Source organism: Triturus cristatus, chromosome 4_1, assembly GCF_964204655.1.
Source record: "Triturus cristatus chromosome 4_1, aTriCri1.1, whole genome shotgun sequence".
In the NCBI taxonomy this organism is placed as follows: domain Eukaryota; kingdom Metazoa; phylum Chordata; class Amphibia; order Caudata; family Salamandridae; genus Triturus; species Triturus cristatus.
Window position 1 is genome coordinate 1,181,986,585 of NC_140585.1, and position 72,089 is coordinate 1,182,058,673.

Below are 72,089 nucleotides of genomic sequence, written 5' to 3' on the forward strand. Positions count from 1 at the left end.
GGTTTTCCGACTGACATCTTCCGTTTCACATTCGACTGCCGCATAACAATGCTGGCGGGCGAAAGTGAAACCGGCCGGTCATTCCGCTCTTTCAGTGCTTGGCTTAGCTTACCTCTTTCTTGTACTTTCCCAACACAGCTTCTGCCTCCTCCAACCCGGCACACATTGCTGTAACAGCATGGAATCCCTGTTCATCTTTACAGCGGGAGTGTGCACTGTGCAGACTCTGGAGACACTCAATTCCCAGACTTCGCAACACTGTGGCCACAACAAGCTACAGGTGTCCACCCACTTCAACCTTTCTGCTCTCACCCTTTATGCATCACATTACCAACGCAACGGCAAGCCACTCCCAGGTTCTGACGTACATGTAAACTATGGGGATCTAACGGGATGAGCAGAACCGTACTGGTAAACTCCACTCCGCCGGCGGTCGATGGAGTTTTTGCTGAACCCCGCGCTCCAAGCGGGGACCGGATTGAGAAAAACTCTGCAGACTCCGTTGGCAGAGCGGAGTTTACTGCACACCCCTAGTGACAAACTGTAGATATAGAAGGTTTGCTCTAAGAGAATTCTTGTTAGGCTGTCGTAGGGGAGATAGTATTTGCTTAAAGTAACAGAGCGCATGTATGACCACTTACTGAGTGCCTAAACCCATCAATGTTGCAAAAAACATTTTCAATTATAAGCAAGACCCATTGGCATTCCCAATGCATGTTTTATTTGATAATATTTCCTCTTATGTTTATTTTATTGCCACCAAAGAAGCTTTATCTAGTGTGGTTCCAGCCCTGCCATGTTTGTAAGTGAAGAAATATCTTGAGAAATGTGGCAGAGTCCCAACAAAGTATTATGTTTCTGTAGATGCACTGACAATTTGTTAAGCATGGGGCATGCTAAAGAATAATTGATCATGTCCTCCTCTCTGTCTCCCTAGCGGCAAGTGAGACTGGCGATGAACCCTTTATCGGTAAGAACTAACAATTGGGACAAGGGGAGGGTAACAAAATAGCCAAGAAAATGCATCCATAAGCAGTTCGCTGAACACTAGACATACCCACCTTCTCTTGCTAATGTAATTTACGGCAAGTATGCCATTTAATGATTACATTATTTTTAGGGCCTAAAGTATAATCTACTAACTATATGTATGTACTGCTTTAATGACAGGTGACATAACTACTTAAATCAATGTTGCTCAATTTATTGACTTCATAATGATGTAGGACTAAGGCATTCCTGCCAGGATTTGAGTCTGTGACTACAAGGTACATAAACATCTCTGCAGTGGTTGCATATCTCAGTCACGTACATTCATTGCACACCTTGTATTGCTCCTTTGCCCCAATTACTGACAGCCCTCTTAACCTCATGCTTCTGTCTTATGCTCTTTAGCTTCCCTGACATTGATTGATTCCCCTCCTCGGAAAACACTTTTATCCAAATGACTAGTTTAAAAAACTCTTCCTATTCCTGTGAAATCAAAGAACTTGTCACAATGTCTGACATGAATTGGACCATTTGTGTCTTAATTGACTCTTTAAGCCTTCTTCTGTCATCTTTACCTTCTAGAACTACCCCTTGTCGACTCATCCAACGTATCTGAAAATGTTCTCCCTCAACCATGTAAGAGCCGTAGTGTCATTGCAGTTTTTTTCCCTTCGATTCCCATACATAATCCAAATTAGCAGCTCCTCTGTTTGTTTCTGAATGACCTGCAAGTGCTTGTAACTCCAAAAATTGTTGAACGTCTGTCTCACCGATCTTCTCATCCTTTGAAAACTTATCATCAGTGCCCTCACCCCAACCCTTGACCACAACAAGCAGCAACTCTCCCAAACATCCATCTCCAGCCATGAACCTCCTCCCCAGTCACCAATTCAGAAAATCATCAGACTGTGGGCATTGCCTGACTCCAGATGTCAACATAAGTTGAATCTCTTATTAATCACATACACAGTCATTACAAAGGTAAGGATGAGTACTTTAGTACTTTAGTAAAACAACCAGCCCGGCCGGTGCAGGTAAGAGCCATGGGGCGGGGGTAGGTGGGGTGGGGGGGGCATCGATATACAATGACGAGGGAGAATAAAATAAAAAAGAAAACCACTTACCTTGTGCTCGTAGCATCGTCGTTGGCGATGCGAGCGCAAGGTAGGTTATTTTTTATTTTATTATCGCCCATCGTCGTCTGTCAACTCCCCCCAAGCCACCCCCTGCCCCACGGCTCTTCCCAGCACCAACCACAGCTGAAAACAACCTCTCTAAAGTTAAGAGAATACAAAAGAGGCCTTAGCAGAGGGAAAGGCTGGGTAACTGGGCCTAACCTACTGCCATTAATAAAAAAACTGACTTTATGCTGGGCAAATAAACACAAATTAGGAGAAGATATCAATCAAAGTACTCAGATCTTGAAAATGACTTCATAGCAGGACAAATGGTTTTACGAAGAAGGTGGAATGTAACATGGAATGGACATAAGGTTTTATTTCACAAAGCAGAAGGGTAAATGAAGTATTGTTCGAAAACCTAAGTAAGAGCGAAGGAGAATGATGAAAGTAGCACAGGTCATGTTGAACATGAAAGGACTGGGCTCCTCCAAGTCCATACTATATGAAGAAAAGATGAGATGTGAATGAGATTTTTAAATTACTCCAGCATATGGCAAATTTTGTGACATACTATTAGTAGATTAACATTCATGAACATTTGTATTCTTGGTCATGACTAGATTTGAGATGGCCGTTATCAAGTTGAACATAACAAAAACCAAAAACATGAAAAAATAAAATGAAGATGAAAAGAAAGTTTTAAGAATCAAATTGCACACCAAACATTTATATATTATAGTACATGTCCAAGAAACATCTAATCAAACTTTTCTTCTCTCTCCTCAGTGACTCGTGTGAGTAACGATGATGACTTGATTACAGGTGACTATGATAATATTGACTGTATTATTTAGGACAACACGTTCTCTGTGTTTTGGCATTACCAATGTGCGTTCATAGCACTTAGAAGTGTTTCACTATTTCAGAACAATCCTGTCTATGTGGATTTCTTTTTACATTCCATTCAATATTAAAAAACTGTACGATAAACAGCATGTTCATCCTCTAAATGCCATTAATGTCCCTTGGTAGCCTGCAATAGACTGGAAAGGAACTCGAAGGCAACAACTTACTTTCATATATTGGTCTTTTTTTAATAGTCAAAATTTCCAAAGGTTCCACATCCATGCATAAATTATGCTACAAATTATGTTGAACATAGTGCAGTAGAAGATAGTTAATATTGTGGTCTACAAAAACAGAAATTCATTGTTAAAATATATTTATTTAAAAATATAAAATACTTATGAAAAAATGAAAAATAAATCCAAAACGCCCCTTATGATTACTGAGAGAAAACCTCAGTTTCTTCACCAAAAATGTTTTCCAAAGCACATAAATACAATACTTCTTAAGGGATTTGGAATGAACTTGACATCTGTCAATAAAGAAATTGTGGGAAACAATTTACCACTATCTGCAGATCTAATAAATTTGCCCAGAGTGAAGCGTAAGAAGGTAATCAGACAGTCTCTTTGCAGGAACGGAAGAGCTGCAGACTTGCTGACATTGCAGAAATATCAAATAGCTCATTATATGACAGTCGTATTCTATATTAAAACAAGAGTATTTAGCTTCTAATTTGAATCCAGGATGAAAACAAAAATATATGAGATTTTGGTTCCTGTTGATACCAATAGCACAAATTAAGGAGTCTTGGAATACTAAGGGCCAGTTGGTGATTTTTGGCGGTGCAAGGGCGGGTGGCTCGCCATCACCGTGCCCCTGCACTGCCAAGAGTCACCATTGCCTATCTGCCAGATTGCAAGTTTTTTGTAGTCTGGTGGGCGGGTGGCGTGGCAGTCGCACGGCGGTGTTGTTTAAAAAACTCACTGTGAGACTGAAACAGCACTGCCACAGGCCCGCCAAGCACATTTCTGCACAGAAAGAAATGCACCATGTCGTGCATTTCTTCCTGTGCAGGAACTGGGGGTGCAGAAACACAGGCTGGCACAATATGTGCCCCCTGCATTCCCCCCATGCACCGCTAGCCTTTTCATGGAGGAAGAACCTCCATGACAGCACTTGTGGTGAGGAAAGTCGTAATATGCTTGGTGTTGCCACTATGTCTCAGGATGCTTGTTTCCAGTCCAGGGAGGACCTGGCTTGGCAATTTGGGCTGGACTGTTCCCATGAGGCACAGGGTCAAGACTGATTTGAATATGGCTGGGTCTAAACTGGGGTGACATGGTGAGCAAAAGAACGATGGATTTAAACCAGATCTCTTGACTGGGGTGAATTTTTGATTTGCTCTGCATTCCGTCTATCATCTGTGTGTCTTTTGCTGTTGCATCAGGGCACCACCAAGCATATTGTGGCCCTCAGACCGCCGCAGGACTGCAGAGGTGAAATTGCTGTCCAACTGCCAAAGTCCTAATAGGGCTCTGGACCACCGGTGCAGCGGTGGCTGGACCGCCACCACCATACCCCAGCGAGTCTGGCAGTCCTTGGATCTCCAGACTTGTAATGAAGGCTTTACCGTTTACCCTTAAAGGCCTGCCGCTTGTGCAACTATAATGAAAAGTCGATTGAGCACTTAATTTTTTTAAATCCTAGTATACTAGATCTACAAAAGAAATATCAGAAAAGAAGCATTTAATGTAATTAACTATAGATCTGTAAAAGAGGCTGTTGCGAATTGTTTATGCACAACAGACTATCAGTCTCCTGGGAAATTAACTAAATTTTTAGATTAAGCTTATTGTCGTGTTAAGGAAGAGCGACTGACATGTTGCTGTTATGGAATACTTGCTGATATTTTTGTGATTTTTACGCATTTATTTATTTTATTGCGATGTATATTTTAATATATTTTTATATAATAAAGACATTCATTTATTCATACTCCACTCTTACTACTGTACAGTACTATACTCTACGACAGTACACTTCATGACACTCGCCTCCACTCTACTGTACCGCACTCCACTTAATGATACCCTACTCAATGATAGTAAAGTATATAGTTTTTATTGAAAACACGGTGTATGGAGGTGCATGTATTAAAATAATTTTAAGGTGTTGCATAAATTATAAATGAAAGGTATAAGTAAACTATAACTGAATAATTTTTATTGTTTGTGTATTTTGCATTTGGTTTGTATAAAAAGAATAAATAAAGTTTTCTTAACTATAACAAAGATTTTACCTTTTTTTCATTGAATATATATGAACTAAAAAATCAAAGGTTACAGGGACGTTATAGTTAGGCTCAGATTTCACGCATACAAACACATAGTAAATCAGCAGTTATAGTTACCTGAGCTAACTATAACTCATGTCCCCGCATTGCAATGCTTATGACCTCACATATTACATCACTCATGGCATTGTCATTGACATCACTGATGACATTTCAAATGATATCACTGATGATATCATCCTTTGAGTGTGTTTTGTAAATGTCTCTGAGACTTAAAGATATATGCCCACCTACTGCACAAGTTACATCACTATTCTTTCTGTACTTTTATTAAGTAATACTATTTGTGATGTATTTCATCTGATTGGTTGTATGACTGTCCGAATCTGGGTGTGTGTGGTTGTATGGGTAGCTGTGTGTGTGGCTATATGAGTGAGTGGGTGTGTAAGTGTCTTTATGGGTGAGTGAGTGGGTGTGTGAGTAGCTGTATGGGAGAGTAGGTGGCTGTGTCAGTGGCTGTATTGGTAAGTGAGTAGGTATATATTTGGCTGTATGCATGAGTGTGTGTGTGTGAGAGTGGCTATATGGGTGAGCGAGTCACGAGTGAGTAGCTGTATGAGCTGTGTGAGTGGTTGTGTGAGTGACTATGAGTGAGTGAGTGTGTGAGTGAGTGAATGGGTATGTGAGGGGCTGTGTGAGTAGCTGTATGTGTGTGTAAGTGGCTGTGGTAGTAGCTGTATGAGTCAGTGACTGGGTGTGTGAGAGGCTGTATGAGTAAGTGACTGGGTATGTGACTGGCTGTATGGGTGAGTGACTGGCTGTCTGAGTAGCTGTATAGGAGAGTGAGTAGATGTGTGAGTGGCTCTATGGATAAGTGAGTGGGTGTGTGAGTAGTTGTATGGGTCTGTGAATGAGTTTGTGAGTGGTTGTTTGGTTGTGTTAGTGGGTATGTGAAAGGTTGTATTAGAGGTGTGAGTGGGTGTGTGAGTGGTTCTGTGGATGATGTCATCAGCGATGTCATTTGAGATGTCATCAATAATACAATCAGTGATGTCACTGACCATGTCATGAGTGATTTAATATGGGAGGTCAAAAGCAGTGCATTGCGGGAGCATACGTTTTTGATAGTGCAGGTAACTTACTGCTGAATTTCTATGGTTTTGTACGAGTGGAATATGAGGCTAACTATGACGTCCCTGTAGCCTTTGTTTTTTTCAGTGAATTTCTAAGGTTTTTTAAAATTCTATTTCCTAACTATAAAGTCCCTGTAACCTTCCTTTTTTTAATGCATTTCTAAGATTTTGTCAAAGTGCATTTGTAAAATATTATGTCCTCCTAACGTTTACTTTTTTACTGAATTTGTAGGATTTATTTTTAATACTAAGTGTACTACACTTTTTTAATACTGTAGATATTCTTTTTTTACAAATACATTTTTATATGTTTAAAAATATAAAAATCACATACGTTCTTAATGTAAAGTAAAAGAAGGTTTTTTTAACGCAATGACATACATTTTGTTTAAAAAAAAAATATATATATATATATATTTTTGAGCTACCAAAGTACCTTTGCGGGTTCGAAATATAGAATGGCTGCTACTCTATAGTTTTTACACTTGATCACGTGATCAGAACAACTCAGCGAGTCTGAACCCACAGATTCCATGGAGATTTAACTAAATACTGTGCATATGTATACCCCTCCATTGTCATTAATAAGATCAGTGAGAACATATTTTCAAGTATATATAATCCACCTTATATCTGTTTGTCACCCATATGGCAAGTTTTGCAAATCTGCTAATTTACTAATTGGATTTGTGAAATCACTCACAAGCACACCCAAACCTTGCCTTCTCAGTGGATACATTAAGACCCCACCTTTTCACGTGGAAAACAACACCGAAAAGCAGTTACTTCTCCAGTAAAGTCTCAAGAAGGTAAATTGAGAAGCAGGAATGCTCTACTCTTAAACAATGGCTGAAGCGGCATTGTCCATCTAAGATGAGGTTCCACAACCTCTTGAGGATGAAGAAAACACACCACCTCACAGAAAAGAAAGTGATGTATGAATGCACTTTACTATACTGTCTGGGGGAAAAGAAAGTATCAACAAAATATGTCAAATCACAATTTGTAGCAAGCAGCTATCCAGAGGCACTGCAAATAAATAATTCATGAGAGGGTGTACAACCAGATGATGTGAGAGAAAGCAGGTGCAACAGGACAGACATCCTCTACAGCAGCCTTTGGAGAACCATCTTCAGCTGCACTCCTTACAATACCAGCTGTCTGTGAGGAATTGAGTGACATGGTTATTCACTGTGCAAAATGCCATAAGCTAGTCACTGTAAAAAGAATTCTGTGGGTATATTCTTGGATACAGTGAAGAAGCATCGCTGTTAGGTTTTGTTTAGCATTCAAACACTACAAAATGTTTGTTGAAGATGAAACCAGTTGCTTCTTTGTACTTCTCCATCCTTACCCTTTTTACCACCTTGTTTACTTTTTATTAAAAAAAAAAGCAAAAAAGAAATTGGAAAATTGTTGCAAAGCCCTTCTAGAAAAAAAACTGTTCTTATTCCAACCACCACCTACTCAAACAAAGAGATAACATTGTGGGCATCATTTACAAGGAATTAATGCAGCGCTGTGCCGCAAGCCATTTGGTTGCGCCGCGCTGTGTTAGTTCCGAAGCAAAAGGATATTACGGATCCCTTTGCACTCCCCTGCACTGGCGCACAATTTGCTGTCATGCGCCGATGCAGGCACCCTTGCACCATAGTGAAAAGGTGCCTGCATTAAGGGAAATGATTGTTTATGTGCAGGAAGGGATCCCTACCTGCACATATACAATCACAAGTGGTTATTTCCTCTTTCTATGTATTCTGCAAAATGCAGCACACATAGAAAGAGGAAGAAAACGAAGAGAAATTAAAACATTTCTTCTTTTTGCACCTCCCTACGTCTCCCCTGGGGAAACATAGGATTCTGACGCATTTCCAGGTTTACGATTTCTCGTAAATATTGAAATGTGGCAGAAGCAATGGGTGTTGCTGGGAACACCCACAGCAACATCCATGGCATGCCCCTTTCATGGAAATTGTTGTGTGTAAAGGGGTCATATTTACAAGGACACGAAAAGCCACACAGGGTGGCTTTATGTGTCCTTGTAAATATGGGGCAGCAGGTTGTGTCGCCGGTGTGTCACAAAAAGTGGCAGACCGGCGGCACGAGGGCTTGTAGAAAAGCTCCTGTGTTTTTAGTGTGTCACTGACTGTATTAGTGTGAGAGTGGGTGTATCATTGTGTGCATAAGTCTATGCCTAGGTGTTTTAATGTTTGCATTAGTGAGTGCCTGGGTGTGTTAGTGCTTGCATCAGTATGTGCCTTGGTGTGATAGCATATGCTTCAGTATGTGCCTCAGCGTGGTATTGGATGCATCACTGTTTGGCTGGGAGTGTCAGTGTCTGCATTGCTGTATGCCTGTGTTTTTCAGTGTCTGCATTGGTATGATTGGTATGTCCCTGGGTGTGTCAGTCTGTAAGTCAGTGTATGCTTGGGTTTGTTATTAGAAGCATTGATGTTTGGCTGGCTGTGTCAGTCTCTGCACTGCTGTATGTCTGGGTGTGTCAATGTCTGTATTGCTGTGTGCCTGGGTTTGTCAGTGTATGCCTTGGTGTGTTATAGGATGCATTAATGTTTGGCTGGCTGTGGCAGTGTCTACATTGCAGCATGCTTGGGTGTGTCAGTGTCTGTATTGCTATGCCCCTGGGTGTGTCAGTGAATGCATCAATGTATGCCTGGGTGTGTTATTGGATGTATTAGTGTTTGGATGCCCGTGTCAGTGTCTGCATTGCTGTATTCCTGGGTTTGTCAGTGCCTGCATTGGTATGTCCCTGAGTGTGTCAGTGTATGCGCCAATGTATGACTGGGTGTGTTATTGGATGTATTAATGTTTGGCTGGCTGTGTCAGTGTCTACACTGCTGCATGCCTGGGTGTGTCATTGTCTGTATTGCTAGGTCACTGGATGTATCTGTGTATGCCTGGGTGTGTTAAAGGATGCATTACTGTTTGACTGGCATTGTCAGTGTCTGTATTGCAGTATGCCTGGGTGTGTCAGTGTCCGTATTGCTATTTCACTGTGTGTGTCAATGTATGCATCAGTGTATGCCGGGGTGTGTTATTGGATGCATTAGTGCTTGGATGGGTGTGTCGGTGTCTGCATTGCTGTATGCCTGGGTGTGTCAGTGTCTGCAATGGTTAGTCTCTGGGTGTGTCAGTTTACGCTTAATTGTATGCCTGGGTGTTTTATTGGATGCATTAGTGTTTGTGTGGGTGTGACAGTGTCTGCATTGGTAAGTGTCTGGGTGTGACAGTGTGTGCATCAGAGTGTACCAGGGTGTGTTATTGGATACATTACTGTTTGCCTGGGTGTGTCAGTGTCTGCATTGCTGTATGCCTGTGTGTGTTACTGTCTGCACTGAAAAGTCCCTGGGTGTGTCAGTGTGTATATCAGTGTGTGTCTGGGTGTGTTATTGAATGCATTACTGTTTGGCTGGATGTGTCAGTGGCTGTATCAGTGTGTAGTTGGCTGTGTCAGTGACTGTATCGATGTGTGTCTAGGTGTGTTAGTAACTGTAGCAATCTTTCCTTAGATATGCATCCTCACAATCTAAAGTTATGGAACAGCACTGCAAGAACTAATTAGTGAAGTACATTACCTCAATATATGGTGCCACTGATCTACATGAAAAAAGAAAAAAAACTGAAAAATGTATTATTTTTAGAATTACAAAGGTAACTTACAATTTCAAACAATGCATAAGAAATAACTAGATATTTTTCATATTGTAAAGGTATATAGTAATATAAATAAACATTTAATTTCCTCTTTTATACTGTTCTCAGCTTCTTTACACATACACTGCAAATGACAAACTTTTTAAGGAGACATCATAGAACAGTGGGGAAAAAACAATCATAAAGATTCTAGAAAAAAACAAAACTGCACACTATCTCATTGCAATTAACCTCTTCCGTGCGTCCAATTTGCGCACGTGTAGAATTCGCCCGCACAGCGGGGAAATGTGCGCCGCAGGGAAGCGGTTAAGGAACACTGTGGATTGCACTCACTACAAAGAACAAAGAAACATAACACAATGTATTTAACTAATATTAATAATTATTAACTATTTACAAATATAATTTTCTACACAATCTTTTCAAACACATTCATGTACAGCTCTACACAGCACAAAAGAAAGTGATGTTTGGAACCACTTTACTATATCTTCTGTGGAAAAGAAGGTAAAAGCTAAATATGTGTAATATTTGCAGTATGCAGTTACCCAGCAGCTCTCACATGGGACAAGTTCAAATAGAAGACAATTAAAATCAATTCCTTAAAGGGTGTACAACTGAATAATGCATGAGAAATGACGTGCAGCAGAATATTCCACAACTAAAGCACACTTGGGACAACGTCCATCAGCTGTAGTTATCAGAATACCAGCAGCCTGTGAATAGTTAAGTCAGATGATTACTCACTGTGTGAAACGCCACATGTTTGCAGCTGCAAACATTTCTTATGTGGCTCCATTTTCCCTACTACTGTACCTGTATTAATGACTGTATACATGTGTGAGTACATGTATGAGTACTTGTATGGGTGTGTTTGTGACCCTTACATTAACTTAGTAATAAACATATTTATAACTTTACAAGTATATTTTTTTTTTTACCATATTACAATAAAATTTAAACCAAATAATTAACAAACAAGCATCGCATAGTTTATTTAACTATTTACAAATCCGGAAACACAATGACATTTGAACTTTTACCACATAAAGTATCTCCATAGAAAAAGAAGACATGATTACTAGAAATGTAGAAGAAGAGTTCATTGAAGAGGTACATGGGAGGTGTATACATGCTCCTGTGTATAAATGAGAGTGTAGTAGTTTTGTAGGATTTGCAAGGATTAAATTGATACAGTAGGACCAAACCCATGTACTTGCATTGCTGGTGTCTTTTTACTATACCTCTGTAAATTTTTAGATAACCGAGAACTGGTATCATCGTGATATTGTGCTTAAGTAAATTATGTGAAATTTAAGAACAGTAGCTTGGTTTCTAACCCTGGGTTGTGCACAATATCCATGGAATCACTTACATTACGCTCTAAGAGAAGCAAAATCTACCATTAAAGATATCATCCACTGAGCTTCTGAAAGGGCCTAAAAGTACAGTTGTTTATTTTCATTTAGATGTGAAATACGATATTGAAACTGTGGGTGTAGAGACAGATTTGGAAGGACCACTTGTTATTCTAGTGAATGGTGTGCCCATAAAAAAACAACAAAATCTGGCAGGAACTAGTGGATATAAATACAGTGAAGAAAGCTACAATATATCTTAAATGCAATAATGTATACTATAAAGATGTAGATGTTCTCTAACATCGAAGTTGCATGATGGAAGAAATGTTGCCTACAAGTGGACAGTTTAAAAAAGTGGATAGAAGTAGATCTGAAGAAATATATGAGCATTACAGTATCCACCTACTACATTCAAAAGAGATTATGGGGATGCCATTAAAATGTATCAGATAAACAATCTAAAATAACTCCAATAAGAGTCTGGAGAAAAGGTTCCTCAAGTTGCTTCTTCTAAGTCCTATTGGGAAAAAAAGCATAAAACTGTTGGAAACAACTTCTTAAAAAACAACAATACTTTAAAAAAACATTTGAAAACTACTGCACAAAATCCTCCCAGTAATAGTCACATAGTTTCTCACTAGCACTGAATTTCAACCTGCACTCCTCTAGGGTTAGTTCATACTTACTAACAAGGACCTCCTTCATAGTGAGATACCTCAGATACCTCAGCCTCTCCCCCCTTCTCTATAGTCAGCATGTTGTCCATCCCATCACCAAGAATATGACTTCAAAGCCATCTCTACAGTCCTTCTGAGATATCCTCTGTACCACTACAGCTATTTCTAATGCCAGAAATACCCTGTCTATATCAAAGCCCTCCTTAAAGTCAGGCACCAAGCCTCTGAATATATAAACTCTTTGTTCTGCACTGGACACAGTAGTGGTGCTCACACCTTTTTTTTGCTAGACTCTAACACAGAGGTCTCCAACCTTTTCTGTAATAAGAGCTACTTCTGATCAGTGCTAATCGTTGTGAGTTACTGAAGGCTAATTAACTTGTGCACAGCTTCATTGACTTTATACCTAATGTCCATGGAGCCCGATACTATGCTTTGAACAAAATACCTTGGCTGGGATACTATGATAGGGCTGCCATGTGCATCAGTGACTGCATGGTCTGTGGGGATGTATGAACGTGTGTGAATGAATGGGATATATGTATATGGGGGACTAAGGGCCTGTGTCGTATGTACTTGTATGTACTTGTGGCACAGAACATACCTTTACCAAATGTGGCAACATTACATGTACAACACAAACATACAACAATTTGTTTTATGGGAGAAATTTAAAGTGCAGAAAAATGTTCTAAAAAATGTTCATAATAAGGAAAAAATCTGTGCACTTGATGGAACATTTTTCTGCAGTTTAAATTTCTCCCAATTACAAGACAATTACTGTATTTTTTCAGTTATAAATATGCCACTGTGTCTGCCAACCGCTGGGAGAAAGATGCCTGATGTTTGTACATGTGACACATTGAAAAGGAGACAATTAGGATGAAGAGTCAACTTAATCATTAAGTTAACTCTTCATTTAAATGTTTTCTCATTTAAAAGCTTTCAGATATATTTTGTTCTCATGCTCCAATATTGAGTTGAGAACTACTTTTATTTAAAAGTTAAATACCTCAGTGGTTCAGTTCTGAGCCTCTGTGACCCACATGGGTCATAAATCTGAATGGAGCACTGCTCATTATCAGGCTCTGCTATCTGCAAGCTGATAATAATCTAAAATAAACATAGTCTTTCCTTAACTTTAAAAGGAAAGCACAATACTTATTTATTGCAGTTATTAGTTAAAAATTAACTTGAGGCTGGTAGCTACACTGAAGATTTCTGTGTGATCGACTGGTTGGAAACACCTGCTCTTACAGCTATTTAGCCTTAAAGTACACCTCCTTAGCACTCCAGCCAGCAAGACCATTTTCTCCTCTAAGGTTCACTTAGCCTCACCTTTTTACTTGTCTGTGACCAGCTGTGGCCTTAGGTGACATTCAGCATGTCTGTCCTTGAGGTCCTCAGGGCACTCGGTTTGGGGAGGCAGTACTTCCTGCACCGTATCCAATAGAGATGTCTCTCTCTTTGGGATCCCCTCTCTACTCTGGAGACTTTACCCATTTATTTCTCTACTCATCTCTCTCTTCCTGAAACTCACTACCCTTTGGGGCCCTGATTCTGAGGTCAACTACAATCGGGGTTCTCCCTTTTCAAAAGCGCTGAAGTAGTCGTCTTCAAACTCTTCTTGTGGTGCGTAGAGTGCTTTCTGTGCATGTGCTCCCAACCTCTAAGGGTGAACTAGTACTCACTCTTGGATGTAGAGGTAAGTAAATGAGTGTGTAAATAATTTCATGGGTGTGTGACTGAGTGTTTTTTTTGTAAAATCATTTTTATTGGCATTTTGTTATTTCGCAAAATACTTATATCATTCATGACCATAAAGTAAGCACAGTACATATTTACATCATGCCTTCTGGTATACAGTTGTGCCAGCTGTCAGTAAAGACAAAGATCATATTTAACTAGTTATCTTAGCTGTTTAGGAGGGATGTGCTTACTCGCTACGTGGGAGCACAAGGCATTGTCGGCTTGATGTACCATGGTCCTGTGCTGATTCTGCGTTGCTGGTGTTGGGGTACACCGCTTATTGAGTTTTTAACAAAGAACGTAACTCTTCAATAGGGGCAGCTGTAACTGGGGTTCACTGTATATGAAATGTCGCATTATGATGGGGGTCAGTGGGCTGATATGTCCATTTTGATCTTTGAGCTATCAGAAACTTGATGTGAGGTGGGAAGGTCTAACCGGAGTGTGCTGGTTGCTCTACGTGCTCGGTTTGGGGCCGCACCCTGCTACATGTCGACTTTAAAGGGGGGGGTCACGCTAGACTATCTCCTGGCGGGACTCTGCCGTAGGGGCCAGGGTCTCCTGCGACTGCGGCTCGTCTGTTGCTTCCTGCTTAAAGGAGTGTAGCAATAGCATCCATTGCTGGACATGTGACGCTTATGAATACCTTTAAATTCTTCTATTCGTAACACCTACTCCTCCGCCGCCCCCCCCACTTGCCCACCACCCCTCTCCAGGCCGCTAGCGGTGTCCCCCCTGGCGCTCTCCAGTGCATTGTTATACTTCTTCTGGCTAAAAGGATTGCCAGTGATGTGAAGCGTGTCTTTACTTTTTGGTGTTTTCGATGTTTGGCTATGCCTAGCGTGCAGGCCTCCCAAGTATGAATGTCTGTGAGGCCCGTTACTGCCAAGAGGGTGGCGTGTATGGTGGACCAGTAGGATTGGACCATTGGACCATTGGACAGTCCCAAAACATATGGAGAAAGGACGCATTGGGTTCTGGGCATCTAGGGCAAGGGCGGGTGTCAGGTATACTCAGTGTAGTATGTGAAATTGTATATTTTTGAAGTGGTAGTTGCGGGACACTTTTTTGAGGAATTTAAGCGCCCTCTCCCATTCTTTGTCGTGGAGTGGTCGCTGGATTCCTGCTTCCCCTTTCTCACGAAGTGGAGTGAGGGTGATCGTGTTCAGTGCCCTCACTGCCTTATATAGCCATGTCACCAAGTGTCGCCCGGGGCCCATCTATAAGATTGCGTGCACAACAGGGTGTGTAGGCGGCTCTGTGTCTATTGTGTGCCATACCCGACAGCAGTCTCCTAGTAGATGTCGGTGTAAAAGGAACTGTTCTCTTGGGAGGTCTGTATCCATAGCACATTACACAAATGTTTGCAGCTGCTCGTTTACATGGAGGGAGCCCACGGCCATGGCCGAGTGCTCAGTCCATACGCATAGTGCTCACTCCGTGTAGCGAGCGCGGCCTTTGGGGAATCCCACCAGTGGTTGGATGGGGGAGTACATGGGGGCCTCCCGTTTCATCTTGTGTATCTGTTTCAGACATGTGTTTGCCACCAACACCTGGAGTGGGCACTCCCGTATTGGTTCAGCTCCCGGTAAGAACATGCGTTGTATGATGGGGATTGGAATAGGTCCCGTGTTTTGTGTGGGTTTCCCCAATGCGCTCTCTGCTGTCCATCATGACACCCATTGTAATTAGGCCACACGGAAGTATGCCTCGAAGGAGGGGGCACCCAGACCTCCCTGGTCCAGAGGTAACTGCAGTTTAGCAAGAGCAATTCGCCTACGTCCTGATCCCCAGATAAGGGTACCAAGGAGGGTATCCTATTCACGACAGAAGGGGTAGGGGGAAACCACCGGGAGGTTAGTGAAATATTATAATAATCGCAGGACCAATATCATCTTGGCCACTGCGATTTTCCCAATGAGAGCCAGGGGAAGGTCCTTCCAAAAGTTCATGGAGGAACGGATCCCTGCCAGTGCCCTGCGGTGGTTTCCTTCATACATGTCTTGCGGCATGTGGTACAGTCGTATGCCAAGGTATCGTACCGCCTGGGTGCTCCATGATATGCCTATGCCACTCATTTGTATTTTCTGGGGGGGAGGCTGTCTGAGAGCGGATATATTGTGGGCTTGGCCCAATTTACCCTAAGGCCCATTACCTCCTCAAAATCCCGTAGTGTGTTACAATTGTAGTGAGATCCGAAGTGATGTCACGGATGTAGATAAGCACATCATCCGTGTATAATGATACCGCATAGATCGTGTCTGCGATTGGGATGCCCCAACTCTCTCCCTCCCTGCGTATCGCAAGCGTCTCCATTGTCATTGCAAAAAGCAAGGGGGAGAGTGGGCAGCCCTGGCACGTGCCTTTAAGAAATGACGGTGACATATGGTGTCCAAGTTTCACCATGGAGGTGGGCTTGGAGTATGTAGGCTTAGTGTATGCAAGCAGGCGGGGTCCCATACTCATTCGCTGAATGACCTGCAGTAGGTAGGGCCAAAGGAGGGTATCAAAGGCGTTTTCCAGGCCCAGGACCAGGCACACCGCAGGGGGGAAGCACCCTCATACCTGATCCTGGACATGGAACAGGCGTCTTATGTTGTAGGACGTGTTTCTCCCTGGCACTAAGCCACACTGGTCCGGATGAACCAGCGTCTGGAGGAATGTGGAATATCTCTCCGCCAATATTTTCCCTTATATTTTGTAGTCTGCTGGTAACAGGGCTATAGGCCGATATGATCCAACGTGATGGGGGTTCCTGTCCAGTTTGAGGAAGGAGAATATAACCGACTCACACAAGGATTGCGGTACCTCTCCCTTGCCTAGGGCCCCTTAGAATACTGTCACCAGCTGGGGGACCAACTACACAGCAAAAGCCTGGAAAAATTCTAGTGGAAGGCCATCTAGCCCGGGAGCTTTACAAGTGGCTAAGGCCTGTAGCGCCTGTGTGACATTTGTCGCTGAGATGGGTTCATCTAGGGTGTGTCTGTCGTGTTGTGCTCTGCGAGGTATAGGATGCGTGTCCAAAAATCTGTGCTCTGAGCCTACTAGGTCGGGGCTGCATATAGCTGCATATAGTGTTGCAGCAAGACTTCTAGGATGGAGGCCTGTGAATGGACCAGGGTACCCGTTTTGTTCCGTACTGCTGTGATCGGTGGGAGGGTTGTGTCCTGTTTCACTAGCCACCCCAGTAGTACACCTGCTCTGTCTCCCTCTCTGTGCACCCGAGCTGCATGCTCTCTGAAATTATACCTACAGAGGTCTGCTAGTGCCTCTTCATAAGCGGTTTTAGCTTCCGCTACTTGGGTCTGTGTGGCCTTGTTTTTATCTGCTGTTTGGGTTAATGTGGCCAGTGTGTGTTCCTTTCCGATTATGCAACACTCTAGGCTTTTACGCACCCCTGCAATGTGCTGTATGCATGTGCCTCTAATTACAACTTTGAAAGTGTTCCATTCCATTGCACGAGTGTTGGCAGTGGGCGTGCTTTGCGATAATAATTCCTAATGTGCGCTGCTTGGGCTTGCCTGAATACTGGGTCGTCCAGGCATTCTTTAGATAGCCGCCAGGTGAGGACTGGTGGTCTTGGTGGTTGCCACGCCAGGGTGATTGCATGGGCATCATGGTCAGACAATACCCTTCCCAGATATTCCAATTCATGTATCTTGGGTACTACGGTTGAGGAGCAGAAGAAGCTATCCAGGCAGACCTTAAGATCATGTATCCGGGTGTTTGGAGCATCAGGCGTCTGTTAAGGACCAGTAAGTTGTACATGCGGCAAAACATTTGGCCTGCGCTATTATTGGGAAGGCCGGATGAGGGGAATAGGATCTGTCTAAGGACGTATTTTGTATGCAGTTGTAAAGCCCTCCTAGGATCCATGGTGCTTGGGTGTATCAGCTTAATGGGTGTGAGAGCGCATCCCAGAATTTACTCTGGTCCGTATTTGGTGCATAGATGCTTCCTAGGACTATCGGTTGACCATCCAGGAGCCACGGTGAAAGGGCGTACCGGCCCTCTGTATCAATTGTTCTGGATAGTTCATGGTATAGAAGCCCTGGTCGCATCCAGATAAGGGTCCCTCGTGCATAGGCCGAGTATGTTGTGTCGCAAAATGTCCCGCGCCATCATTTGCACAGTTTATCTAGCTCTCCTGCTATTAAGTGGGTTTCTTGTAGCATCGCAATCTGCACGTTTTGCCGCTTTATATATGTATATTTTGAGTAGTGATTGCGTGCCGTGTGCATGCTTTGCATATTTAGTGTGAGGATGGTGATGTTTCCTTTATGTGCCATGTGATATTGGGGGGGGCCTAGGGGCATAGTATGGTTGGGCGTGGCTTCGAGCTTTAACCCACCTCCTTGTCTTGGGCTAATCTCTCTGCCGTGGTTCAGCTCCGGCGCCTCAGTGGTATGCGAGTAAGAATACAGTGTTTGGTGTATGACATCATGGGGAGAGGCAACTTGGGTGGGGAGCAATCCCAATACTGGGGACCTATCTCGACAAGCGATACATCCAAACTTACTCTAGTGTGAGAAGAGAACTTAAACATAGTGTGGGGGTGGCGCCGCATGTCAGTGAGGTTACTCTCCCTAGGGGCATTTGTTAGGTTATTTCGCACTAGGTAGTCGAATGTTAAAACCTTTGGTCGCTGGACATGCAGCTCAGTTAATTAAATACCTCTAGTTGCATTATAATGTGACTGTCAGGGATACCCTGCCAGTATGATTTACTGGTGTCTGTTCATATTAGTGTATCAGCAGTCTGTGGTGTGACCAGAGGTGGGGTCACCGATTCGACTCTCGATATCGATCCATCACTGTTATCTTCCTCTCCGAGGAGAATATGTGTGGGCCTCTCTCCAAGTCCGTTGCAGGTGAGGAGGGTCTGAGTTCCGCTGCAGCTTGTAGGGCTTTCAACGTTCCTGTATGATTTGTTACAGGTCAGGTGAGCCCATATATTGGGTGTGCATGTCAGTCTTTACTCCTGTTGAGACGTTTTGGCCGGCATCTGCTGATGCACTGTGTCTTTGGGCGTTTAACAAACTTGGCATTTGCGCTGGGGTGTTTCTGACAATGTTGGTCTGCCCAGTGGTGGGCTTCCTCTGCATTCGTGAAAAATATGGTGGAACCTTCTCGCATAATTTTGAGGCGGGCCGGAAACAACAAAGAGAATGGTATACCGTCTAGCCTGAGACTATGCTTTACTTCGAGAAACTAGGACAGTTGGCATTGCACTGCTCGGGAGTAGTCCGGAAAGAGCATTATTTGTTTGTTCTTTACATGAATGGGGCCATGTTGTCTGGCTACTCTGAGCACCACATCACGATTCCTGAAGTGTAGGAATTTTGCTAGCATTGGGCGAAGCGGGACGCCAGGTTGGGGTCTTTGGGCCGGTACCCTGTGGGCCCTTTCGATGGAGAAGAATGCTGTGTGCTCCTCAACCGGAGTGAACAATTTGGTCCATGCCTCCATGTATGCTACGGGGTCAGTGCTTCAACTCCTTCTGGCAGTCCCATAACTCGTATGTTGCATCGTCTTGAGTGACCCTTGAGATCATCAATACCGTCTTCCATGGTGGTCATTCAACCTAGCAGGGTCTGCAGGGTGTGTGTTAATTGAGGGTTGCATGGTGGTGATAATTTTCTCCCCTTTGGACACTTAATCTACCAATTTGCAATGGTTGCCTCGGAGTAGGCTGATGTCTGTGGATAAGGTAACGAGCCTTTCCTCCATTGAAACTCTGGAGTGTACGATAGCTGCGAGCATTTTGTCCATCTTTTTTGAGAGGGTCAATTCTGTTGAGGCTGTTGCGGCTTTAAGCAGTGGTCTTCTGCCTGTAGAGGTGTCTTGGGATGTCTCTGACATCGCTTAGCTTGCTGGGGCTCGTTGTTTTACCATCTTGCTAGTCTGGGGCTTGTGTAGTCTTTAGAAAAGGTTATGCTCTGTCTCAGGATGAGGGGATAGCCACCTGGCTGGACTCTGAGGCGAATAGCGTTCCGCTGGCTTAGTGAGCAAGTGCGTAAGGCCTGTTGATGCCTTCTCTCTTGGGACGTACACTGGAGGGCCACTTGTTCTTTGAGCTGTCTCCTTGTCATTCCTTGGCTCTGGCGGGGGTTTGTGCCTCAATTCTGGGAATCACTGGTTGTAGCTGCTGGCCGCCTTTGTAGCATCTGGCACAGTTTGGCACTGAGTGAGTAATATCTGCCTCTCTAGTCCATCTTGCAAGGGTAGGTTCCTGTTCTTCGCTGGGCTGGCGCTCGTTTCTCTACCCAATCCCACGAAACTGAAGGGGGAAAAGAGAGGGAGCTGCTGGCACACCAGGCCTCTGGGATTGTCCGTTAGCCCGTCCGTTAGCCCTCACTCCGTGTGATGTATCTCACCTTTTGCGGCCTGCCATCGGTCGATGTTGTAGCCATCAAACTGCTTCTGAGGTGCCCTCTTATTTATTTTCAGGGGCTGTGCACCATCTACTGGGGCCGTTGCTCGTAGGTTGTACTCTTGTCCACAGATCTGTCTTGCCCCGGCGTGGATTTTAATACTTTGGATGCCCCGGTATTAATCTGTGCCACGCACTAGGGGGGGCCTTTTTTATAGCCGCTGGGTTATGGGCCCGGTTTTCGCGCTGTGTGGCGCACTATCGTCCTCTCTGCTCTGGAGGAGGGAGAGGGAGGTGGCCAGCACACCTGTCCCTTGATGGCTCTTCCCTCACGTCACGCTACTTACTCCGTCTGGCCTGCTGCTAAGAGTTGTTGGAGTCGAGGCGCTGCTATTGGGGCCCTTCTCACCAAATAGTGAGGCACTAACCAGTCACTGGGATCATTCGAGTTGTAGGACTGTAGCCATCTTGACTCCAGGCGTGCCTGACCACTACACGTTCCTGGACGCCCTGGCTCATCCACGCACTTATTCCATTTACCGGGGCAGCAGTTGGGAGCTCCTGTACCGCAACTCTACTTGATGGGCGTGTGTCCGGTTCTTCATTCACACTTGTTGAAACCCGGTGTGGGGGGGAGGGGACGGAGCAAGGGATATGCGCAGATTCGTGTCCACTTCCCGCTTCGCCGCACTTTCACGGGCTGTCAGCAACTCCGCTGCAATATCTATGCATTCGCTGCTCAACTAGAGTGTGGCCGCAGGGCCCAAATCTTAATCACCGTGCTCGCCCTGCCGGGCATCAGCTCCGGGCTCCAGCGGCTGCCATCTCGCCGTTGGGACCGGAGTCGTTCAGAGCTCACTTTCGCTGAGAAATCACGACAGTATCACGATGGGGAACCCAGCGTCGGGTTCCCGTGGTATTCCAACAGCTGCAGGCTTGTTTTATCAGGCAGGTGCGGTGTGACTGGCGAGGTTCGTGCCTGTGGTGGGAGCCTCAGCTCAGCACGTCTGCCATTGTAGCCTACTTGGCCACACCACCATGTGTGAGTGGGTGTTACAGTCACTGTCTGGCTATATGATTGGTGGGTACATAAGTGCTTTTGTGGGAGTGTAACTGGATATGCGAGTGCCTGCCTGACTGTGTGAGTGTATGCAAATTATATACTCTTAAAATACAGAAAGCACCCACATAGAATTTGAAACATATTCATTCATACTGGCTTAGTAAAAATACTATACTTTCAGTATACCAATTTATCTTTCTCCTTTTCTGCTCACTGTATTTTTTGTTAAAGTTCTCATCTAAGCTCCCTTTTATGTTCCCTTCAAGTATAGTGTCTAGAAGGTACACAGCTCACAAACACTCACAATGTTTTATCTAAATATACTTCTATATACTACAACCTAATTAACATACCTGTAAAAGCTCTTTGCTGTTCTCCCAGTTTTACTTCTATGTCTGGTAACATTTGTTTTCATTCCAAATCTCTAGTTATAACTCATGAAAAGCACCTCCTCTCTGAGAAGTAAAGCAGGTGAAATGGCTATACCTCACCAAGTGCTCTTACTTATGGTGCTCTAGTTAACAAATCACAGCATTCCTTTAATCTTTGTTTCTTGTTCTACCACCACTAATGGTCAACATTTCTTTGACCCTTCCATTCTTCCTGTGAAGAAATCCAATTTGCTTGCGTTTTTCCGTGAATGCAACTCTGTGAATCCTCCGTGACACTCAGCGTGGCCCCCCGTGTAACTTCATGGGCTAGTTCACTGATTAAGACAGGGGCACTGCTGAGCCCTGCAATGCCACGGTTGATATCGCGAGTGATAAAAAAAATACCTTTTTGGGCATTTTAGTGCTCATTAAATATGCTTTCACCTCGTTTTTAAGACACCCATAGGGTCAGGGCACCTCTACCCTGACCCCTTTATCTGTTCTACATGCTTCTTCTCAACCCCGGTTGCAAATTTCTCGGAACATAAAATGGTGGCTGTGTGAAGCCACAAATGCACCCGAGCGGATCCGAGGAGTATCCACGCTCCTATATATGCACATTTGGATTTCAATAATATCTCTAAAACTACAAAATGGATTTACACCAAATCAAAAAAAGGCCTCTTTCTGGACCAAGAGCTAGCTTTCTGCCAGGTTTTGTGTAATTCTGACCAGTGGTTTGGGCTGTAGTTGTGCACAAAATCCCTATGGGAATTAACAACGGGAAAATGTGTTTTGGGACCCCCCCTTTTTCTTAGCCCCCCTTGCTGAATCACCCCAAAACTTTCTAGACAGTAGCTGAAGTGAGTGACATACTACTTTTGAAAATTTCATAAAGATTTGTCAAACGGCACTAAAGTTACTAGCAAAACAAAAACTTTCCTATATAAATTAGGTCCTAACTATAACTACCTTCTGGCGACATATATTGTTTAAGAATAAACACTTTTTTGGGCCTTATTACGATGCCGGTCGGACTGGTGACCATCCGGCATCGTGTCGGAAACAGGACTGCCCTACTAGGAGTCGGTGGTCCCGCTTCCCAAATTAGGATGCGACCGCCTTCACGCCAGTCAGAAAGTGTATGCTTCCTATTACTCCGATCTTCTCCATGTAGGCTGCAATGCAGCTGGCATGGAGAACATGGCCACCCTGTAAGCCCCTGGCTGGGCGGCATCCCCACCAATCACAACGCTGCTTGCAACGTTGACATTGGCTATGGGGAGGATCTGAAGGGAGCTTGGCTGCCTGCTTCCTGTTCCTCCTGTATGTTTTCTATTGCGGCTTGTACTGTGGGCCGCAGCACAAGCTGTAATAGGAAACATACACTTTTTAAACATCCATGCACCATGTGGCAGGCACCTTGCAGCGCCTGCCACACCATGCATGGATATTTAACATTTTCCCCTGCCTACCTTACTCTTCTCCTCATATCCCTCTTTGTCTTTAAAATCAGATACATTATATCCACTCTTCCAGTTAACCATCCTGGAGCTATACATGTAGTATTCAGTCATCCTCTCAAAGCCTCAATCAGGGAATCCCCTGTGGTAAAATGTGCTGTAAAACTCTCATTAAAGCTCTTGTAAAATATTTGTTTCTGACAATCTCCTTTTTAATGCCATGATGTTTGTTATCCTGTATCCTTCTATTAGTACGTTTTACAAGCCCATCCTTCTGGTGGTGATGAAGGTTGCATGTCTTGTATACTATACCAGTTTTCTCCAGGAATAAACTGAACTCCTTTGTTGTGAACCAAATACAGGGGCAGCCCTTCCCTTTAAAACCCATTCGCAAGAAATTCAATCACTGTTATTGCATCTGGGATCCTTACAAATGTAGCTTATAACCACTATGAAAAATAGTCTTTCAGAACCACCACAAAATGTTGATCTTGGGTGACAATGTTAAATGCCCCAAGAAAGTCATCAACACAACTCCCTACAGGATGCATATGGCAATCCTACCGATACCATAGTTTCTTTTTTACATGGTAAAACTTTATCCACTGTTTTGTTCTCTGTCTTCCTTTCCAATTAATTCCTCCAATACATTTCTGTCAGTGCCTTTTTTTAGGATTCATTCCCAAATGTTCTTTGTGGGCAAGATCAGTCACTGTATGTCTATATGGAAAAGATGACGTTGCTGTGTCTTCCTGCATCAGAAGTCACTTTTGGAAACTTGTACATTTCTCCCACAAAACGCCTTTCATCCATCCAACCCTTATTGACATTTTGGACCACCCTATGCATACACACATTTTTCCACCAGATCCATGCTCAAGTCATACTCATTACTGCACTCTTCATCCCAAATGTCCACCAAGACCACAAAAAACCCACCATCATCCTTCAGCCCATCACACCCTGCCTTTTTATTCATACTTCAATTTGCTCTACCATGATGTTACATTCTTGTAGTATTGTACCTAGTCTGGCCAAATGTGCAGTATAGTTTGCTGAGTATTTGTTCCTCCCCAAAAAAGTCATTAGCAGTTTGAAGTCCATTTGACGTATGAAATTGGAATCCCATGCATAAGTTTAAACTTTTGAAATGCCCTTGTGCGGGTGAGCATCACCTTTTTACTGAGTACTGTTTTCCTGTGGTCTCAAAGTTTATGATGCAAAGGCCAAGGTGTTTTCCCTTTATTCCCTTTGTGGGTGAGCACTGTACCACAGCCATGCTCACTAACATCCACAATTATGTAAATTGCCAATCCTGAAACAAATGATTATAATATTAGTGCAGCAAGCAACACCTCCTTAATCTTCGTCAAGGCAGAAGGCTGCTTATGTCCCAAATCAAACTTTGTTTTATTTTTGCAAGCAGGTTCGAGGCTCAATAATCGAGCCAGAATTCAAAATAATTTAGCAGCAAAATCACTAAGATGGAGGTAAGGCGGTACTTGCTCTTTATTGGAGGGCAAAGGCATCAATCTTTTCCTTTCAACTCCTGCCAAAATGACATGTCTCAGTTACTGATCACTTCAGATTTTAAGAGTTTACATTTGTTTTGGCCTAAAATCCAACCCTTTTTGGCAAAACCCGCTTCTTTCACCCTTTCCCTGTATTCCTCCCATTTCTTCCCTAACATTAATTTGTCATTATGGAAAGCTTGAATGCCATTTTCCTTAAACAGTCCATGCGTCAAGTGGTGAAACATGGTCCCCACTGATGCCAATCTAAAGAACACAGCTGCATGTAAGCCAGTATGAAGTTTAACTTGGTGGAAATACTGGGTCCACCAAATCGTTACCATCAATCATGTCATCAAATAGAAGGTGTGATGTCCATCCACCATATTGTTCGATGAAAGCTCTGCAGCTCAGTGCAGCTCTTTATTTCTTTTGTGCACCATGACAATATGAAAAAGTCATAAAGAAGATTGTGTAGACGCACATCTTATCAGTCTCATCAGAAACTTCCTTCCTTACACTGAAGGGAATCTCCTAGGTGTATGTTTATAGGTTGAGGTATGTAGTCTGAAAAACGTTGAAGGGAACGGTTTGATGTTTGAACACACAATCCGAATAATGGGAAAGCTCTTGCTAATGACGGTAGCTGAAACAGACAATATGTCTCTCTGTTTGGTTATTTGGTGTTGCCAGGGGTGGTTCCTCCACTAGGGTGAAGGAGCGTCGCCCTACCGTTTTCTCACAGTGCGAGAAGCAGAAACATAAAATGGTAATACCTTTCAGTTATTACCATTTTATGTTTGGTTGCAGGCGGGGCTGTTCTGCGAGCAGCCAGGGCAGGGGAGGAGTGGGGTGCCCACTCCTGAGGGTACAATTACTGTTTTGTCGGCCCTCTGGGGCCACCTAAACCAGTCATGCGCATGCCGATCTTCTCCATGCAAGCTGCAATGCAGCTGGTATGGAGAACATGGCCTCCCTGTAAGCCCCTGGCTGGGCGGCGTCCCCACCAATCACAATGCTGCTTGCAACGTTGACATTGGCTATGGGAAGGGTCTGGAGGGAGCTTGGCTGCCTGCTTCCTGTTCCTGCTGGAGGCAGGAGAGCAGGAGCAGGAGCCGAGAGGACGCAGGACCTAGCCGATGGAAAGGTACGTTTATTTGTTTTGTTTGTTGCTAAATTAAACCCCCCTCCCCACATGACCCCCCATCTGCCCTCCCCACCCGCATGACCCCCCTCCATATAGTCCCCCCCACCTGTGAGACATGGCGGCCACGACTGGGTTTTGCATGGGTTAAGACATGAATTGCTCGTCACGAATATAACAAGCCATGTCATGTGCGGGTAGAAGTAACACTATTGTGCAACCCATAGCTAAAGGAGGCACTGATGCTCGACAGCGTTTCCCACATCCACTGCCCCTCCTAAGATTCTCACATCCACTGCCCCCTAGATTCTCACACCAGTGTATGAATAAATATTCTATGTGCACACATTACCTAATGAATTTCAAAAGCACACACTAACAAGACACAGCAGACATAACATTCCTCAACTCCTACTTGAATACATCCAACACCATTGTAAAGTGTTTAAACAGCTTCTATGCTCATGAACTAAGCTGATTTTTTACAACCCCTCCTTGTGCAGTATTCTTATATGTATTGAGGAACTTGCCTAATTGTTTACATGTGGCCTGAAGGGAATGTAAAGGTGAGAAGGTGAAGGAAAGGGCTGTGTGAAGAATGAGGTAACCTAAGGCAATGGTGATATGCATACTGAAATGCACCATGTTTAAGCAACCTCCTTATTTGAACGTGCTGATTGTGGAGGTCAGGGGCCTATCTACAGATCAAGATAGCACAACGGACAGGCTGGAGGATATGGGAATGCCTCTGCCTTCCAGGAAAAAAAGGCTTAATCAGTTGTTATCAATTATTTTAGGATTAAATTAGTTTGAATGAATGTTATTAGTGAATTCTGTGGAACATAGATGAGAATGTCAGGCTTTTTGGGAGGACATAAGACCTGATTTTGTTTAGGGTAATGCCTTTACCATTGTAATGAATGTGCTTTTCACTAAAAGGACACACCCAAACCCTGCACTCCCACTCTGGGAGGCAAATTTACCACTGCACCTTTAAATAATAGACGTTTGCACAGCACTCCCACTTTGGAGACAAAATGACAAAATTCAGGCGCTTTTTAAAATAATACACACAAGTTTATTAATGTAATGTTTAAAAAGGTAGACCAAATATATCAATAAATGCAGATTCTCAGGTATCCAACACATTTAAATGAACAAGTAAAATAAAATGCAGTATATACACAAATAACAAAGAGTAGAAAATATATACAAAATGGTTAGGAACACCTCACCAATTGAAGTTTCATCATCCTTGCCAACTCAAGCTTTGGGAAGCCCGTCAAAAGCCCAGGTAGGAGTTTCAATCAGGACTCAAGTTCCGTCACCTCCACAGCAATACGTCTATTCTGTGGTGAACTTCCATTTGGCCCCCGCAGGTTCCCAGCTTTAATACTATTACTCAATGTGAGGCAAAGCTTCTAGAAAACCTCGCCCCCTTCTCATTGGGAAAAACCGTGCTGGCTGTACCAGTCTGCGTCAAGGGCAAGACGGAGGCTGACCAATCTCCCGTATTTTGACTTCGAGGCAGAGTTGCACATTCCACAGACACTTCCCACAACATATTCCAGTTCACTCTGGTCAGTGAGGAGCAGAAAGACCTTGAATATGAATCACAGGTACTTCTGTGCATGCAGGAGCAAGGCAGAGTCAGAAAACAAGATGACATGAGTCCATGTCCAAACCAATAGTAAGCACTTATAATTCAAGCACTGCTGTGCATGGAGAAGCAAGGCAAAGTCAGAAAACAAGATGACATGAGGCCATGTCAAAGCCAATAGTGAAAGTCAGAAAAACAAGATGACATGAGACAATGTCAAAGCCAATAATAAGCACTTATAATTAAAGCACTGCTGTTCTACTCCGTGACAGCTCTCACTAAAAGACAACAAGATTACAAGAGAGGAGAGAAGCAGGCATATGCAGGACCGTCTCATAAATCCAGGCTAGGGTAAAATAACACACTAAAGTCAGTTAAAATGGTGGTAGTTGAAAGTTATCAATCATAGGGTGCCAAACCACAAGAGTGGCTCTTTCACTACAACCATATTGCGTCTTTGTACCATCAGCCAGTCATCAGCCCTCATGTTCCTAGATGTACCCATCCAAAAGAGATGTGAATAGTGGCAGATGGATTGACTGCCAAAGTCAAAACTGTATTATGAAATGTTTTTGGAAGTTTAAATAAGTGAAGATACTGAAGAAGAAGCAGAGTTCAGGTCTGGCAGTTGAGATGAACCTTTAGATGTTTACCAAGAAGTTAGCCTCAGCAACAGCCCACTGAGCTGGTACATTACACTTCCTGTAAACCTTTTCATTGCCAAGAAAGCAATTGATACCATCTCTTGTTGAGACTCATCTTCTTAATTAAGGATTGCTTTTGAAATTAACTCGGGGGAACCGAAGCCAGGAATTGCAATGCATGTAAACATATGAGACTTTTCAGAGGAAAGAAGCCAATCAGAAGACACTTATGGGGTTTGGAAGTAATCCCAAAGAGCTCAGAGGAGCAATGACACATCATGTCAAAAAGACTTATGAACTTGTGTCTAAAAAAGCTAGGTGAAGTGGAGAATGCCACCCCCAACATCTGTGCAAGGACCAATGATTGTATTCAGCACCATCGGGATGTCAAGGGCAGGGGAAATGAGTTGCTAGTAAGCAACCTCGTCCAAGAATTTCCCCTAGAGAGGACTAAAGGCATGTGAAAATAGAATTTGGATAAAATACATCATAGTGATGGTGGACACCAGAAGGCACTCCATTGACCCAAACAGTGAGGTGGACATCTTGCAATGGACAAATAGACAAGAAAAAGTGCTGTTTACGATTCAGAAAGTGTAATAGCTAACAACGAGACATCACTGGAGGCAAATGCTCCTATGAGCCCACATAAAGGGGTTTCAGCTTCCATACTGAAGGGTACAATACATTTTCATAAGATCTAAAGCAGGTCTGCATAAGTAAACTTTAAAGCTTTTAATATAGCCTTCCTATGCATTTGCCTACAAATGCCACCAAAACACTAATAATAATAAGCCACAAATAGCAAAATGTATAATACCCTGCACCCACAAAAAAACAAGATGGTAAAGAAGTGTGAAAGACCAAGAAAAGGGATCTATGGTAGATGTAAATGACCAAAGCTGCCCACCAAGATGTCTGGAAGCAATTGCTAAGTGCAGATTTGCACAAAGCTGCACAGGTGAGCAATTGCCAGTAAGATTGAAGTTTTAAAGGGGCGTTATGCAAATGACAAACCAGAGATGCCTCTGGGTAGATGCACTCTAGATCTGCCATGAAACTCACTGGTGAGAGATAAAGATGGAAAACAATACTTGGATATTGCTAGTTCTAAAAGGTCCCTAAAGTCATATCTAAAGAACTATGTGAAGGAACCAAAACAGAAGCCAGATAATAAAAATACAGCCTGCTCTCCCTTTCAATTTAAAACAGTATTTTTTTCTATACCTACATTCCTAAATGAATTCATTTTTAGAAGAAAAGAGAGAATTACATGAAAGAGTCAGAAAAAGAATAATGGCATGTGTGGGGATTATAAAACTGTTTTATCTCTCGACTTTGCCGGTGCTTCAGGCTAGGTAAAGAGGAATGAACAAGATGAGCAGCTTGATACAAAATGATGATATTGTAAAAAAATGTTTATGAAAAAGGCATGCCACTCAATCAATCAATCAAACATTTGTAAAGCGCGCTACTCACCCGTGAGGGTCTCAAGGCGCTAGAGGGGAGGGGGCAGAGGGAGCAGCTACTGATCGAACAGCCAGGTCTTGAGAAGTCTCCTGAAGGTCAGCAGGTCCTGGGTCTTTCGCAGGTTGGTACGGAGGGTGTTACATGTCTTGGCGGTGAGGTGTGTGAACAATCTGCTGCCAGTGGTTGTTCGGCGGATGCCTGGGACGGTGGTGAGGGTGAGGTTTGCAGAGCGAAGCTGGCGGTTCGGGTGTAGAAGGCGAGTCGTTCGTTGAGGTATGCTGGTCCGGCGTTGTGGAGTGCTTTGTGAGCGTGGGTGAGGAGCTTGAAGGTGATCCTCTTGTTGACTGGAAGCCAGTGCAGGCCTCTCAGGTGGGCGGTGAGGTGGCTGTGGCGGGGGATTCCGTGGATGAGGCGTGCGTAGGCGTTTTGTATGCGTTGCAGTCTTTTCTGGAGTTTGGCCGTGGTTCCTGCGTAGAGGGCGTTGCCATAGTCCAGCCTGCTGCTGACGAGGGCTTGTGTGACAGTCCTTCTGGTTTTGGTGGGGATCCATCTGTAGATCTTGCGGAGCATGCGGAGGGTGTTGAAGCAGGAGGAGGAGACAGCGTTGACTTGCTGGGTCATAGAGAGCGTTGTGTCCAGGATGAACCCCAGTGGTTGGTTGGTGTAGGGGCGGTACTCAGCGAGGCCGGCCACCAGGAGTCGTCCCATGCGGAGGGGGTGGAGCCGAGGATGAGGACCTCCATCTTGTCGGAGTTCAGTTTCAGGCGACTAGTCTTCATCCATTCTGCGACGGCCTTCATTCCCTCATGGAGGTTGGATTTGTCGGTGGCTGGGCCGTTGCTGAGAGTGAGAGTTGGTGGTCATCGTGGTGGGATCATGGAAACAGAGTGTGATGACGGATAAATATTTGTGAAATGTTAACTGTTGTTTTTTTGGTATTAAAGTTCCTTTTCTGCTTGTGCATATTTTTTTGCTTTGTGACACATGTTCTTGTAGTAGGAGATTTGAAGATGTCATATTGCATTGTCATCTACTAACTGCTTCCTGGTGAATGTGTGCTTTGTTTGTTTGCTGGATATTTGTCTTGGGGACAAACCACGTAAGACAAACATATTTGACAGGGGTTAAAAAACATAATATTTTAAGACCTGTCTAAATCTTATTTTTTTCTCTGTCTTTCTATCCAGCCATTGGGATGCCTGTTTCAGTCCCTGCAGCAGGTAATTTGGATATTTAATGAAAAACATTTTTAAAATAAAGGAGAGTTCTTTTTCTACTTTGTTAGCATGTTTACTGTTTGAAAGAAGGCCGAGTTAGCCATTTAAACAATGTATTGAAAGTGACAAAAGAAGGTAAAGGGCTTTCCGTGGCACCCCGATTGGTGTACGCAATGGGTAGGGACTATTACTCAATACATATATAAAGCCTTTATTGTGTAGTTAATAAACAGTTGAGAAAACAATATTTACCCCAAATACACTTTTAATTGACACAAAGTACCATGTTATTCTGCCTACTTATTAAAATTATTGGACATTCAACACAGTCTAAAATCATTAAAAACATGGATCTGTCTATTCTTTTTCAAATAATGAAAAAATGCAAAAATGAATGTTTGCTGTTCGAACTTTCCATTAGATAAATTTAGCAACTGCGGCAAATCCTCTTATAAGCAATTTTTAACCAATGTCTTACTTCAACATATTAATGCTAAATGCATCAGCATTCTCTTTTCTTTCTTTTTCTTATGGACGCAATATCTCTTCCAGTAGACTATATATATGAAAGCACCAGATATGGGGTACTAACGTTGTCTGTTAAAAATCAACAAAAGTAGTTGCAGATAGTGTTGAAAACTCCTTTCTACCTGACTCACTGTAATGAATGTGACTTCTCACCAATAAGCCACACCCAAGCCCTGCACTCCCACTTTGGAGGCAAATATACCACTGTACCTTTAAATAATACACTTTGAGCAGCACTCCCTAAAGACGAGGAAAAGACACAGCACTCCCTTTAGGCGAGGCAAGAAAACAAATCCAGATGCATTTAAACACTTTGAGCAACACTCTCTAAAGGCGAGGCAAGAAAAGAAATCCAGGTGCATTTAAAATAATACACACACAAGTTTATTAATGCAATATTTTAGAAAGGCAGGCTGAATCTATCAGTAATTGCAGACTCCCAAATATCAAATGAACAATTAAATGAACAATTGAAATAAAATGCAGTATATACAAGTAGCAAAGAGTGGAAAATATATACAAAATGGTTAGGAACACCTCACCGATTGAATTTGCATCATCCTTGCCAACTCAAGCTGGGGAAGCCCTTCAACAGCCCAGAAAGGAGTTCAATCAGGACTCAAGTTCCGTCACCTCCACAGCAATACGTCTATTCTGTGGTGAACTTCCACCTCGCCCCCGAATGCTCCCAGCTTAAATATCATTACTCAACGTGAGGCGAAGCTTCTAGAAAATCTCGCCCCCTTCTCTTAAGAAAAAAACGAGCTGGCAGTACCAGTCTGCGTCAAGGCCAAGACGGAGGCTGGCCAAGGTCCAGTATTTTGACTCTGAGGCAGAGTTGTACATTCTCACATCTTCCAGCCTCTATCTTGACGAAGCTCCCACAAAGCCTTCCAGAGTATATTAAACAAAAGCAATTGCTCAGAAAAACAGAAAGACCTTGAATGTGAATAACCCAAACAACTGGCAAGCACTGGTGTGCACACAGAAAAACTGCAGCAAGGCAAAGCCAGGGAAAAGGATGACATGAGGCCATGTCAAAGCCAATAGTAAGAGCTCATAATTCTCATACCCCAAACAACTTGCAAGCACTGCTGTGCATGCAGAAAAATTGCAGCAAGGCAAAGCCAGGGAAAAGGATGACATGAGGCCATGTCAAAGCCAATAGTAAGAGCTCATAATTCTCATAACCCAAACAACTTGCAAGCACTGTTGTGCACGCAGAAAAGCTGAAGCAAGGCAAAGTCAGGAAAAAGGATGACATGAGGCCATGTCAAAGCCAATAGTAAGAGCTCATAATTCTCACCAATGTACAACACTGAGCACATGTGTGCATCACTGCCCACAACACTGCACTTCGAAACCAAAGAGTACATTCCCCACCTCTCTCTCCCTCTCATGCTTTCAAATGCACATCCCACACTTTCTATTCCTGGCAAGACTATTCTACTCCGTGACAGCGCCCACTGAAAGACAGCAAGATTACAAGAAAGAAGAGAAGCAGGCATATGCAGGACCGTCTCATATATCCAGTCTAGGATAAAATAACAAACTAAAGTCAGTTAAAATGTTGGTAGTCGAAGGTCATCATAGGGTGCCAAACCACAAGAGTGGCTCTTTCACTACACTCACTCTTTTTTTGTAAAATACATTTTATTGAAAGCCTTTTCCTCACATTGCAGTTTGTCATATAAATTTGAGACAGATGACACATTGGATAATAATTAACATTAACATCAGTATATCCATGCGATATCATATCCCAAACAGCTGAATGGCAATTAAGAGAAGTAAGTAGATCTGCATATCGGATACTACGTTCCGACTGTAAAAACCCCTCTCCCCAAACTCTCCACTTCAGCACCCCCAATATCAGGCTCCCATAATGATCTGGTCTCATCCTCCCGCATCTTATTCTTCTACCCACCATCTAAGCGTGATCTGCTTATCATTATCTGTTGGAGGGTTGACTTTAGCACAGTCAGGCGAACATTCTTAATGCCCTCAATCTAAGTGGACAGGTTGCTTCCCTATTCTCTTCTTCATATACAGCGGGACCGGCATCCACACCACCAGGAAGTTATCCCTATTTTGTTGATGTGTGCAGACAGGCCTTCCACCACCATTGTTTCCAAATTCTCCTGTACTAGGCTTGTCATGTAGGAGAGGAGTGTTGTTACCAGTGTCTCGAAATGGTCTTTGTGGCTGCCAACAACTGGAAGCCCAATTTGCATAGCCTTGGTGGAATTTACTCTTAACCTAGGGGATGTAACACCAGAACAATGACTGCTGAGTTGACCTCTGTCAGGAACCCAGTAAGAGATTTGATGACAGCTAGCACCTTTTTCAATAGGTGGTTATCACTGTGCAGGTATGCCAAACATGAATGTGGGTACCTTCACCACCATGCTCTGCTGGTACAGTGATGTCAATATTGATGTCATCAGTGATGTTATCAATGATATCATAGAACGTCTTGATGATGTGTATTATGTGACGCTATATGTGAGGTCATAAGCAGTGCATTGCGAGTGTTTCAAGTTATAGTTCGTTCATTTCTATAACTGGTGATTGATATATATACGTGGCGTCTAATTATTGCCCTCAAGGCATCCCAAAAATTCCCCTTTGACACAACTGAGGTACTGTGAATTTCTACATATTCATCTATAGATTTGGCTTTTTCAACCCTATTTAGTGTGTCGTGCAGAACGTGCTGGCTTAACCTCCTACGTAACTCACTTCTGGAGAGCGGTTGCCCAATTTTTTTTGATCCACACATTTGCTTGGTCTGATATTGTGATCATACTAGTGCTGCTTTCTAAAGTTATCTGCACCGGTTCACTAGAGAGAAATGTCATACTAATTCTGGAAAATGTGTGTTAGGCAGCCAAATGAAAGGAATACACTGTTTCCCCTTGGGTGTTGTGTCCTCCAAATTTCTACAAGTACCAGGTTACTCACAGTTCTTTCACTTCACTCGAGACAGCACCTGTCATGTTCCACACTCCTGCAGGGATGGATGGACCTGTCCACAGGTCCATCCATCAGCAAGTTGATGTCGCCTGATAGTATTAGATTACCCTCAGCAAATCTCAATACTTTCCAGAACGTCTGTTCCCTCAAACTGTTCTGATATAGTTTAGGGGCATTAGGATCCACTATGGTCACAATATCTTCACCTAGTATCCCATTTATTAAAGCATACCTGTCCGAACCTTCTGCAGTTTTATCATATACCGCAAACTTAAGCGATTCTGAGATCAAAATGGCAACCTTTATAGTTATGGATGGTGCTATTACATGATTTTCTGTGTTATGTATTTTGTGCCTAAATCTAGTTGAGTCTCTCAATTTCTGATGGGTTTGTTGCAAATATCGACAGCTTTTCAGCCTCAGATGCTAGTTAGTTGTGAATCTTTGTTACAAGGCAGGGGAATTAAGCCTCTTTTAGTTAAGAGATATGAGACGGAATGTGTCTAATTATTGCTTAAGGTATTGCGCCTTCCCATCCCACCTCCCTTGTACCAAACAGTAAAATTTAGTACTGGACATCTCTCCTTTACTGATGGGAAAAGGAGAAGGGAAAGTAAGAAATATTAGACAAAAAATAACTATAACCAGCTGATTACTGGACTCGACTTCCACGGTTGGCATTTGTGTAATAGCTGGTTCTCTCCTGCCCCATCCTAGGTCACAGTAACTATCCTCCACAGGGCCATCTGTTACAGCCAGAGGCTCCTACTCATAGATTCCCCCCTCACACAAGTGTAACCCTCTCAAATAGGATCCATAGTTTCATGGTGTCTTTTTTCCTTGTTTCTGGAGCAGCCTCTCCTCGCTGGTTATATTTCTTCACCTCTGTCCTTAGAGCAGGAACAATCTCCCTGATCTTGAGATCCCAAGCGTTGTATTTCAGGTTTTCTGCTACCTTTGGAGCTAAACCAAGCACCTGAAATCCCGCTTTTGTTGACTCTGCTTATGCAATCTTTCTACCGACTGGAAGGCAATGCCACATCAAAGGTCTATCTAAATCGCATTGCCTTCTTGTTCAACTCACTCTTCCCAGAGAGGTCAGGTCAGTGAGCTTTATTTTTTGCAATGAGGGATTAATCCAGAACCTACTAGAGAATATGTTTGTCTTTGCTGATGTTAAGGAGTGAGAACAGCCTCAACTTATGTTGGATTTCTTCTTTCTGAGGGTCGGATGAGAGTTTCACCATTACACCTCCAGGGCGGTTGCTGTCGCCTCTCTTCCGAGGCCCACTCTTTGAGTCCTGTCAATTCAGCTGATTCTCCCTCCTTGATTTTTATATGTGGCCAAATAGAGATTGGACGTAGGTGTGGGTGTCACGTCCCTCCGCTCCCTCTGCAGCATCCCTAATTCTGATGTTAGCTCCTTATGCTCTGTTTTCGATAAAGTTACGCTTTACACAGAGAGCCTCAACTTGTTCATGCAGGTTTTCGACCCCTTTACCGGTGTCTTCTATTTGGAGGAAACTAGCCATTGTACTGATGGCTATTTATTATACTGGAATGTTCTGTGTTCATTCCATGGAATCATAAAAGTGCATTTCTCAGCGCTGGAATTATGCATTTTTGAAAATCTGTTGCTTCAATCTACCAGTGTATAGGCATCTTCCTTTTATTCACTATCTGGATTTACCAGTGCCTGACCGTGATTTTGCCTAGTGTTTTTTTTCTGATTTGTTTAATTACATCTTGCAATTGTTACAGCATTTAGAATGCACATGATGAGGCAGAGTGATTGCGCGAAATGCCTGAGAATCCATTTCAATTTAATATTCCAAAAGAAGAGCGCAAGAAATCGCGATTTTGGATACATAGAACGATATTAAAAATCTTTTTTTTTTTTTTTGGTCCTCATTTGCCTTATTGCCACCCTTCTCTAACGAAACCACCCTGGGATTTTCAAACCTCATTTTGCTGGAAACAAAGGGATACTTTACGTGGAGAACCCCCCAGAGAACGGAGCGCCATCAGATTCTACTGGGAGAGATTCTTGCACAACCAACCGGAGACCCAGTCCTTCTTTCTCCTGCTTACACAGGAAAGAAAAAATAACCAGCCGAGGCAGATTAAGGCTTAATCATTGGAAAGGGGTCCAGAATTCATATCTCTTTTTCATCTGATCCGAAATGTCCAACTTTGCAATACATTTCATTGATTATAACCAGCCACCCACCGTTGGGGAGGCTGCAGAGACCCATAACATACATAGCTCTCTACGGGCCAACAGCACAGCATAAAATACCAAGTTTGCATTATCCTTCATAAGTTTACCTTGCAGATCTAGTCTGCCAAAAATGACCAGCTTAACGCTTACCTTGATATGTAGATTTAAAATACTTGACAGGCAGTTACACACACCCTCCCAGAAGGGCTGGATCCTCGGGTAGTGCAAAAACATGTGTAGATCATCTTCATTTGCACTGTCGCACTTAGGACACGCCATCACTCTTCCTGAGCCAAATTTAAACAGCCTCCATGGAGTTCAATAGGCCCTATGCAAAGTAAAGAAATGGTTCCTCCTCAGATACGCAGGTTTAACTGTTTTGTAAAGCATAGACATTGATACTTGCCATTGGTCTTCCATCGCCGTCTCTGGCAAGCATCTTCCCAACAGATCCTCCGGTAAGATGAATGCACCATCCTCCGTCTCGACCATCAGCCAATACCAAAGTGCAATTTCTTTCTTAAACACAACATTGGAGACAAGCTTTTCCTCAAATTCATTCGGTCCTCCTATCATTTTCCCCGACGCCAAATACCAACTTTGAATCTGGAGGAGTTTAAATCTTGAGAACCTCGGACCCAGCTCCTGCTCGCACCAACCCCACGAAACTAAATGGCCATCTGGAAATAACTGCTTCCATACCAAAATACCCGCCTCCTTTAAGGGTCTAGCCAGTAAATCTTTAGTCCAAGACGGAGATCCAGGTGCATCCCATATCGGAGCAAACTGACTAAAAAACTGAATCTTTAGGGCCCTCCTGATTCTATACCATGTTTCCACCATGCCCATTATTACCTTTAACCTGACTTTCTTCAAATATTTCAGATCAGTATATTTGAACATGAACCCACTTTCTGCTCCTTTTCCCTTCCTCAACATTTCCTTAAACACTTTGCCTGTCTCTGTGTTTGTAGGGGTAGCTAACAACATCCTTCCATTTTTCAAAAGAAATGCCCATGAATAAAAACACAAGTCTGGAAGAGCTAAACCCCCCCATACAACAACCTCCTTCTAAGCTTCTTCCAAGCTAATCTTGGACCTTTTGGCACCCAAATAAAAGAACTGATTTCACCTTGCAACTTTGTAAACCATTCTTTCTTAAAGGTTAAGGGAATTGTTTCAAACAGGAAAGTTAACTTCGGAAGAACCACCATCTTCACCAAATTTACTCGTCCAAATAATGTGAGTGGAAGATACATCCAGCCTCGTAAGCTAGCACTAACTTCCTTTTTAACTCCATCAAAATTTGCCTTAGTGAGTTCTGCAATGTTCTGGGTAATCTTGACTCCTAAGTATCTCCTTTATTCTTTGCAATTGATACCCTCTGTCCCCATATTCCACGCCATAATTTCAGTTTTCTGCTCATTAATATCATACCCTGAAATTTTACCAATTTCATTTGTTATATCTAGAAGACAGCTCATAGATTGCTGTAAATTGATCGTATAGATTATGATATCATCAGCATAAAGCCCAATTTTCCTATGCCAACCATAACATTTGAGGGGCAATATACCCTCACAACTCCTTATTTTCCTAGCTAGTGGCTCAATATAAAGATCGAACAAGAGTGGAGACAAGGGGCAACCTTGTCTTGTTCCCAACATAATCCGTACCTGCTGAGTTAATACCCCATTAACCAACACTCTAGCTACTGGAGTCGTATATATATACCATTGAATATTTTGCAATTTGTTTTACCCAACTTAAGATGTTTTGCCAGGGACTTCAAATATACCCAATTAACACGATCAAATGCCTTGGCAGGGACTAATGCTATTACTGCCAAGGGAAGATCGTAAGCCGTAGCCATATCTATAGAGCCAATAAGAGAGTATGTTACGTCTTTCAACGCTCTTCCTCTAATAACACCCTTCTGATCTTCATGAACCATATGCAACATAACCCCATTTAACCTCCCTGCCATATCCTTAGCAAAAAGCTTGTAGTCGGCATTTAAAAGAGAAATAGGCCTATATGAATCAACACTTTTTGGTGACTTTCCAGGCTTGGGAATCAAGGTTATATTGGCCTCTTTCCAAGAATCTGGTATGGCAAAGTCTGAAAGGAAGATGGTGTTAAAAAGCTGCCTCAACTTAGGTATTATGGCGCTAGCCAAAGTTCTATACACCTCCACCGGAAGGCCATCTGGTCCTGGAGCCTTTCCCTTTTTGCCCCCTCTAATAACCTCCTCCAACTCCTCAACAGAAATCTTTCTGTTTAATACCTCCATCACCTCTTCTGATAACGGCTCCATATGCTCCAACCAGGTCATCGCATCCCTCTCCGTAACGACCAGGTCTTCTTCATATACTTTCCCGAAATGTCTATAAAATGCTGCTGCAATTTCCCTACTGTCACTAATGATCACACCTGATTCTTCACAGCTGATTTCTTTTATCAAAGTCCTGACCTGATCACTCTTTGCCTTCCAGGCTATCAACTTGCCACAGCCCTCGTCATATTCAAAATGCGCAAGCTGGCTGGACTCTCATTTCTCCTTGACTCTATCTCTCAATACTCCTGATAGTCTCATTTTAAAAATTTAAAATTTCATCCATCTCCTTTTCCTTGTCTTCCTGGCTCCCTGAGGTTGTTAAAACCTCTTCCAGACTCCGAATCTGGTCTTCTAATTCCAGAACCTTTCTATAAGAAATTTGCCTTTTCCTTGCTGCCAACGCACCTAATCTACCTCTTAAATAGGCCTTGTAGGCATCCCAAACAATCCCAATCTTAGCTGAACCTTGATTTTTCTCAAAAAATTCCTTGGTCTCCCCTTTCAGGGTGTCTACCGTCTCATTTTCCAGCAAAATCGTATAATCCAGCCTCCATATTGAACTCATAATCCCCTCTCCTACTCTCAACCTAAGCAGGATAGCTGAATGATCTGATAAGTGAACCCCCAAATGTCTAACCTCCAAAACTAAATCCTTCACAGCTCGGTCCACCAAGAAATAATCTATCCGAGACTTATGTTTATATTTCTTATTATAATATGTGAATCCCATATGGGAGCCCGCTTTACATCTCCATATATCGCAGAGACCCCACTGCATCATCAATCCTCTCACCCTTTCTGACATCTTGGGGTTTACCGACGCTCTACTATTCATAGATCTATCTAATTTATGGTCCAAAACTGTATTAAAGTCCCCTGCCATAATTATCTGACCAGGGAAACTCAAACGCTCATTTGCTACTTCATCCAATGGACCTGTATCATCTTGATTCGGACCATAGTAGCCCACCAAGATAAAGATCTGCCCAAGAACTCTTAATTGAACTATTAGCCATCTTCCTGCAACATTCGAAACATTTCCTTCTATTACAATATTCAGACCATGCTTGACTAATAGTGCAACCCCTTTAATAACCGCAGTCTGCCTCGTAAAAAATGCATGTGCAACCCATCTCTGCGTCTTAAAGATCGTCCTGCTCTCCTCCTCCGTCAATTGTCTCTCTTGTAGAATAATAATTTGTGCGGGCGAGTCCTTCAAGTATTGCAATATCTTATCCCTCCTACTCTTCACCCAAACACCATTTACATTCCACGACAGGACTTTCAGCTCCTCTATTCTATTCCCTGTCATCTCCTAAACAACCTCTCAACCCAAAGACCATTAGTGAAGACTGGACAATTGAGGCCTTTTTTTTTTTCCCCCTCTCCCCTCTCCCTGTGCAACCCAAACCCCACCCCCCCTCCCTTAGAAAATCCTAACCAACTTCCCATGGCAAACGCCCTTTGAGTAACCCCTCGGAGTGCAGCGATTCTACCTAAACACCTATACCGCCCTAATTTGAAATTAAAAAATACCAAACCAGGAATTCATAAACTATAAAAATACTGTTTAAATGGAAGAGAGAGCCATCCTACCACTTCCAAATGTATAATGTAGAAAGCGCTGCTGTTACGCGCTAAGTCAGACCCTCCAGATTCAGGGGAAAACGCCCTCACCGCCAGCGCCAAAGGTGTAGCCACGCCCACTGCGAGGCCACGCCCACCGACCGAGTACATAAACGCTTGAAAGCGCAACGATCACTACTCATTGGAACCCCTCTGAGGCGGAAAGCCGGAGGTTTTGTAAACTGCTTTGCATTTTTAAAACTGTCACCTTTTGTGTTGTTATTTTAAAAATAAGACAATCTAAGCTCACCTGTTAGAAAGCGCTGCTGTTACGCGCTAAGTCAGACCCTCCAGATTCAGGGGAAAACGCCCTCACCGCCAGCGCGGCAAAGGTGTAGCCACGCCCACTGCGAGGCCACGCCCATAATAACTATTACAAATGTGCCGACCTCCCCAGCGCAGCGGACGAGCGCAGCGGGAGCGCCGATTGCGCGCCGAAGGCGCGCCTAAGGCAAGCCCGTCTGCGCCCGTCCGCGGCAGACCGGTGCCTGGGGCCATAACCCCTGGTCATAATTACACATATTCCACTTCCTCATTGCTGTCACTTAGGCCCACTGATAGCGCCGGACTCGCCCCACCCGCTTTTGTTCTAAAGCGTGCCGCCACTCACGGCATTTTGAAGCCCGAATTCTCTCTCGGCAAGGCTCCTAAGCCTAGGTCCTATGTACCTCATTTTTCACCCAATGACTCTGAGGCCGTTCTCAAATGCCTATATCTAAACACCAGATCCATGGTTAAACACCATTTGGATATCTTTCTCTTGCTCCAGGCTGAACAACCTGATTTTTTGTTTCTCTCTGAGACTTGGCTCACCGAGGGTTCCCTACCCGACATTTTAGCGGCAGTTCCCTCAAACTACTATATTCTACATGTCGATAGACCAGCCGGTAAAAGAGGTGGGGGGGTTGCTGCGATTATTCGCAGCACCCACAAAGTCTCCTCTTTACCATCCTTCGACATATTAGGAACAGACAACCTGATCTTTAAAATGGATACTAATACTGGATCATTACTTCTCATCCTTATATATCGCCCCCCTCAAAATATGCCCTCTTTTGCGGCATCCCTAGCTGAACAACTTGCCCCTTTTATAATCTCCCATAATAAAATCGTGTTGCTGGGAGACTTCAACCTTTGGCTGGACTCTGCCGAGTCTGACTCTCAGGCAGCTACGCTGAAAGAAACCCTCCTCGATATGAACCTTATTCAACATACTCACCTTCCAACTCATGACAAAGGGCATAGCCTAGATCAAATCTGGTCCCAAAACATTTCCTTGGCTATTAAGTCTATCACGCCCTGTATTTGGTCGGATCATTATCTGATCAACTTTACTATGACCACCGGGAAAAGTAGAAATCCCCTGCCCAAGCTAGGAGGAAAAACTAGAAGATGGAAGAATGTTGATGTCCCCGCTTTTATTGGTTCATTAACTTCCTCCCTTCCCCCGCTTGATCAGGACATCGAAAAGATGGAAGAAGCTTTCTCAGGATGGCTACTCCAGGCAGCGGACGCTCACGCCCCCTGTACCTACTTTCCACGCGCCCGCACCAATGACGCCCACAGGTGGTTTACACCCCTTCTGAAAACCCATAAACTTGAAGTCCGTCAATTGGAGCGAAAGTGGCGAATAGCCTATTTAGAACAAGATAGGGCTAACTATTGCAAGGCTCGTAAAAATTACCAAAAGCTTATCTTAAAATACAAAACCGACTATTTTTCGGAAAAAATTCTTAAGGCTCATAATAAATCCAAAGAACTGTTCAACATTGTGGAAGATCTTAGCACCAGTGACAGAACCTCCCTCCCGACAGTTCCCACTCAGGAACTTTGTAACTCATTAAACTCCTTTTTCTTTGACAAAATCTGCACCATTAAACAAAACATTCCTACCACTCAGCCTCCCCTTTTATTTGCAGACACCTTTTATAACCCTGTTACCCTGGACTCCTACCCCCCCATTGAAAGCGCTAACCTATCTAAACTCCTTTCTAAGATCAAATCCGGCTCCCCTGATGACATCTGCCCCCCTTACATCCTGAAAGAAGTGGGTACCAGCATTCCTGGGAGCCTACTTCCCATGCTGAATGGTTCACTTGCTCAGGGTAAAGTTCCAAACAACTTCAAAAAAGCCCTCCTTATTCCCCTCATAAAAAAGGCAGGAGCCAACCCATTAGACCCACTCAATTACAGGCCTATATCTTTGTTGCCATACTGCGCCAAACTTTTGGAGTCTCATGTCTGTGACAGCATCTCCACATTCCTGGAAAAATCAGAGTATCTTGCACCTAATCAGGCCGGTTTCCGCCCTTGCCATTCTACTGAGGCGGTCATCCTCTCGGTGCAGAATACCCTGAGGCGGAATGCGGATGAAGGGATCCATCAGGCTCTGGTGCTTTTGGACCTCTCTGCTGCTTTCGACACGGTCGACTATACCATCTTGGTCGACCGTGTCGAACAGGCAGGCCTCAGGGGCCCTGCGCTGAGCTGGATCCGCTCATTTATCACTGACCGAACTCAATCGGTCAGACTGGGCTCCTTCACGGCTCCCACCATATCTACCATCTGTGGAGTACCTCAAGGCTCCTCGTTGTCTCCCCTGCTTTTTAATTTGTATCTACGCCCTCTTTTGTATTCCCTCAGGCACGCTAAGGTCACCATATTCAATTACGCCGATGATTTGCAGCTCATCTTTTCTTTGAACACCAAGGACTCTGTGGTAGAATTCCAAAACACCATGTCCCACATTTGGAGCTGGATGAGCTGCAATCACCTGAAACTTAACCCAGGCAAGACCGAACTGGTCTTGCCTGGACAGAGCACCCTCAGTTGGAACCCCAGTTTCTGGCCCTCCTGCATGGCCGCCCCCCCATCCAAATCATCCTCGGTTAAAAGCCTTGGCATCTTCATTAGCGAGGATCTCTCCCTGAAAAAACAAGTTGGAGCTGTTGTTTCCTCCAGTTTTTTTCAGCTGAAGAAAATAAAAAAAATCGCCCGCTTCTTCTCCTTAGCTGCCCTCACTCAGATCGTCATCTCCCTGGTTTTGTCCAGATTGGACTTTTCCAACAGTCTATACCTTGGGCTCCAAGCTGGAGAGCTAAAACGCCTCCAGTTGGTTCAAAACCAGGCAGCCAGACTTCTCTTGAACATCCCTAGGAGGCAATCAGTCAGACCTGGCTTGAAACAGCTGCATTGGCTTCCGGTTGAGCAACGCGTGGCCTTCAAAGCTGGGTGTATCCTTTTCAAGTCCTTACATGACATTGGGCCCATTTTCATTAGAGACCTATTTAAAAGATACAGCCCTTCCCGCAACCTCCGCTCTGCTCATAAAGCCCTTCTGACTATCCCTCCGTACAAGAAGAAGCGTCTCGGAGGCAGCTGCTTTGACCATCTTGCAGCTGCCCTCTGGAACTCTCTCCCTCTTCATCTGAAACTTAGTGATAACATCCTCAGCTTCAGACACTCTTTGAAGACCTGGCTCTTCTCTCAGGCGCATCACTAAGCTGCCTTATCTCCACCAACCAATGGCCACGCCTGTTCCTCCCTACAGCGCCATGAAGCCCCCGGGCGTACGAGCGCTTAACAAATGTCAAATAACATTAACATTAACATTAACATAATCTTTTAATTATTCCCAGCCCCTAACTGTTCAATAAAGCTCTCAACCTCCTCAATTAAGCGGAAGGAGTGCATCTTATTATTTAGCATCACTTTAAGTAAAGCCGGGAACTTCAACTGAACCAATGCACCCAACTTCTTTAATGGCTCAGGGAAAACATGGCGGGCGGCTAATGGCAGGTCGCGGGTATCTCGGAGGAGTGCGGCATGAAGGTTTATGATTTGTGAAGGCGAGCGGCGGTGAAAATTACCGGTACTGTAAGGCGATCTGATGCAAAGCTAGCAGGATTAATTCTGTGATTGAGCAGAAAACGTACGTTGGTTTTTGGAGTGTTTTCGGGGTTTTGGAGGCTGGGAGCTCCCGTAGTCGAGTTTGGAGCAGCAAGGCTGGAGGCGGAGTCTGTGAGCACGTCGGAGCAGCCGTGGAAGAGAGCGGCACTGGAGCTATGGAGGGGGCACCGCGCTGCTGTTAGGGTCCTCTTTCGTGGCAGGGGGCGAGGAGGAAGTAGGTTGAGTGAATCCAGTGAGGAACATGTTGGTAAGAGCGGAGTGTAGCAGTTGGTGTGTGCTGGAATCACAGAGGTAAAGTTTGATTTACTTTTACAATCAGCCCAGGAGCAGGGAGTCAGCGGAAAGAGCCAGAGTGAGGATAAGGTTAAAAAAATCAGCTAAAAAGGCTGAGAGAGGCTGCAGTGGGGTGAGGCGGTTGGGCGGCTCAGAGGGGCCACAAGATATACACTGAGAAGTGTGGTGAAAGGGGGCACAGCGGTCTTCCCGGAGCTGGTGGATTTTCCACTCAAGTCTGGACAGGAACAAGGGGCAAAGAAGGAGGAGGTGAAGGGAGTGAAGTCTAGAGGTATACGGGGTACCAAGGAGACCAAGGTGCATAATAAGTTAGCAGGAGGGGGTTCTCTGGAGCGCAAGATTAAGGTGACGCCGTCCCTTAGGTCATACTTTAAGGTGCTTCCGAAAACCCTGGTGTTAACGAACAATTCCATGTTAGCAGTAGTGGAGCCCAAACAAAAACATAGCGGTCAATTGGGAGTTAGAGTTGGAGGGAGCTCTGAGGGTACTTTGAATTTGGGTGATTGGTCCACACATCTGAGCCCGAATAGATTTCGAATGCTATCTGTGGAAATGGGAGAGGTTGTGGGAGCTACAAGGGATGAGGGTATTCTTAATGACCCAGAGGGCAGTTTAAATCCCCCAACAGAGTCTCTTTCGGATGAAGGAGGGGAATTGCAAGCTTTGGAGGAGGTACAAAGTGGTTTAGACCTTAAGAAACACACTAGGTTGGGGCAGGATGCTTTAGGGGATGGGGGAGAAAGCCCGGGGAGTCCGGATCCGTCCATAAGTATGTTGCTCAAAACCCTTACTCTTGAGATGCGAGAAAGATTCAAGACTTCAGAGTTAATTCAGAAGAGCATCAGGTCTGCATGTGAGGTGTTAGAGAAAAAGATGGATGATTTGAGTGGAAGAACATTGGCACTAGAAGCCGAAGTTAGGGATCTTAAGGAGGAGATACAGGTGAACAAGAAAGAGATTGAAGGGCTCAGAGCCAGAGGGAGAGAGCATGAAGAAAGAGTAGAAAGGTTAGAAAACTTTCAAAGGAGGATTAATTTGAAGGTTTTAAAAGTTCCCGAGGGCAAGGAAGGAGCAGATATTAAAAGCTTTGTGATTCAGCTTTTGAGAAGAGAGCTTCAGCTGGAAGAGACTGAGGAAGAAATTGCTAGACATCCAGAGGATACATAGAGATCCTTTTAGGTTAAATGTAAATAGATCTAAACCTAGGAGAATTTTAGTAAATTTCCTGACATATACTTTGAACGAGAAGATCTTAGCTAAAGCTTTGAAAAAGAAAACGATGGAGGTAGATGGAACAAGAATTGATCAGATTTGTCTGTGGTAACAGCTAACAGGCAATGGGAGCTGGGAAAGAAATTAAAAATCTTTAACACATAAATAAAATTATAACATTTCTGGAAATCTTCTGTAAAGTTTTTATTTAAACGATAAATACATAATGCAACTTGGTGAAAATTAGCATTATAAATATAAAATAAACTGTGTCATTCATCAAGGGAGTGCACAAGGCATTCTGGGATAGCTACCCACAGGCTTACTTAATAGGAAAAACGGCATACATTACCTGGTCTTGTTTGAAGCTGGTTCTAGAGCAGGTTCGACCCTGTTAGCAACTCTTCAAACAACCCCAGCAATAAGCCAAAGTCAAGAGAGAAAAAGCATAAAATCCTGTGAATGTACATAGACAAATCGTTTTCTTTGGGGCTATCACTGAAACTTCTAACCCTTTTTCTCTTATTGGTCTTCAGATACAGTTGTCACTTACTTTGAGGATAAAGGTAAATATTTGATTTTTTTCCAATGTGGTTATGTAGTACAGATTCAATCTGGTGGGTGGAGGAGAGACTTACATTGAGCAGATTGAGGAGGTCGAACAATGTGCAGGTTTATAGAAACATGAGAGGACCTTTACTTTAGGCACGTGTACACATTTCATGGTGTAATAAATATGGTAGAGATATTGGAAGAATCCATAGGGGAGTTTGCAGCATCAAAGAATTTGCAGTGGTACAAATATCAGAGTATGTGCAATACAATCTATATTTGATGTGATGAAGGTTAGTTGTTGGCGAGGTACATTGAAAAGAGGCGTATCTTGAGGTTTTTTTCAGAAGAATAGGAGGCACAGTGCCAGTCTAAGGGATGGGGATTATTCACACCCCTTTTTCTTTATTATTTTAAAGAGGAAGAACATACAACAAGAATTGTCATATCACCTATATATGAAGCACTTACAAATGCAATTAAGGTACATGTCATACTTTATCCATCAGCACTTTGACACGTGTCAACATTATCCATCACCTTGTCATTCTGAACAATCAGTACATTCATGGTTACATGCAAAGCATTGTGTAAAGTAGACACAGTGGCACACTAAAAGACATTAATGGACAGGAGAGCACACCAGTTTGTGCAGTGTCAGATGGATTGATACCAAGATGCATATAGTGCGCATAGTATGTTAGTTAATCAATTATACATCACCAGTACCAGTGGGCGCATCTGCCGCCGTACAGTTCAGCTCACGATCACACTCAGCGTTCAAGGCCAGATATGCGCTAGGGGATCTCCAGAAGTCCCTAGGACTGGATCTAACCGGTAATGTTGACCATTATTCGTATAGCAGTTCCTGTCAATATGTTACATCTTTAAACCAATGTTCCACCCTGGGTGATGCTCCACTTGCTACGAAAGGCCTTATCCACTCACTAATTTACTGACCTACACATTCAGTTTCCCACCAACTGAAACCCTCCAATGCTAAAAGACCAAAAGAACATAACATATTATTCCTCTGTCGATATTTTGGGGCAGATTTACAAGCCCCTTGCGTCACTTTTGCACTGCTGTTACATCACTTTTTGTGGCACAGCGACGGCATAAACAATGCGCCACATTGAAGCCCAATTACAACATGACGCATCTAGGGAGATGAGTCACCTTGTGAAGTCCTGCGCCACATTATACCTGCGTCAGGTATAATGTATACAGGATGGGTGTTCCCACGCAGGAAAGCCTCATAGGAGTAAGGCTGTGCCACTTCTAGAACACCACTGCATCAAAACCTTACGCCTGCTTGGAGCAGGCGTAAGGAGTGATGCAGCACAATAAGTATAGGCCTCCCCATGCATTGGTGGAGTTGCGTCGTGCTTGCGACATGACTCCATCAATTGTGTGTCTTTTGCTTTCTCGCCCTAAGTGCGCCAGGTATGCCCAGACATGGGTCCTGAGCTCACTGTGCCACTGGAATCAAGCTATCCTGGCTGAAGAGGGGTGAAACCCTGAAACCGGTCCTAGGATGCTTGTTTCCAGTCCAGGGAGGACCTGGCTTGGTAGTTCGAGCTGGACTGTTCCCATGAGGCACAGGGTCAAGACTGATTTGCATATGGCCAGGTCTAAACTGGGGTGGCATGGTGAGCAAAATAATGATGGATTTATACCCAGATCTCTTGACTGGGGGTGAATGTTTTGATTTGTTCTGCATTCTGTCCATCAATTGTGTGTCTTTTGCTTTCTGCGACTCGACTCCAGCAATGTGTGACTTTTGCGCCTACAGATGCGTCAGAATTTCTGACGCATCTGTCAATCCTTGTGAATACAGCGCATCCATGGTGCCGCATGGGTTTCTCATGGAGGTGCAGGAAAACTGACGCATCTCTAAAGCATCTTTAAAGATGCGTCAGTTTCTTGTAAATCTGCCCCTTTATCTTTTCTAGCAGACAAACCAAGGTTTAACCATATTTGAAACATCCATTATCTCCAACATATCTACCTGAACAGCAGACCTCACCTTATCATGATTTAAATATTAATTTATCTCTATTTCACACTCTGAATAAACAAAGTATTCAATTAAATTACTTATTGGTAATTCATGTTCTGTCAAAAACACCAGCATTGTCTATGCTGACATGGACTTTACCCTGTACGCTACAACGACCATCCTTTACCTTTCTTAACAAAACATTTGCCTCTTTTTCTTTTAAATAATTTATCTTTAAACTTTCCCTCTTAAGACATATTCTTTTCCCATGCAGGTTTCCCAGTTTAGCCTTCTTTGCAATTGGAGTACTAATCAAAAAGAGCCAAAATGTATCCTCTGGATTTTTTTTCAGGCACCTTTTATTTTAGCCAACAAATTGGATTTGCTGCATACGTAACAGATGCCTTCATTTTTTCCCAGTACAAATAATTATTTAAATCCTCCCTCAGAAATTAGCAAGGAGTCAAAATCCTCACAGAAAGCTAAATTCTCGTCTGAGTCACCCTAAAGCAGAATCTATATTTTCTATCACTTTTCACATAGACTGCACTGCTGATTAGAGCCAGCAGCTGTCACTCTTGTTTCTCCTTCCCAAAATGATTCCTTGGTAAGACACTGTGCTCTTCCTGTATTCCTTACACTGATCTAATTCAGTATGGCTGAGGCCATGCAGGGCAAAATAACCCCTGCCATCTCCATCATGTCAAATATATATTCCTATTCGAGATGGTTGTCCAAATTCTACCGATATAATGGAAACAGAACAGAAACTCTACAAGATGCAATTTCCTATCTAGCAGACCAGGCGCCTGAGATAGGCTACCCTTTATGTACTACTGCTCTACTGTAACTGAAGTACAAGCATTTTAAGAAAACTCTTTGTATTCTCAAAGCTACTTTCTCTCCCTTGACTTCTCCTTTTCACCCCCCTTCCTCACATCTTGGTGGATCCTCAGAACTATATTAAGCGCTATACACAGAAACTCAAATTAACAAGTATACCCATGTGAGCTTCGAACGTTTCTGTGAAACTTGGTTGGCCACAGTAAGGGATGACCAAGTAAGCACTTCCTGCCGTAAGTCCTGTCTGAATCCTTTTTCAAAACTTCTCAAATCGATATGAGGATTAAGACCCACTTGCGCCTTGCCCCTTTTGCTTCACATCAAGCACCAGTTAGTTTGATGCAGGAGGCCTCAACACCCTTTCTTTTTTAGTTTTTAACATCAAAAACCACTCAACTTCAATACCTTTTCCGAAAGCATCTATTATAGTCTTAGTACCTGCCATCGTGGGCTCTACTGGCCATTAAAGGCCCGAGCCGAAGTCGAGGGCTTTTAACAAGGGAGCAGGCCTTCAATGGCCGGTAGAGCATGCTAGGGAGGGCTCTAAAGCTATTAGAACATTTCGCCTCTAGAGAGCAGAATGTTCTAATTTGTAAAAACAAAAGCCTCACGGAGCCCAAGGGTATGAAAGCTGTTGCTGTGAACAAACATGAGAAAGTTGGAGTTCAGGGCTTCTACCGGCCATTAGAAGCCCTGGATGCTCCATTTTTATCAATGGAGCTCCTAAGATTCCAATGTGAAATGCATTTAACTTATAATGACACTAGCACAGTTTAATGTAAGAGCTGCGCTTTAAATGCCCCTAGACTATCTGGTAGAGTACCTGCACTTCTTTTATTTTAAAGGGAGATACCTGCACTTTTCAGCACTGCTACAGTACATGTAATGGGAGAGTACAGGCAAGTCTTAGGAGCAAACAGGTACTCTGAATAGTGAGTACCTGCACTTCTATGATTCCTGTTTGAAGCACTGCATAAGAGGCATTTATTTGATGAAGGTCAGTATTTAAAGATGATTATGTTGGAATGTTTAGGCTTTGTATACACCGTATACAGTGTGAGGAGGGTGGAGGGGGCTAAAGAAACAGCTCCCCTCCAGCACCATGTATTCCATTCTAATTGTGCGTGATGGGTGCCCTGGGGGTTCAGTAGTTACCTAGGGGTGGGGGTATGCGTGGATAAGTGACAGGGTGTGGGGTGGGAGATGTAGGGGCCAAAGGAGACTGGGATGGGAATATACCTGTTAGGTGCTTCTGGCCTCCTGTAGTCTTTTGGTTTGCTTTGTTATGGAGCGAGAGAGAGCAGGAAAACACCTCTCTTCTGCCAAGCCTTCGCTTACTGGCCCAGCAGGACAGCAGGGGGCCAATAAAAGGTGGTTTAAGGAAAGGAATTTTTAAGAGTTTAAAAAGTACAGCATTTTTACAAAAGTCCCGATTTTGTGGCTTTTTTGCAAATCGCAAAATCCTCAAGGGTTTGAATAATTCACTTCCCAGTAATTATCCTTGTATAATCTGTGATTGCGATGAGTGGAAATACTATCCGGTAATCCGATTACTAAACATTTTTTCTGCTATGCACGTATTTTAATGTATTCACCCCAAGACCTGCAACACAAAAACTCTGCAATTTAGGAGCAGAATTTAAGAAAAAATTGCTTGTTGGCACTGCTTTCAGTGGTGTAGCCACGACCAAGGCTCACTACCCCACTGTGGGAATCCCTGTGCGCTCCCACAAAATGGAGATTGTTTTGAGCAATCCTGAAGAAAATGCACTTGAGCAAACTGTGAATCTGTAGATGTATTCATATCAGCAATGGTAAAGTTCTGGTGCCATGGTTATGTTGCATTTATTTAATTCTGAAGCCGTCTTTTCCTTTACAAGTAGCGTTGCAAACTCAAAAGATCATATCAGAAGTATTTTCATGAATATTTCAGACAATATTGGAATTTAGGTCCACTAAACTGCAGAAGATGAACTTTTTTGTGCCAAGCCTCATCTTGAAGAAAACTCTAGCCTGCCTTTCTCTCTCTTTCAGCCGAGATGGTGAAAGGTCAAAAGAAACAGCGCAAAGGTAAATATTTGAGACTTTTTGGGCTGAACGTTCAAGGCAAGGAAGGTACATTTCTCACTGTGTTTTGTCCTAATGTTCTCTGTGTGATAAAGCTGGGATGCTGGTGAGATAACACAAGCTAGAATTTGAAAGATGGACTAAAAGATACATAGAAACTTGAGTTTAAAGGGCATTTGTATGGGAATGCAGAGATGGGACTGCTGATGGGACGTACAGACCGCCGTCAAAGGGAAGACATCCAGTAAAAGGGTTGACTTAATACAGCATGTATATTACATGCCTGCTTTGTATTTTTGACTTAGGTCTCTGAGGATTAGAGACCTACTCGCTTTGCAGTACATCAGAAATGGAGCTTGGCAAAAATTATTTAAAGGAAGGCAAGGAAGGTACATTTCTCACTGTATTTTGTCCTACTGTTCTCTGTGTGATAATAAAGCTGGGATACTGGTGAGAAAACACAAGTTAGAGTTTGAAAGATAGACTAAAAGGTACATAGAAACAGGAGTTTAAAGGGCATTTGTATGGCATGCAGAAATAGGACTGCTGATGGGACGTACAGACCACCGTCAAAGGGAATACATCCAGTAAAATGGTTAGCTAAATACAGCATGCATAATACACGCCTGCTTTGTATTTTTGACTCAGTCTCGGATCAGAGACCTACTTGCTTTGCAGGGCTTCAAAAATGGATCTTGGCAAAAATTCTTTAATGCTTAGTATTTTTTGATGGAAAAGAGATCCTGTGCCCTTTAGCTTCAGAGGTCAAACTCCAGCCCTGCACCAGCCACTGCTGTGGCATTCTATCTATACTGACATAAAGTAGGTTGTAGGGCATTACAACTCGGTCAGAAAAACACTTATCATTGTAACACATCCTTTACAAGGGAAGTCACTTTTGCTGATTGACTAACACAACACAACTACATTGGTATGTTTATTATTTGTTAAAGAGTATATAACACTCCTGAACCTTTAAATCCTTCTTAGACCCCTAAATTACTACCCATCCTAAAAAACCCTTATTCCCTATTTATTACTGGCCCCTAAAAACCCCTTTACCAACACAAATACTATCCACCCTATAACCCTTAAAACTCCCTCATCTCCCAAATTATTACCCAACCCTGAGCTCTAAAAGATTCTTAGCCACCAAATTACACACCGCGGAACCCTAAACACCCCTTTACTGGTTCAGTCTCAAACCAACCGTACAATCCCTTAACTCATCCGAATTGCTACCAGCCCCTCAACCCTAAAGCCCTTTCCCCACCTAAATTACTACCGACCATTAACCCTATAAAATCCTTGTCCCCTAATCACTACCCACCCTGAAGTCTAAAAACCCTTTACCCACGCATGTTACTTCTCAACCCTGAACCCTAAAACCCCTTTAACCCTCTTATCCACCTGAGTCATAAACACCTCTTATACTCTAATTACTGCCTATCCTGAACCCTAAAAACCGGCAACCTGAACAAATTACTACCCACCTCTTTGACCCTAAAAATCACTAATCCCCCTATTATCAAGCCCTATGAACCATGAGATCCCTGCACCCATCCAAACAATAACTATGTGTGTTTATATATATATATTTAAAAAAATATATATATAATATATATATGTATATATAGAGAGAGAGAAAGAGAGAGACAAGTGCACATATATATTTGAAAAATACATGTAATTACCTACATTGTATAGTCCCTATGCATTATAGTAACTCCCTTTGTTAAAACATCAATAACGTGTTGATTGTATTGGTTTTCATTGTTCTGCGTGCATTGTTAAGGCATACATAGGGCACCCCTTGTTGTAACCGGACTACACCATAAAATATGCAGTATGTCTTCCGTGGACAGTATCCCACAAAATTGCTCTCACTCAAAACTCCCCAGATTGTAAATAATCCCAACCTTAATGTACCAAGACCATAAAATGGGCATACGCATTCCAAGTTACCATTCCCTGCACCTAGACATTGGTGCAGAAACCTCTTGCTAGTTCACAGTTCCATGCTGTTAATGCTGTACCACACCAAATTCCTCATTCTTGATTCCCCACTTATGTTATGTGACCAGAGTTGAACATTAACAAGTCAAAAGCATCATGGTATCCAGCCAGAAGCCAGACATTATCAGCCTGTTTGTCATGGCACCAGTCCATGGTATTATCGACTCTCCCAGCTACAGCCCAATCCCTACCCCTCATAACGCTAGAGTTATAACACGTCTTCTACTGCTGCAGGATTTCTTGGGCCATCCTTGATTCTTCTTAGCAGGCCCAAACAGTAGAGAAGAAAGACATCCACATCATATTGCTGTGTATTGTCAAGTTATCAGTGGAGCTTGACTGGACATCTACACAAGTTCAGCTCAGTATCTTGGAGGCATTCCGCAATCTCTGCATGCTTCATCACACGCTGCCTGAGGTCCCTGGACTTAGCAACCCCGCTTTGCCTGGCACGATTCTGGTTATTTAAGAATGCCTACAGGATGCATGAGCGCCTTCATTTTCTTTTATAGTTTTCTGTAATTTTCCAATTGTGATTGGCAAAATTATTCGATTCAAGGAGCCTTTGCTTACAATTATGTTTTTCAAGATGGTTTTGCCTTACTCAAGGCTTCAAAAGACAAGAAATAACATACAGTATTATGGCAAAAAAGAAAAAAAGAAAAATCTCCTGCCACTTTCTGTCGCCAAAATGCATAATATGGATATTAACTATTGACAAACTGAAGAATCTATTATCAGCAGTGAAGCAAAACAGAGATCAATCGAGGATCTTGTAGCTCCATTTTGATTACCATCATTTGCATATCTCACTATCTGGCTGTGAAGCACACTCTCTCCCATTATCCTGCGGTGATTTTCAAACTGATAATACACTTTAGCATCCCTCTTGCCGCTGACTAGAGAAAATCCTGAATGGCAATATTGAAGTACACAAGTAGTAGGGAAGGACTCTATGAGCCAAGGTCATATTCAAGTTCAGCAATGAGCAAAACATCTCCTTGATGAATAGTTTTGAGCTCTCATTACACCAACGCATAGGACAACTAGCATGCCACACCGGGCATCTCCCAATGAACACCGACTCTCGAGCACCCCACTTGCAGCCCTTGACTCCAAGTTGACCCAATGATTTTAAATGATTTAAAATTATTTTTGTACCTGTCTATTTCATGGGGTCCTTGACTGAAATTGTGCTTTTATGATCTGTTTTAAAGAGATCGAATAAGGATTTTATTGATTGATAATGACCCATCCATCTCTTTAAAAACACGCTTAAGGAGGACGCCTTTCGATGCCTTGAAGAAAGCAATTCTTGTTAGAATTACAGCATTGTTACGGTAACAAATGCTAAACCCCAGATGAACTATGCAGTACAATGTATCTGAAATGAATTGTTGATGGTCAATTTCTGCGTATGTGGTGTGCCGCTCCATGTCAAACCTAAATAACTGCGCAAAACCAAAAATAATTGAAACACGTGTGCGAAATGTTTATGTTTCACGAAATAGAAAGTTCTGAAGATTTTTTTGTTTTGTCTCTTTTAGGACCAAAGAAATGTAAGTGAATAAATCTATTTAGACAATATTTTGCAAGTGTAACAAATCAACCAATGTGTTTAACATTCACCAGTCTGCTTCAATTCTTTGACTTTGATCTCTAAGCCAAGAACAGAACATAGATCAAGACTTTTATTACTAAAGTGCAGTAATCAAATCCCATATTGTCATCATTGTTGGACTCCATATTGTGGGCCTTCAACTTTCACTGCTGTCACTATGGGCCTACGCAATGAGATTGTGCCCTGATTCTGCTTAATGACCTATGCTTATAACTAATGCAGATGAAACAATATCATGGCAAAAACCATACAGGCAGATCCACTGAGAGCAATATGCTATTTATTACCATTGTTGAGACCAGTGAGGACACCTTGACCCACTCTAGCCTTCGTCTCTTCTGAGCCATGGCCTTACACACACACAGAAATAGTGGTAAATAGACTATTACACTTTGTGCATCCACATATATGCTATATACCTATGTAAACATGTACATAGACATTGCTTATTTAACTCTCCATTTGAATGTTGCTATAGTACTACACTGTTGCCTTCCTGCCTCTTTCAAACACTGATTTCTGCACACAGTTGTCCTAAACTAAGTTTACATGTTTTATGATATCATATTGTTGTGGTTAGAAGACATTCAAACAAAGCCACATCGTTGTCTGGCATAAATGCGGGCTGCATTTATATTTTTGAATAGCATTAGTTAAGGAGTGAAGCAGAGGTGGGCGAACCAACAAATTAACAGAGCCAAGCCAAGGGCCTGCTTTGGCTTTTAGAGCCCAGCACGAGCCAAAGCCCTTATCACATGAAATATGATGAAGTCTGTTCAGAATTCAAAAATAGTGTATTTCTTTAACAGTGGAAGAGTTGACATTAATATGTAACGTATGCACTGCACTGAGCAGTACTCATTAAAAGTGAATTTTTTAAAACATGAACTTAGAAACACTAAATGGATATTTATGTGTCCTTTTGACACCTAAAACGTTAATACATTGTTTTTACCTATTCGTGCATAAGGATAGACTTTGTTTTTACCTCTTTGTGCTTGAGGGTAGATGAGCAAGGGTGGTAGGTAGAAGCCACATGAAGGATTGGCTCCTTTTGGGCTCGAGGTTCCAACAGGACCTCAAGCCGAGCCAGAGCCAGATTTCAGGCTCGAGCCTAGCTCTAGCTGACAGTGACTCGCCCCCCCCCCCCTCTCAATCAATCAATTAATCAGGGGGTTTATATAGGGCGCTACTAACCCGTAAGGGTCTTGGGGCGCTGGGGGGGGGGGGGAGCGGCTCCGGATCAGTCGATGAGCCAGGTCTTGAGGTCCTTCCTGAATGTGTGCAGGGTCGGGGAGAGTCTGGTGTTCACAGCGAGCTCGTTCCAGGTTTTAGCTGTGATGTAGGAGAAAGCTCTACCGACGGTTCTGTTTCTGCGGATGCGGGGGACCTCTGCCAGGGCGAGGACGGCGGAGCGGAGGTTCCTCCTGGGTACGTGGGAGGATACTCTCTCATTGAGGTATTTGGGTCCGATGTTGTAGAGGGATTTGTAGGCGTGGGTGAGGAGTTTGAAGGTAACCCTCTTCTCGACGGGGAGCCAGTGAAGGCCTCGTAGGTGTTGGGTTATGTGCTCATGACGCGGTGTACCGAAGACGAGTCTGGCTGCGTGTTCTGGATGGTTTGGAGTTTGTGTAGAAGAGTTTTGTTGATTCCGGCGTAGAGAGCGTTGCCGAAGTCCAGTCTGCCGGTTATGAGTGCGTGGGTGACGGTCCTTCTGCAGTCAGGTGGAATCCATTTGAAGGTCTTACGGAGGATGCAAAGGCAGTTGAAACTAGTGGAGGCGACGGCGTTGATCTGGCGGTTCATGAAGAGGGAGGAGTCAGGTATGATGCCAAGGTTTTGAGCGTGGTCTGTAGTGGTGGGTGGGTTCTCGAGGGCGAAGGGCCACCAAGTGTTGTCCCAGGCGGAGGTACAGGGTCCGAGGATAAGGACCTCGGTCTTCTCTGAGTTGAGCTTCAGGCAGCTGTCTTTCATCCAGGCTGCCACGTTCTTCATTCCTTCCTGGAAGCAGAGTCTGGCATCTTCGGGATTCTTCGTGAGTGTGGGGATGAGCTGGGTGTCGTCAGCTCTCTAGAGTAAAGCTGTGAGAATAACAACGCTGGATAGGGCTACAGTAAATTTTCTATTGCAGGTACATTACGTCAACCAGCCAGTGTTAGATTAAGGTGTCTCTAGAGAATGCCATTGGCCTCTCTGAAAGTTAAGCATTTAGGTTGTATGTAAACTGTGTGTAAATTGATGGACTGAGTGTGGACCAGAATCTATGAGTTTTATTTGAGTGGGAGCCATTGGAAAACTTTTTTAAACTGGGTTTAGTGTGACTGGAAATCTTTAACTTCACAATACCCTCACCTACTGGATCTGCTTTCGTAGTCTGTTATGTACTTTTAGGTCCATCAACATTTTGTACATGTCTGTTTTTTTACTTTTATCAGCCCATGTTTTGGGCTCCTTTGAGATGTGATCTTCCTAGAACCACTCTGTTGTGTGTCTACAGGTGTTCAAGGTCTCCCTACAGAAATCAGTTGAAAGCTTTTTATTTTTTTTTCATTTTTTCATTTTTATCCTTTTTACTTTATTGTTCGATTGGTTTAGAACATTAATGAACACATAAAACCGTTATAAACATCTTCATCAAAGATACAACTGCAAAAAAACAGACTGCAGCATTTCTTCCCAACACTCCCTCATCTGCAGTAAATCTCAATCATCTATATTTAAACAACACATGATATTTTTTAGCAAATTAAAGTGCAAAAATATTGACATTCGATTGACCCTCTTATTTTAGCCCTTACATGTCAGAACGATTCAAGAAACGTCGAGACAGCATATACAAAACACCACACATGCTAGTATCAGTTTGACATATTCTCAAGACATTTTGATAGTCTATTACCACCCAGACTGAAGAAACCAATCCAGAATGCACTCAGTTTCTGCAAAACACAATAAATATTCTTCAATCTTAACCACAGGGCACCTCACAGGGCACGTTTTAGTTTCTTTGTTACCAGTAGTCCAAAAGCTAGTGAATGCAGTTAGGGGGAAGAATAACTAATCTAAATTTTATGGATCAAACCCTATTCCAAGATGGGCGCATATAGTAAAAAACATTGCTCGAATGAATTTTTGGGGGGGACAGATAAACTTCCAGATGGAATGTTACAAAGCCAGTTCCTGAGCACAAGGCTCCAACGCGTCGTGGTCGCGATTCTAGGGCAGACACTGGTAATCAGCAACGGGTTTGACCAATAAATGCCAACCCCAAAATAGTCAACTAACTCTTCATATCCCAGCCCTGGGATCCTCCTATATGCTGGATGTCTGCTCATAAGATCACTCAAGGCTTCTCTGACTGGAATGGTGCAAATGGGAAACCAGTATAGAATAGTCCTCCAGTTGGCAATATGGACAATAGTCTTCAAGCCTAAATCGAGCCTTAACAGGACATTTCAATAGTGTTTTTATTAAACCATTTTCCTCCTTGTCTAGAGCATCTAAGTCACATCTAAGTTACAATTGCCCCAAAGATCTGAAACACTATTCATTAATTTCTATGGCTGGGGAAATAGGACGAGGAGGGTTTGCAAACCTGAGGATGGCAGCCACACAATGTTTCAAAGTAAACAATCTTTTTGTGGTTTGTGCCTGCCACATGTGTGAATCTGACACTCTGTTCCATAATCAAGTTCATTGCCTCTCTACAATATTACCTTCTTGGTGAAGTATGCTGCGTTATATATTTGTTTAAATATATTTTGAGCTAAGATGGTTTTGTACTGAATTTACTTGTCTTTTGGTCTTTTTTTCTTTTTGTTTCTAATACTGATTATTTATATATTTTATTGTATGCTCCTCTGAATCCGTACACATGGCTCGTATTTTAATTGTTTTAGTAATGACAAACGTTTACATTGGTCTGTGAAATACCATCCATAAAGTTTATGTTAAGGTAGATTACAAGTAGGACAATTCATGCAGATCTTGCATTTGGGTTAATTCAAATAAATGTATAGAACACATATTCCTAGAATCATAAGTGAAGCATTTATCTGAAAAATCCAGCCACATGTTCATCACTCCTTTGTAGATTGCTAGCCTCTCGCTGGCCATTGTGGACAACATTTAAAGCCACTCTTGACGTGCTCTTAACTTTTATTCTCTACAGGGGCTAGCATGGTAAGATGGTATGTTGGTGTAGTCAGGCACTGCATGATCACCTGCTCCCTTGATCCATTACCAAAGAGTCAGATTGTGGTTGCAGGGTTAGAGTCCGACACATGTGTGGCACAGCCTGAACAGAAGCAACAGCAACTACCTAGAGATTCCTTGTGCTGCTTGGATGTGCTGTGTTGTGTTAAGTCATCTCTGAACCTGTTGTAAAAAACATATTGTACTACACTTCCTAACAGGTTGCTTGTACCCAGCTTCTAGAGCCTGATTTACTTCCTTTTCATTCTTCCTGGTTCCTTACTGAACATCTCTGATAATGTTTGTCATCATCTCAGGTTTGCGAACATTACAGTGCTCCGTTCTCTAATTTAAGAAACGGCTCGACTTCAGGATCCTGAAACCCAGAGGATAATCAAGGATGCTAGAAGTGATCAGCAGCTAATTGTTTTTTTTTAAAGAGGGGACTGACCATCTTAAGTTATCTTGACCTTTTTTTCTAAATGAGCTCCAGAAATAAGAACATCTTCCTCCAATGAAAATACCTACCTCTTAGAGGCAGAGCAGCAATAATGCAAGTATTTGCTCTTATCATTTCAAAGTCCAGGGAGTTTCATGTGAAGCACATAGCTAAGTGACCCTTAAGCACTAGAACTAATCATGGCTCTCCGTCTAAAGGGCTGTCCATGCCCTTCAGTTGTGCAGTGTGAAAACTTTTCTAGATCCACATGTCGTGCATTATCCTGCCTGTTAGAAATGGGGGTCTCTAGATGGCAATTGTTTGCACCTTTGTCGAAGTAGGGACCCTTCTTCCTAGTCAGGGTAAGAGGGATGCACTTCTAAAATAACCCCTGCTCACCCCCTTGGTAAATTGACACGTACAGACAGGCTCATCTCAGAGGCAGTGTGTAAAGCATTTGTGTACATATACAGTAATACAGTGAAAACACTACAAATGGACATCTAAACTAAACAAGACCAAAACTACCAAAAAACACAATAGGGTATGAAAATGAGCTTTTTAGAAGGAAAAAACAGTTCGGTCTATAGTAAACTATAGTTGCAGCACTTTCAATACAAAGTACCTTGGATGCATCAAAATCATAAACAAAAACAGCCGCAGGGAAGGTGATGCATTGGTTCCTCGCTCCAGGGGAATGATGCGTCGGTTCCTTACTGCCACACAGGGGGGGGCGATGCGTCGGTTCCTTACTCAACGGGACGTGATGCATTGGTTTCTTACTGTGAGGGGAGGTGATGTGTCAGTTTCTTATTGCAACCCTGGTGTCTTTGTAGACTTGTGCGATGCTTGGGGATCGGGGATGCGTTGGTTCTCCATGAGACGGTGGCAACAGTGCTGCGTTGATCTCTCCAGCCACGGTCCCATGAAGCGTTGGTTCTTGCAGCCCCAAAGCAAGGCCTGCGTTAGAATCAGTGCAGTGATCTCAGATTCTGTAGATCGGTGTACTTGATGCGTCGGTTTCTTCAGCGGCACAATGACAATGCATGGGAGTTCTTCCCGCATGGCAGCGATGCGTTGGAAACAGGTGCAGATGCGATGCGCTTCTCTTAGTTGCGTTTCATTTCCAGCTCCCAACAGCAGAAACAACCTCCAGAGGCCCAGATCAGAAATAGGCACTCCTTGCAGGTCAGAACTCCCAGCAAGGAAGTTCAGGGGAGCTGAGGATGAAGTCTTTGTGTTCCTGAGACTTCAGAACAGGAGGCAAGCTCTACTTCAAGCCCTTGGAGATCTTTCTCAAACAGGGGACACAGCACACAGCAAAGTCCTTGTCCTTTCCTTGGCAGAAACAGCCACTGCAGGTCAACCCCAGACAGCACACAGCAAAGGGGCAGTACTTCTTCATCAGTTTCCCCAGCTCTTCTCCTCTGCAAAGGTTCCTCTTGAATTCCAGCAGTAATCTAAAGTTCAGGGGTCTGGGCCCCACTTTTTATAGCACAAATTCCTTTGTTCTCTGGTGGCATAGGAGCTCTTTGCCCAGCCAAAACTAGTTCTGTCCTTTCAGGTGCAGCTGCTCGACAGGAGGTGAACACACAGCATTGTCCCAGGCAGACCAGGCCCATTCAGGTGTTGAAATAAATCTCCTCCCCCTACTCTGAATGCAGCCCAGGACTATTCCGCCCAGCGCTTACTCATTCAGGAAAGGCAGGACACACATCACCCACCCCCCCCGGTGGCTGTCTGAGAGAATGCACATCCCCAGCCTCTATCACTCCGAAGCCAGACAGTCTATCCACAAACCAGCAGAGGCACACAGGATGGCTAAGCAAGAAAAATACCCACTTTCTAAAAGTGGTATTTTCAAACACACTATATAAAATCATCTATCCTAAAAGATGCATTTTTCTATTCTACGTTCAAGCATACTGAACTCCATCTTTCTATTTTGTTCCAATGGGAAGTTATATTTCTATGATATTATATATAAACTCCCATTCTATCCTATGGAACAGATAGCCTTTCAATAGTGAAAAATGTAATACACTGTATTTCAATATCAGGACATGTCACACACCTCAGTACATGTCCTACCTTACACCTGAACCCTGCCCATGGGGCTACCTTGGGCCTGCCTTAGGGTTCTCTTACATGTAAGAAAAGGGAAGGGTAGGGTCGACATGGCAGTTCCCAACATGTGCACAGACACTGCAGTGGCAAGTCTGAGTTACATTTACAGGCTGCTCATGTGAGTGACACAATCAGTGCTGCAAGCCCACTAGCAGCATTTGATTTACAGACCTCGGGCACACACAGTGCACTGTACTAGGGACTTACCAGTAAATCAAATATGCCAATCATGGAATCTCCAATCCATAAATATGATTAACAGGGAGAGCACATGCACTTTAGCACTGATACGCAGTGGTAAAGTGCCCAGAGTCACAAAACCAATAAAAACAAGGTCCAAAACAGGAGACCACAGAGCATAAAGTCTGGGGATAAACCTGCTGAAAAAGCCAGGTCTAACACTGCCACAATATGCATTATTCTGCAATTTGGTTGCTGTGTCCTGCGGTTTACTTAATAGTAAGGTTTTTCAACTTTGGGAGCTAACCCAGACCGTGTTGATATGATTATCTATGCCATCGATCGTAAGTCCCCAGTGCCCCAATATGTTACCTCCATTGTACATTGTTTTTTTTCTTTGGTGGGTTTGTAGGTGTTTGTTTTGAGATCTCGAGAAAGATACAGAAATCTTGAAAAAACATTGAGACATCAAGCATCAAATTTAGAAAAGTCTGCTGGTGTTTACATATAGTACATAAGGTTTGTTTTAGCAGAGGTCTTTGCTAGATTGGAGAATGATTTTTGGGGTCTTCGTTGTCTTTACGTCTCCTCAACACCATTTTTGTATCATGGACACATCGTTTAGATTTTGGCTAATGTAAAGTTCACTGTTAATGACGAAAATCAGGTTTGTATGTTCTGTTTTGCAAGGGACCACACGTGTGAAGCAGGGGCGGCTGGTGACATTTGAAAATGGCGGGCGTAAAAGTGCTGGAGGAAATGTGCAAAACTCACGTTTAACATGGGCTCCTATGGCAGCTCTTTCCCTTCCTCGACTTTGCCAAAAATCACCCTTCCCATCGATCGATTCCTCCCAAACTTCCTGCACACCCATCAATTCCACCTCCCTGCCACTCACAGCAGCCCCGTTCCTGTCGATCCACTGGAACCCCCTAAAAAACACTTCTCCACGCACCCCAACACCGCCCATTGGATAACATTGCAATCCGGGCCTTCACAAAAAATGCTCTTTTTTCGCACTTCCACTACTTCGATCATCTTCAAACTCAATGGGACACTAGTTCCAGCCATTCCCAAGAATCTCAGCAAGAATTACACAAATCCATCCACTGGAAGGGGTACGACTTTTCACCCAAACACAAGCCCCCCGCAAACCCACAAAAACACCCCAAAATCAGCCAAATCTGGATGGAATTTTGCAAAACCACCCTAAAACCTTCCCAACACCATTATGCACGAACCTGAATCGGGCCCTGAGCCCTAGACTCCGGGAACCCTAGCAAATTTCAACCCTAAACCCTAAACACCACCCCAACTCTACCACCTAACCACAAACACCACCCCAACCCTACCACCAGCAGCGGGAGAACTGAATTAAAATAAAAACAAAAACTTACCTGACTGCCTCTGCTCCTGGTCTGCATTGGCGCCTCTGCCCCCTTCAAACCGGAACACCACGTCAGCACTGGAGTGGCAACCCCTCAGCCAATCCTGATGCTGCTGCTACGCCAGGATTGGCTGAGGGCACAGCTTACGCTACGCCCGCCGCCTGCCCATTAGGAGACCGAGGGGCTCCTAATGGGCATGCGCAAGGCAGTAAAAACACAAGTACGCATGACTGGGCACGTGCTAAAAATTACTCTCCATGCCCACTCATGCGCACTTGTGCTGCCTTTCCGTGGCTTGTCTGACAATGCATGTCAGTCAACATGACGCCGGACCGCCCACGGTCCGACGTCATGCTGACTGACATGCATTGTCAGTTCTCCCCACCCTCGGCGTCTCTGAACTTAATTAAACTAAGTTCAGAGACACCGAGGAGGGAGCTGCGGGTGCGGGGGCGGGGGGGCAACGCCCCAACGCCCCAATGGACGCACCGCGCCAGGTGTGAAGACTGTATTCATGTTCGCTCTCTAAGCCTAAAACTCTAGATCAAAGGAAAGATTATCTTGGCAAACGGTCAATGATGGAAAACTCAGGAGAAAAACTTTTGTTGAGATAAATGAGGAATGCTTTGACAATGTCGGATATTAGTCTCATTTCGAATGAAGAGTATATTGCGTTTTCACAGAAGGTTGAGGGGGAATATCCATCTGATTCCAACCTCAAGGAAATATCCTTCTATTCAGTGGAGGCCCACAAATGATATCCTGAGAACATTCAAAAGACAAAAACAAGTGACCCTGGGTCTCTCGTGCCTTCCATTAAAGTACCTTCTTGACCAATGGAAAATCATCTAAGTTCACTGGCAAATTTGCCAGATTGACACTATCACCACCGACTGAAATTATATTGAGAGACAACCCCCTCACAGTAAAACATACACTGAAGCCATTATTTAAAATCCACAGGGTGCACAGAGAACGACCACAGCAGGGAGTCAAAAAGTGTCAACTTGACTTCAATCAAGAATGCGCAAACTCAGCATATAAAAGAAAGACTGAAGGCAAGACCGCCACTTTTAGATAAAAAGGAGGAATATGAAGATGATACAGACAATTGGTACACTCATCTACACACACACCAAAGTTTGTTGGGGAAGAAGAGGATTTTTAGAATGACATTCGAGAAGAAGAAGTTGACACTTGGCAGAATATAGAGGCAGATTCACAGAAGAAAAATGTAGAGGCATACTCAACAAGGCCACCTCTTATTGATGATATCACACCATAACATGCAGTTATAAAAAAAAGAGCTGTAGAAACATATTGGGTACAAATGGAGATAGAAGCAGAATATTCATGCTTCCTTCTAGAAATGTTAAATCTATATTTACCTATGCTTCCACTCAACCTACTAGATAGTAAGGATGTTGTCCAGTCTTTTTCTGGTCAGACCAAATGCTCTCCCTTGTCGCGTGTAGATAAGATTCTAGATATATTTTGTCCTTGGAGACCTCAGGTCCTCAAAGCTTGATACAATGTTATGTTTGACTTCATTTTGAAGGATCCCGGATGTGAGCACTCTTAGTATTACAGGTATGGTATACAAACAGGAGGGAATTTGCTTCTCCCTATACAGACATACAACATTCAATCTATATACAGTTTCACTCCATGTTTCCAAATAATGAGCAGTTGTGTGTAATTAAATGCTTAAAAGTAGACACAAAAGTGACCATTCCTTCCAAAATGTCTCCCTTTCATCGCTCCAGCCCCATTCTATCGAGAATTCCTTTCCTGCGTTGACATTCCTCCCTATTTTCAAAATGGCTTAAAGGCTATTTTCACACATGTGCTCACATAACTAGAGCATCCACACTTTTAAAACTAATAACTGAATAACCTCCTTATCTCTGAAACTGAATTGTGCAAAACCATTCACTATTATTTCAAACCAACACCACCTTTCACATCTGGACATATACCCTTCTCCAGTACTGCTAGCACTAGCTTCCTCATAGACCCAAGAACTTTTATCTCACATTTCTGAACTTGCAAAAACAAATTCTTCCAATTGTTTATGCAAAAAAACACTTAAAGCCACTATTCATTCCTCTGACATCAGAATAGTAGCATAGTTGCTAGTTCTTTCACACTAAGAAAAGTGGCAGTGCTTTGATAGTTTGCCTCCCCAAATCTGACCTAACCCCACCCAAGACCATTTCACATGCTTGTCAAAGGAATCTGAAGGCATAGCTCCCGTTCTCAGCGACCTTCACTGACACTCCCCTGAATCAACTTCAAAATGGCGGCTACCATGCAAAACATTTTCCATCCCTGCATACCCAGCTCATTTAAAAACGAAACTGCACAACAGGATGATGAAGAGTAGCTTTTACATGAAATCCCTTAAACTCTCAATCAAACCTCTTCCTGCCAAATGGCATGAAGCAGGAACCACCTACTGGAGGAACCCAGGCTGAATATGGTTCTACTAGCCTCCCAGAAAACGTAACACCCACCTCCTGGGCAACCACTTAATAGACAACTCTTCCACTCTTTTCTATCCAAAATCTGACACAATTATAATTTTGGTTCACTGTATGCTCCTGGTATATGTGAAGCACTTAACTCTCCATGTGGCTATATATGTCTGGGCTATACAAATATCATGAATAATATAATTAATAAATAAATGACTAAACATTTAAAGGCTGGATAGGATTGGAAATGTTTTGAAAGTGATAGGTTGGTTGGTTCGTTCTGGTTTCAAAGCCTTTTATTTCAACCCCATAGCCCATGCCACTGTTGTGAAGTTTTTTGCCGTTTAAACTAGTGTGATATAAAGCCTCCGGTCTTGAAAGAAAATGCTGATTTTCTTAATTATTATGAAGTAAAATCATGATTTTATTAAAGACACGCAAGCTAGTATTATTGGTGTATTAAGTGTTGAGCCCACTAATAATGCACTTTCCCCTTTCTCTTTTTTCAGACCTTAACGCAAAGTTTTAATTTTCTTGCATGGATCCTCGGCGGGCGACAGTGAATCACTCTTTGACTGCGGAGAAAATTGTCTTCATCCATGTCTTCAATTGAAGATTGTGCTTTTTCCTGATGGTCTTATCTTCTCCTTTGGGCGCTCCTGTTTTCTCTGATCTGTTCATGTGAAGCAAAGAGGGACAATTTAGGGCTCAGCTACTCTTGCAACCAGTTGTTGGCTCTCATTAATGGCAACAGTTTGTGTTTTATTGGTTGCATTTCCCATGGACTCATCAGAATTGAAGTTTGTAAATTGCTGCATCCTGAAATAAAGTAAGAGAACAAGCACAATGTTCGCTTTTGTGTCTTTACTTGCAGACAGTTATGGAATCTTCATTTGTGTTGTGTACTTACTGGCCTTTTGCCTGCATCCTCTTCCATACTAATGCTTTTGTTCAAATGCACTCTTGCATGTCTCCTCTCCTGCATCACTGCACAATTCCCTCTTGTCTTTGCTGTATAGTTGTGGTGCCTGGAACTCATTGTTTGGTGGACACCTGTGAGCTTGTTTTAGAAAAATATAACTTATGACCCCTCACCCCAAATCTCAGGTATTTTTTTTTCTGGCTATGGGGTTATCATTTAAAAAAACATTTTTGTCACCACCAGGGCGGGTAGCGTGATGCCCTTACTCAGTTGGGATGCGGAGGTAACCTTCCTGCCAACAGATCAAATGGGGCCACCTTTGACAGAAAGCTGGCAGTACACCTGAATATAAATATGCTCTGTGGACTGAGAGTTTGGTAGACAGGGTACTCCATCACAAACGTGGCAAAATACCTTGTCCACCAAACTCTAAGGGGCAAATTTACAAGAAACGGATGCATCTGTACAGATGTGTCAGTTTCCCTGCACATCCATGCGAAACCCGTGCTTCACCATGAATGCGCTGTGTTTACAATACGGCGCATCATGGAAAAAGGATTGACAGATGCGTAAGAAATTCTGAAGAATCTGTTGGTGCAAATGTCAAGCATTGCTTGAGTCGTGTCACAAGCATGACGCAACTCCAGCAATGCACTGGGAGGCCTATTCGCTGCGTCACTCCTTCAAGCAGGCGTAGGGTTGTGACACAGTGGCATCCTAGAAGTGGTGCAGTGAAATCTTGTAGATTTCACAGCGTCACTTCTACGAGGCTTTCCTGCATGAGAATGCCCACCCTACATACATTATACCTGATGCAGGTATAATGTGGCCCAGGGCTTTACAACGTGATGCATCTCCCCAGATGCATCATGTTGTAAATAAGCTGCAACATGGTGAATTGTTTATGCCGCCGCTGCGTCACTTTCTGACAGGATTTCCATGTCGGAAAGAACGGCATTGAAACCCTGCCAGAAACCGTGCCTCGTAATCCCAAGGGCGGAAGGCCGCCCTTTGGGATAACGGGCCAGCCTCCAACTGGCCGATGGGCTCCTTGAGCCTGTTGGAAGCCAGCTGGAATGACCGGCCAGTTTAAATTCCGACTGGCTGATTCCTAATCAGCGATGACGCTTGGAGGCTATCCAACCGCCATCGTAATAAGCCTCAAAGTCTACTTTATGCAAGTTGTGACTGTGAATTTAATCAGATGTTCATACTTCAAATGGACAAGGAAGAAGATTTCCACATTTATTTCCCCATCAAGCAACTACTGCTTAATCAAGTCCTGAATCCACAGAATGCACAGTCAGAGGTCTTAGCCTGTGCGAAAACCCTCTAGGTCCTCATTGGCACTGCCCTTCTCCTCTCAAACATGTATCATTGTCTGCATTTCCTCCCTTGAAAGAAACTTGTTAAAAGTGCAAATGCACTTGTTTTACAATATAATGCACAATGTACGCTTTGTTTATTTACATATATGTAAATGGTAACAGCAGTGAGTAACAAAGAATTCAGAAAGAATTCCACACCTTCTCCTAGGTATCTGCGACTGTCTCAGATTCCCAAGAGAATGTGAGGAATCCTTCGTGAATTTCCTGGTAATTGGAAATGAATTCCAAATGTAGGAGAAAACCACAGGGCTACCTCTTGCATTCATCGTGTTGTTTGTATTCTTTTCTCCTGCCTTGTTATTATTATTTTTTTGCTTTCTGTTTTGCTCTGAGGGTAGATAATCAGTAAATATTTTGATGCTAATATGTACTTTTACGTTTTTTAAATGCAAATGAGTCACTGTTTATAGTGAATCGCACATTTGCACTGCTGTTTTACACTTCTCTAGTTAAATGGCGATGATCAGTATTTGTGCATTTATTCATTTGGTGTGAGCTATGATATTCTGCATTTTACAATATCTGTCAACTGGCTACATACTAGTGATCACTGAGTACTTAGATTTAAATGAAAATGTTATGAATTGAATTTTGAAAATAATTAATATTTTGCATTTTTTAGTTAGTCATGTTACAACGGGGGTCGAAATAATGCATATTTTAGCAAGGATTTAGGGTTAGGGAGTCAAACTCTGGAAAAACAAATTTCAACACTATTTAGTGGAATATCAGAAGGGATCCTGTTCCAACGTTTTTGCCACCCATTGAATATTTTATATTTCCCCATATATTGATGTTTATTTTGTATTTGTGCAAAATGTTTATCGCACTTTTCCTTTGGACACTATGCAACAAAGAACCATATTACCTGATTTCTTTTGTCGGCCCTTGAAAATGAGGATACACTGCCATCCTCCAAAGGTGTATCATTTAACTTCCTGGCATGTCTTAATTTCAAAATTGATTTTGTGGGACTAGAATCCATTTTATGAAGTGAAGCTATTTCTTGCCGAATATCTAGGCAGAGGTTTATTTATAAATACACGTAACCTGTTTTTTTCAGTTATGTTGCTACCATTTTTGCAGCATGGACCTCTTCTTGATTTACATGCTGTGTATTATTTCGCCATCTGGTGGTTGAGTCCAGAAGCATTCCTATTTTTTTTCTTTGTTGGGCATCAATCATTGGAGGAGTCATGCTGACACTGTATGACATCAAAAGTAAGAACACAATGTAGTGTCCTACTAATGATCTGCCACACGCTAGGCCGATAACACACTGCTTGGTAATAACCACAAGCAGACAAAATGTGCACTTCCTGACCTGAGTTATTAACTTTCCCATGTCACAGTAAGTGAATTCCAAAGGATTATTTAGGGCGGGGTCTTCCACATGCACTACCCATGAATGTGGCATCGCCCTCGATGACGTGCCCTACCATGGAAAACACTACATTCCTCATTAACCATAACAAAACAACAAACAACAGAGACACAGCAATGTTGAGATATTCCAACTCAACTGGTGTCATCTGCGGTGGGTGAGTCACGATTCCACCACTGATGTCAATCCCATGATCCACATCTCCTCCTCATCTCTCCCAGCCTGAGGTTTCCCTTTGGCAAGGTTGAAGAATGTAGTATTCCTGGTGACCTCATCTCCACCTGTCTGAGCTGTGATTATGGTACCTTGTCGTCGGGCAACCGTCCTAGCAAGTTGCTTGAACGGTAGTCAAAACTTGCTCCCCGGATATTTGTCCTTGATGAACACTCAGTCCCCTATGCAGAAATCCACAATGTTGGCTCTCCTGCGCCGGCTCGCTCGCTGATTGTTTGTCTTTCTCTTCTGTAGCGCATGGTCTGGGTCCAGAGGAGGCAGTGTCCATTGGACATGATGGAGAATACTGTCAGCGATCGCCTGTCCCACGATGGTGTGCCCTTGGGCTTGACTTGTGGTGGCTTGATGTGTCTGGCAGTAGTCCCTTAAGAATGAACATATGACCCATTCCAGAGGTTGTTGATTAGTATGAGCAATTTGGATTACCTTGTTAAGCGTTCACATAAACCTCTTGGCCTTGCCAATGACTTGGACTTTGTAAATTTCTTGCACCTGCAAGTAAATCGTAAACTCTTGGCTTTTTAATGTCGGGCCATTATCGGTGCGAAGTTCTTTCAGCAACCCACAAGTCACTATCATATTTTCAAGTTTCGGAAATGTCTCACTGGCGGTCTGAGAAGCTACAATTTCCACTTCTGGGTATTTAGTGTAATCATCTATCAAGACCATCAAGTCCCACCCACATGGGAGGCATCCAAAATCAAGACTAGCTGTTGTGGGCCGTGTTCTGTTATCAGTGGAGTTGGTGGATCTGGGGTCCTGCTACTTGGCATCATCAACGTGAACGGACGATGGCTTCTACTAGTTTGTCCATCAATGGAAACTACACTTTCCTTCTGTGGTGATTCTTCATCTTGACAACTCCTTGATGTGCAGCATGTGCCAGCTGTACTGCTTGCTCAGTAAGGCTGCTAGGAACAACTAGGCACGGGCATTTGAGCAGGCATCTTTCAGCATCAGTCACCAGCTCTTGGCACACTTTGTATAGTAAGTCTAGTATCTGCTGGGCATCTCGGGTCTGGAGCATCCAGTGTTTTTAAGGGTGTCATACCTTCCAGTACATAGTGCTCACAAGGCCAGCTGTAAACATTCATCCCCTTCTGTTTCGGTGTGGATCTTGTTGAGTGACAGGGGTAGGGGTCGGGATTGTTCTACCACGTACAATCCATATTCTTCAGTGTCTTTTGCTTTTGCAACTTCTTCCCGTGTCAACTCTATTGGGTGCCTGGAGAGATAGTCTGCTGGGTTGTTTGTTCCATGCCAGTAGTCCACTTGGCAGTCACAGCCCTGGAGCTGTAACGTCCATTTTTCTATGCAGGTAGGGGCTTAGAAGAGGTGCCTTTAAATAATAGTATTAATGGTTTGTGGTCTGTGGTTACAACATATTGGTGTCTGTAGACGTAGAGGTGGCAAAATGACCAATGGATAGCGATCACCTCCTTTACAAGATCAGATAGCATAGACCACAGGGGCCCAGTCTCAGCAGGACTGCTGTTGCAATAGAGCAGGGCCCATCCTTTCAGACTGGTGTCGACTGTCAGAGTGGTAGGTTTTGATCAGTGGATATAGGCTAGTATGGTGTCCGCTGGCAATATGCCTTTTCTTGCCTGAAAAGCTTTGGCTTGCTCTTCACCCACGTTCATGAGGTCACAGATTTAATGAGGTCCCCTAATGGCTGTGTCAGGTTGGCCAAATCTAGTATGAAGTGACCACAGTAGTTGACCATGCCTAAGAAACTTCTCATTTACAAGACTTTGGATGGGAGCTTCCTTTACATCTCTCACTTTTTCAGGGAAAGGTGCCACACCGTTGGCTGAGAACGTGTATCCAAAGATACTGATGTTTTGCTTTAGAAACTTGCATTTGTTTCAGTGCAAAGTGAGTCAGATTCCTTAACAATGCATAGTACACCTCTGAGCTGTTCATGATGTTCTTGGATGATGGTGGCATACACCAGGATATCGTCACTGGCATTAACAACTCCAAGTAGGCCAGCTAGCATTTCCCTTATGACATTTTGGAACACTTCTGCTGCACTGAAGATGGTGAAGTTTAAGCGGTGGTAGCGTCGGAGCCCCACATGTGTATGGAAGGTAGTGATATAGTTGTACTCTGGGTCTAGGGTCACTTGGTGATACCCAGACCGAAGGATTACTCACGCCCCTCACTTCCCCTATTAGATTGTTGAGGGTGGTAGCGAGTGAGGTAACATTTGCGGTGAATTGCTATGTCGGGTAGCCTCATGTCTATGAAGATGCATACCTTGCCTGGCTGCTTTGGTTTCTTCTTCACCATGATTGAAGACACCCATAGAGTTGGCCCAGTGAACTTTTCAATGATCCCTGATTTTTCAAACTTGTCTAGTTTGGTTTCAACTTTTGGCCTCAAATGGAATACTACCCTCCAATGGCGCAGTGCTACTGACTGGATAGACTTGTCGAGGAGTAGCGG

At 43.3% G+C, this 72,089-nt stretch overlaps 1 long non-coding RNA gene across 1 annotated transcript; it reads left to right on the forward strand.

Moving 5' to 3' along the window:
• The first annotated feature begins 935 nt into the window (after positions 1-935).
• Positions 936-51,271, forward strand: LOC146856316 (uncharacterized). The gene is made up of 5 exons (XR_014980926.1): positions 936-970; positions 2,898-2,933; positions 30,671-30,703; positions 46,341-46,370; positions 51,236-51,271. It is a non-coding gene; the product is annotated as an uncharacterized LOC146856316 (long non-coding RNA).
• Positions 51,272-72,089: the final 20,818 nt, after the last annotated feature.